The sequence below is a fragment of the Lolium rigidum genome, chromosome 3 (genome assembly GCF_022539505.1).
Source record: "Lolium rigidum isolate FL_2022 chromosome 3, APGP_CSIRO_Lrig_0.1, whole genome shotgun sequence".
In the NCBI taxonomy this organism is placed as follows: Eukaryota; Viridiplantae; Streptophyta; class Magnoliopsida; order Poales; family Poaceae; genus Lolium; species Lolium rigidum.
The window spans coordinates 83,976,253-84,033,934 of record NC_061510.1 but is presented as its reverse complement, the minus strand read 5'-3'; the positions used below and the strand labels follow the sequence as shown (position 1 = coordinate 84,033,934).

At 44.6% G+C, this 57,682-nt stretch overlaps 4 protein-coding genes across 4 annotated transcripts; all 4 read left to right on the top strand.

Annotated features, from left to right (window-relative positions):
* Positions 1–29,531: 29,531 nt before the first annotated feature.
* LOC124695119 lies at positions 29,532–30,410 on the top strand. The gene has a single exon (XM_047228009.1). The coding sequence runs from the start codon at positions 29,532–29,534 to the stop codon at positions 30,408–30,410; it is 879 nt and encodes a 292-aa protein (XP_047083965.1).
* A 2,212-nt stretch (positions 30,411–32,622) lies between these two features.
* LOC124695118 lies at positions 32,623–33,495 on the top strand. Its single transcript, XM_047228008.1, has one exon. The coding sequence runs from the start codon at positions 32,623–32,625 to the stop codon at positions 33,493–33,495; it is 873 nt and encodes a 290-aa protein (XP_047083964.1).
* A 2,502-nt stretch (positions 33,496–35,997) lies between these two features.
* On the top strand, positions 35,998–36,891 carry LOC124695117. Its single transcript, XM_047228007.1, has one exon. It carries the CDS (start codon positions 35,998–36,000, stop codon positions 36,889–36,891), a length of 894 nt encoding a protein of 297 aa, XP_047083963.1.
* Positions 36,892–39,204: 2,313 nt separating this feature from the next.
* Positions 39,205–40,077, top strand: LOC124695116. Its single transcript, XM_047228006.1, has one exon. It carries the CDS (start codon positions 39,205–39,207, stop codon positions 40,075–40,077), a length of 873 nt encoding a protein of 290 aa, XP_047083962.1.
* The last annotated feature ends 17,605 nt before the right edge of the window (positions 40,078–57,682 follow it).

Here is a 57,682-nt window from a genome sequence, read left to right as displayed (position 1 = left end):
GGTGGCACCCCACAGGCTGGCGCGGCCAGCAAGGGGGGCGCGCCACCCTGGTGTGCGGGCCCCCCTTTACCCCACTTTAGCATCTCTTCCTCCCACACTCTTCTCTCTCCCGAAAAAATCGACACCAGCTTCCTCTCACTCGCGTTTTTAATAAGAACTCCAGATTTCTCGATCTCTTTGCTCAGCCCAGATTTCTGTCTGAGATTTGGCACATTTGCTCTTCGGTATGTGACTCCTTCGATTATCCAAATAGAATTTTGTTTGGTGGAGTATATCTTGCATATTTTACTGCTGTACGTAACATGTTTAGTGAGCTTGCATGCTTGTTCTAAGTGGTAGAAACTAGTTTTGATGCATGATTAGTACTCTAGCAAGTTCCTATGGTAGTTTCCCTCGATTATATGTCACCAAATCAAGTTTTATATTGTTTGTTGAAAAAAAAAATTCAGAAAATGGAAGGGAGTAGGCACCAACTCAACCAACAGGAATTGGAGGTGCAACAGGTCATGAGAGTTCACCGAGAAGAAGTAGTATACCCCACTTACTATCCATGCGTGGATTTTATGAGAAGTGCAGGGATCTTGCAGGACGTTCAAAGTTTAATCTCTCGTGCAGGGTTGGATGATTTTGTTGATGGTGAACCATGCCAATATGCAAAACTGACTATGTCGGTAGTGCAGGATTTTAAATTCAATTGGTCACGATCTAACCCCATGGTTCGATACAAAATTTATAATAAAGCTGTCAACTTGCCATTCAATGATTTTTGTGCAGCAATCGGAGTGCCGCGAGTGGGGATCATGCGAGAAGATAAAGGGATCGCCGCAAGAGTTCTTGGACCTCTTCAAGATGATTTGTCATGGAAGAAGTTTCTCGGAGGATGGTGGTAAAATCAGTAGCATTCATTTCCCAGCTATTCGTTACTTTGCTTATTTCATTACCAAGTGCGTTCTAGCAAGAAAGAATGGAAGTAAAATATCTATCCAGGATCTAGCCTTTCTAGCTGCTGCATTACAAGGTAATAGGACTTATAACTTGGGTGCTTTGATAGCCAACAGACTTGCTACTAACCGTGAGAAGGGAGGAATTTGTGGAGGTCTCATCGCCTCTCGCTTATTAGCTATGCATAATATAGAACCTCACCATCTTGATATTCAACTCCCCATAGAGAAACTTGACATAGTCTCCATGATTAAGCATGAATTTGTTTCTGATTCGTCTAATTTGAGCAACCTGTCTTACAGAATAACATTTTATAAGAAATCTTGGATAATAACTAAGAAAACTGAAAAATAAGTAGGATTGCCTGCACCTGCTCTGTTTAACCTTGATTCCAGGGAGGATTGGTCGATCACGGAAGGTGAACTGAAGGCATACATAGAGAGAGAGATGGCCATCGTGCAAGAGACAACATGGAGGAGGTCGAGGAACACCTCGACTCGTCATCAGATGCAGCAAGCTCTTCGCATCAACAAGTTGGGCATGAGGAGCCTCCATGCTTTTCTTCTGCATCGGTACCTTATTATGACGACTCCATGTACGATCCACCGGCATGGAACCCAGACCCTCGTTGGGGTTGATCTCCACTTAGGCCAAAAGCCTAAGCTTGGGGGGAGGTATACCGGCATCACTCATTCTTTGCATATTATGGTTGTTGGATACTTGTACATACTTGTTTAGTTTCTTTGAGTGGTTTTCTAATGAGAGGGAGATGATATTTGGGGAAGTGCTGCCTGAAAACAGATTCTGGACTGTTACTAGAAAATTCGTGTGCACAGCCAGAACGTTATTTTGAGCTGCCAATTTTTGTGCGTGTTCCCCAGGTTGTTATCTAACTTTCATTAGTTGAACACTTTTCGAGCTGAGCAACGGAAGATTTTTGTAAAAATCGATTTCTGTACTGCTGTCAAGTTTTGGCAGATTTCTGTCATCTCGGTTTTCTGTGTTTCTTGTAGTTTTCATTTTCTTGTTCTTGCTTTGTTTCTTTCCTAAAACACAAAAAGACCAAAAATATTTCTGTTGTTTCTCTTCACCACTTGTTTACTTTAGTTTCTTGCATTTATTTCGCTTTATTTGCTATTGCTAGTTTGCTATAAGAAAACCCAAAAAGATTTTGCTTTGTTTGCTTGTTTCCTTTTGTTCTTGTTTCCAAATTCGAAAACACCAAAAATATTTGCTGTTATTCTTTGGTTTGTAAAGTTCTTTACGAGTTCAATGGTCTTCGGTGGCTGGAGCGTGGCTTTCATTTCATATTATCCAAGCTACACAAGTGAAAAGGCAATAATGACGATCTACGACAATCTGATTGTGGTGAGAGGCTGGTATGAACTCTATTTGTTTTCATTTTTGTACATATACTCATCCATGTGAGCATGCTTAGTTGGTTCATGTGAGGTATATGTCATTTAAGAAAGTCTAGTAGTTCATGATCTCTCATGTTTAGCTCCAATTTATTGATATGAGTAGCATGTCATGGATGTTTGCTTGCATTGTTTTATTCATAGATAGGTATGATATTGTGGTATCCTCCTCTGAATAATTCGTTTGAATTAACTTGGCACATGCTCACGCATGCATATGACTGAACAAGAGTCAATTAAGCCTTAATGATTTACATTGCTTCAGAGTTCTTGTATCACTTTTATGCCTCAGTTAATTTATTTTGCCGTAAGCATGATTATGACAGTTACTGCTCTCTTGATTTGTCGCTCCCTAGTCTTTTGCTAGCCTTCACTTGTACTGAGCGGGAACGCTGCTCGTGCTTCCAAACACATTAAAACCAAGTTGTTCCAAAGTGTCCACCATAAATACCTATGCATGGCATTTCAAACCATTCCAAGTAAATTCTCATGCGCTACCTTTAAACCTTCAAAAATGCTTCTCAATTTGTGTTAATGTTTCATAGCTCATGAGGAAGTATGTGGTGTTTAACTTTCAACCTTGTCATTTACTCTTGACGGACTTTCATATGGACTAGTGGCACATCCGCTTATCCAATAATTTTGCAAAAAGAGCTGGCAATGGGGTTCCCGGCCCCGATTAATCAACTTTCACTAATAATTCTCTTCACATGTTTTGCTCTGATTCATCAGTAAGAAACTTAATTTTGCAAATAGACACTCCTTCATGGTATGTGATTGATGGAAGGCACCCGAGGATTCGGTTAGCCATGGATTGTGTAAGCAAAGGTTGGGGGAGTGTCACCCATAATAAAACTAAAATACGTGTGTAAACAAAAGAGAAGAGGGATGATCTACCTTGCTTGGTAGAGATAACGTCCTTCATGGGAGCCGCTCTTGGAAGTCCGGTTGGCGAGGTAGTTGGTGTACCCATTACCATTCGTTGACAACAACAAACACCTCTCAAAATAATTTTACTCCTGCTTTACAAATGAAAAGCTCTAGCGCATGTTAATCCCTGCTTCCCTCTGCGAAGGGGTCAATCTTTTACTTTTATGTTGTGTCTCCATCCTTTCTTTGAGCACTTTCTTGAGAGCACAACTGTCATTCTTAGTATAATATGCTTGTCTCAAAATATGATTGACTGTGGTATAAATTTGATGCTTTTATCTTTGACAATCAATATTTCTAGTCTTTCTATGAACTTCGGAGGTGCCTGAGCATTTATGTTTTGCTCATCAAATATGGGAAAGCGAGATACCACTCTATCATACTCTTTTATGAACATTGCAATCCTGCTTATATACATGATTCATGATGCTTGTTATTAATTGTTGGTACCTTTCCATGATTGACATAGCTGTTAGATGATCTTATTTGCATGTATCTTATTATGAACTGCCTAAGTGTTAGCCATAGCATGAGATATTTACATCATATGAACAAATGTGTTCGTGAAAGTTCTTTTATCGCTCAGTTTTTAACTGAATTGCTTGAGGACAAGCAATAAGCTAAGCTTGGGGGGAGTTGATACGTCCAAAACGTATCTACTTTCCCGAACACTTTTGCTATTGTTTTGCCTCTAATTTGTGTACTTTGGATGCAACTAACACGAACTAACGCTATTTTCAGCAGAACTGTTCTGGTGTCTCGTTTTTGTGCAGAAATCCAACTTTCAGGAAAAACCTCGGGATTTTGACGAAGGCCCTATTTTCCCGGAAAACTCACGGAGCCGGAAGGGCAAGTCGGGTGGAGGCCCGAGGGCCCCACACCCCTAGGGCAGCGCGGCCCGGGAGGGGCGCGCGGCCCTAGCGTGTGGCCCCCTCGGCAGGCCTCCGACGCCCTCCTTCGGACTACTTATCGCCCTCGACCTAAAAACGCACGGGGAGAAGTCGAAGTCGCCAGAAACCCTCCAGAACGCCGCCACATCGCGAAACTCCGTCTCGGGAGCCAGAAGTCTCCGTTCTGGCACTCCGCCGGGACGGGGATTGGAGGAGATCATCGCCGCCATCACCACCGACGCCTCTACATCAACCAGCCATGTTTCCCACATCCATGTGTGAGTAATTCCCCCGCTGTAGGCTGAAGGGGATGGTAGGGATTGGATGAGATTGGTCATGTAATAGTGTAAGATTGTTAGGGCATAGTGCCTAGTGTCCGTAATTGGTACTTTGATGATATTGTTGCAACTTGTTATGCTTAATGCTTGTCACTAGGGCCCGAGTGCCATGATCTCAGATCTGAACATGTTATTGTTTCATCATGATATTCATTGTTTATGGTCTTACTTGTAAGTTGTATACACATGTCGCTGTCCGGAACCGATGGCCCCGAAGTGACGAAATCGGGACAACCGGAGGGGATGGTAGTGATGTGAGGATCGCATGTGTTCACGGAGTGTTAATGCTGTGCTCCGGTACTCTATTAAAAGGAGTACCTTAATATCCGATAGATTCCCTTGAGGCCCGGCTGCCACCGGCTGGTAGGACAAAAGATGTTGTGCAAGTTTCTCATTGCGAGCACGTACGACTATAATTGGAACACATGCCTATTGATTGCTTTGTACTTGGACACCGTTTTATTATTATCCGCAAATGCCCCGCTTGATTGTTACATGAGTTTCTCTCATCCATGCAACGCCCGTTATCCGTCCCCGTGCCTACAGTATTTTAATCCTACTGTTTACTATAATCACTACTGCTGTCTCTGTTACTCTGCTGCTGTTATTTCACTACTACTACTGCTATAAAACTGTTACTCTCGATAAACTCTTGCGAGCAAGTCTGTTTCCAGTGCAGCTGAATTGACAACTCCGCTGTTAAGGCTTTCAAGTATTCTTTGTCTCCCCTTGTGTCGAATCAATAAATTGGGTTTTACTACCCGCGAAGACTGCTGCGATCCCCTATACTTGTGGGTCATCAATGTATAGTGTGGATGATGATGTTTACGAAGAACAGTAAAGAACAGAGTTTGCAGTAGATTGTATTTCAGATGTAAAGAATGGACCGGGGTCCACAGTTCACTAGTGGTGTCTCTCCCATAAGATAAATAGCATGTTGGGTGAACAAATTACAGTTGGACAATTGACAAATAAAGAAGGCATAACAATGCACATACATATATCATGATGAGTACTATGAGATTTAATCAGGGCATTACGACAAAGTACATAGACCGCTATCCAGCATGCATCTATGCCTAAAAAGTCCACCTTCAGGTTATCATCCGAACCCCTTCCAGTATTAAGTTGCAAAAAACAAACAATTGCATTAAGTATGGTGCATAATGTAATCAACACAAATATCCTTAGACAAAGCATTGATGTTTTATCCCTAGTGGCAACAGCACATCCACAACCTTAGAACTTTCTCATCACTCGTCCCGATTCAATGGAGGCATGAACCCACTATCGAGCATAAATACTCCCTCTTGGAGTCACAAGTATCAACTTGGCCAGAGCCTCTACTAGCAACGGAGAGCATGCAAGAACATAAACAACATATATGATAGATTGATTATCAACTTGACATAGTATTCAATATTCATCGGTTCCCAACAAACACAACATGTAGCATTACAAATAGATGATCTTGATCATGATAGGCAGCTCACAAGATCTAACATGATAGCACAATGAGGAGAAGACAACCATCTAGCTACTGCTATGGACCCATAGTCCAGGGGTGAACTACTCACACATCGATCCGGAGGCGATCATGGCGATGAAGAGCCCTCCGGGAGATGATTCCCCTCTCCGGCAGGGTGCCGGAGGCGATCTCCTGAATCCCCCGAGATGGGATTGGCGGCGGCGGCGTCTCCGGAAGGTTTTCCGTATCGTGGCTCTCGGTACTGGGGTTTTCGCGACGAAGGCTTTAAGTAGGCGGAAGGGTAGAGTCGGGGGCGTCACGAGGGGCCCACACGCTAGGGCGGCGCGGGCCCAAGCCTGGCCGCGCGGCCCTAGTGTGGCGGCGCCTCGTCGCCCCACTTCGTAATCCTTTCGTTCTTCTGGAAGCTTCGTGGAAAAAATAAGACCCTGGGCGTTGATTTCGTCCAATTCCGAGAATATTTCCTTTGTAGGATTTCTGAAACCAAAAACAGCGAGAAACAAAGCAATCGGCTCTTCGGCATCTCGTCAATGGGTTAGTGCCGGAAAATGCATAATAATGACATATAATGTGTATAAAACATGTGAGTATCATCATAAAAGTAGCATGGAACATAAGAAATTATAGATACGTTTGAGACGTATCACGTATCACAAGCCTTCGACAACGACATCCGGGAGCATTTTCTGATCATCGTGTCCCTCCAGGGCATGGTTGACGATGAGGTGGAGAAGCGGAAGAGGCCACGTCGTGGAGGATCAAAGCCGGGGAGAAAGAAGTCGAAGCCCCGACAGAGGATGGAGGGGCATACTGTTCTACACAACGACTACTTCGCAGATGAGGCAACACATGCTGACAATTTTCGGCGCCGGTATAGGATGAGCAAGGTTTTGTTCATGAATATCCTCCACGACGTTTGTGAGTTCGACCCGTACTTCAAGCTCAAGCACGACGTTGTAGGCGTTGTCGGGTTCTTGTCGATTCAGAAGTGCACCACCGCCATGAGAATTCTTGCATACGGAGCACCTGCTGATACACAGGACGACCACCTTCGCATGTGTGAGTCTACTGCCATTGAGTGCATGTACAAGTTTTACCGAGCCGTGGTAGGAAAGTTTGGCAAATATTACTTGAGAGGGCCAACTGAAGAAGAGACTGCAAGGATCATAGCACAAAATGTTGCCGGAGAATTCCTGGAATGCTTGGAAGCATCGATTACATGCACTGGTCATGGAAGAACTGCCCGTTTTCCTGGCAAGGTATATACAAAGGGCGTCATGGATATTGCAGTGTGGTGCTTGAAGATGTGGCAGATTATGACATGTGGATTTGGCAATATTTTTTTAGCATGGCGGGATCACACAATGATATCAACGTGTTGCAGCAGTCTCCGGTGTTCAGCAAACTAGTAGAAGGGCATGCTCCACCATGCAACTATGAGATCAATGATCACCAATATACCAAAGGCTATTACCTAGCCGATGGTATATGTCCAAAATGGACCACTTTTGTTAAAAAAATATCGGCTCCATCAGGTCAGAAGAATTGCCGCTATGCTTTGCGGCAGGAGGCTTGCAGGAAGGATGTCGAGCGGGCATTTGGTGTGCTTCAAGCTCAATTTGCAATTGTCCGGTACCCTGCTCTAAGCTGGTCTCACAGCCAAATGTGGGAGGTGATGTAGACTTGTGCGATCATGCACAACATGATCATCGATGATGACCGCAAGAATCATGCCAGGACACATGTTGGTCCCTATGAGTGTCAGAGCCCTCTTGCGGAGGTTGATCATAAGTTGCCTACAGATTTTGCTAATTTCCTCGCCATGCACGCAGAGATCCGTGATAGCAATGTTCACGAGAAACTTCAAAATAATCTCGTTGAGCATATGTGGAGGATCAAAGGATTATCAGCAAATGCCGCGACACCTTGATCTAGCCCCATTTATTATTTTTGTTTAGTTGTTTTATTGTTTGTTGTACTCCGTATTTTAATTTGAAAACAATCTCGGCAAATATATTTATTTGTATGCTATATTTAATAAATGGTTATGTTTTCAAAAACTCTAAAAAAAAAGTTTGATAGCGGCGTTTGGGGGACGCGGCTGGGAGCGACATCCCCCAAACACGGTAAGAACAAAACACGTCCCCCAAACGCTCGATCCGACGCCGTTTGGGAGATTTTTTGAGGAACGCGATTGGAGATGCATGCTCTTACAGTTACATTTTGTTTTATACCTTGCACATTTGTTGTACTGAAGTTCAATTAGTTATAAAATTTAATTATTTGACGCCCGTTGGATTAAAATAACATTTCAGATTGTCAACTTCGAAATGATTATCAAAATCTTGACTATCTGATACCCATGGCGTATAAGCCTAAAATTAAGAATCGGCCTTTCCATTGTTAACTGTTGACTTCTATTGAAACAAACAAATTTCTGTGGACACCTCACTTCGTAAACAAACTCAACCAATTGATATAATAAATTTGAATCGGGCTCTCCTCACAAAAAAGAGAAGAAACAATTTCTTTAAGCATTGATAAGTTACTTGAATTCACTGGTGGAAAAAGGGCCTTTGGTCGCGGTTCGCAACTGCCATTAGTCGCGGTTGCGCAATCGCGACCAAATAAGCGCGACTAAAGCCCCCCCCCCTTTAGTCGCGGTTGCTTACGAACCGCGACTAAATGCCCATCCACGTGGGCGCCAGGCGACCGTCGGGGCGGAGGCCCTTTAGTCGCGGTTCTTCTTGGCCAACCGCGACTAAAGGCTGCCGCAGGTTTAGGGTTTTAGGCCCCCCCTAAACCTGTTTTCTGTTTAATTTGTATTGTTTTATTTCTTTTGTGCTTTATTGTAATTTTGAAGGAGTTTCACATATTCTACGGTACTACATACATGCATATGAATGTACAATTTCAAACAAATTTGAAATTAGAACCAAAAAGAATTCAAGAGGAATATACAATATATATTCAATATCATCGGATGACCATATACAAGTTTGAACAAGTTTCCATCCATAATTTAATGCATGTATAGTTCTACGTCCTCGTAATGGTGTTCTCCTTTAGGATCGAGGACTTCCCTCCTGAACCATCCAGCTAGTTCCTCTTCAAGTGGTCGGAAGCGAGCTTCTGGACTAAGCATCATCCGGAGGTTATTCCTCTGAGCATTGGTATCACTCGGAACGCGCTCAGAGGTGTATCTCCGGATCATCTCACAGACATAGTATCCACATAGATTGGTCCCCGGTGGCTGAATATCGCCACCATTCTTAGCCTTTGACCGCATGAAATGTAGCTTTTTTTGAATTCATCGACCTTTGTATCTGAGAACCGTCTCCAAACCCTACGAGGCAAAGAAAATTAAATGAACAAGAGAGTTATTAGTTAATTACTTGAAGCTTAATTATGAAATGAACGAAATAGGCCGATCGATATAGAGCGCAAATGAATGAAAACAATTACTTTTGAACCATTTTTCTCATGTCGGCCCAACGCGCCGGATCCATATTCAGAGAGTCGTGGATGAGACATTCTGATTTGTCAATTTTAATTACTAGCGAGAATCCGAGTGGAACCTGCGGACACGATACATGCACGATACGTCATGCATAACTCATCGATTAGCCGGCCACATACCATGCATGGAGTAAACAAAAGAGAATGTGCTCAAGACATAAACACTCACCCAAAATGGTAAGGAAATAGAATATCACTTTTGAGTTCCTGCTTTGTAAGAAACTGCCACGAGTCTGCCTCCACGTCGGTGGGGTGATGCTGTAACGTATATCCATTAACGATGTGTGGGTCAATGAACCCAACATCATGGATGTTCCTTACTCTGCATTCCTTAATCTTCAATCTGCTTGTATAATAGCGGACACAACAATATAGTTAGGACATATATATTGTGCAGGCAATATGAACGAGATGGGGTAGAAATAAATCACTTACGAACGTAGCAACCGATGATAGATTTGTCGAGCTCGCGCAGATTGAAAAGCTGGAACAATTCACTCGGATGAATTTGTACGGAGTACTTGTTTGAAGTGATGCTCATATCCAACTTCCGCATAAATATATTCTTTGGCGTTTTTATTTTTTATGTAACCCTTGTACCATTTCAGCGAGACCTTTCATTTGTGGAGGTAGATCCTCTTCCTGCGCAGGCTCGACGAGAGGCCCATTTTTCACATATGTAAGTACTACCTCCTTCACCGGCGCCTCATCAAGGCCTAACGGTTCACGAAGAGTAATACCTAAGTTGGCCGCTTGTTCTCTGGCACTCGTTACAGTCAATCCCTGTGCTGCCGCAGCTTCTATGATATCGGGGGCATCCGGACCAGCGGCTGTCACTATAAGCGGGGCAATCGATTGTTTACTTTGTTCCCGAGCTGGGCAACTCGTTTCCCGCTTTTTTTACTTTCTAATTCCGCTTTCTCGGCCTCCTCTTTCTTCTCCTTCAACATGCGTGCCTGATTACGAAGTTCACGTGCATAGTCGTCAGGCTGATTCTTCGCGGCTTGGGACGGTGTGCTCAAAAATGACTTAGCCCACTTCTTTTGCTCATCAGAAAATACTGGCTTGGGCTCGGACTCTCTTTTCTTCTTGCATTCCGCCTTCCATTTCTCATAATCGCGAGTCGCGGCCGCGTCGACTTCCTCGGCGAGTACGTTCCCAAGGCCTCGTGGGGAGAGGCTTCAGTGATGGCTCCGGTACCTTTGTGGTCTTAGGTACATAAGGGTCCGGGTTGATAGTCCAGGACTGCTTCTGCTTCTTCGCCGGAGGTGGATTGGGGGGCGGCGTCTGCTTACCCGCCCGGGGCGGACTGGGGGGCGGCGGCTGCTTACCCGCCGGAGGTGAATTGGGGGGCGGCGTCGGCTCACATGAAGGAGGTGTAGGTGAAGCACCACCACCACCACCACCACCGCCACCGCCACCACCACCGTAGGGGGGTGGACTTGTTGGCGCCTCGCCTGGAAACTTGATAAACTTATTTTGCCATAGAATGAACTGGCGCTTGACATCTCCAAGTCTTCTCGCCCCTTCGGGTGTAGCAATGTCAATGTCCAGGTCCTCAAACCCTTGGACTATGTCCTCCACCGTGACACGAGCATAGCCATCTTGAATGGGGTTGTTGTGGTGGAGTGCTCCGGTAAACATGGTAAAGCACTGCCGATGGCTACCTTCATGGACATGTTCCCGATAGGATAATACAGATGACATTCTTTCATCTCCTTTATATCGTCCACGGGGTAGCGAGGAGGCTCCGGTGCATTAATTTCCACCACCAGAGGCTCCGGTGCAGTAATTTCGATCGTCGGTGCACCAGCCGGTGGGGCCTCCGTGGAACCCATGCTACTTTTCTGCTGCTGGCTTCCGAGATCCAATGGATGATCTTCATGCTGCGGCCGAGCTGCATCTCTTTCGGCTACTAGTACACTCACGGTTTTCTTCATCACATCCATTTCCGATGCCAACCACGCCACAACATCTGCTTCCCGATCCATCTTTCTCTTACGGCTTCTGTAACCGTACGGGTCATCGTTACGGGGAACCCTATTTTCCACGGAATGTGCCCCATGCCTCGTACACGTCCTCCGTGTTCAGGATTCCCGAGGGCTTTTGTCAGCGTGTCGTTCTCTCTGTTGAACTTGATCTTCCCCTCTTGAGCATCCCTCATTGCCAATAAGCTTTTGGGTGGGTTTAATTATTTTGCCCCGGTAAACACACTCCCCTGTCTCCGGGTTCAGCGATCCCCCATGCCCGTACCACCAGCTTTTGGCCCTTGGGTCCCATCCCTCCGTACCTGGACGGATTCCTCGCGCCCTCAACTCGTTCTCCATCTTCTCCCACCTAGGCTCCCAAAGGCGATACCCTCCTGGCCCCATAATATGATTGTACTCCTTCTTAGCCGCATTTTCCTTATTTTTTTCGATATTTCAAGGAACTGCTCAGATTTCTTTTGCTTCACAAATTCTGGCCAATCATGTTTCAGTTTCTCATATTGTCCTTTGAAATCCGGAGTCTTGTTCTCCTTGACAAAGTCATGGGCTAGATTTTGCTTGAATTTCCGGAATGCCGCGGACATCTTATGAAGAGCGAACTGTTTGACTAGCCTCCTCCTCTCCTTGTTTTCCTCAATCTTGTTACCCTCCTCATCGAATTTGTTGTATTCCGGAGGTAGAACGAAATGTTCCATAAGCTTCTTGAAGCAATCTTTTTTTGTTCTCTTATCGACAAAAGTGAAACCAACTCGTGCCTTCTTTGGCTCATTCCACTCCTGGACGGTGATCGAGACATTGTCTCTAACAATGGCTCCGCATTGGTTGACAAACTTGTTGGCGTTCTTGCGGGGCTCCAACGGCCTGCCGGTTGCACTGTCGACAACCTCGATGGTGCATGTTTCTCCTTGTTTCATCGTCTTGGTTGCGCCACGCTTTGACGACGTACTCGATTGTTTCGACGATCCGGCCGAGGGCTAAAATAAGAAAGAGAGTCGCGCGCGTTAGTACACACATATTTATTCAAATCGGTTAGTTTGTATCACCGGAGGCTCAATGTATATATATACCTCGGCGCCGGAGGTGGTTGCTACTTCCAATTGAAGATCGTCGTTTATCGACGTTTCTTCGGCATCATCTTGCCGACGGCGCCCTTCATCTTCACCGTCAAGGTTCAGATAAGAAGAGATATCATCTTCTTCTTGTCCGGTCGGCACATATACAATATCGCCGTTTATGATGCCGAACATATGGTCTTCGACGTCCGGATCATAGTTGTCCATAATCGGGTCAGCTCTATCGTCCGCCATATGTCAGTCCTGAAAACATGTAGTAAAAACAAATTAATTGTGTATATGCATTATCACATCTCTTCTACATATAAAGAGAGAGGGCGACGAGGGAGGCGAGAGGGGGGATGCGTGTTATATGCGGACGATCGACCTCGCAGTGACCGCGTGACCGAGAGACCGGTGGCGGTGGAGAACCGGTGGCGAAAGGGCGGTGGCGAACCGGTGGCGAAAGGGCGGTGGCGGTGCCGACGACACATAACCCTCGCCGCCCCCTCTCGATCCCAAAAAAAACACCGCGCGTATACGGAGGGGGCGACGAGCGCTGCCGGCCCCCTCCGTATACGTGCGGTGGTAGCTGGTCACCGCGGCAGCGCGTTCCCATGCCGAGGTGGGCGCCGTCGGTGGGGAAGGACGACGGTACGGGGAAGAAAAGTCGACGAGCACGGCGGGTCCACGTGTCGAGCACGTACGGTGGTTTTTTAGTCAATTTTTAGTTTTTTTGAGTCAAATTTTAGTTCTTTTTTGAGACAAAAATTTTAAGTCAATTTTCAGTTTTTTTTAAGTCAAATTTTAGTTTTTTTTTACACAATCTTTTTTAAGTCAAATTTGTAGTTCTTTTTACACAATCTTTTTTACACAATCAGTACATCATTTTTACACAATCTTTTTTACACAATCAGTATATCAATCTTTTTTACACAATCTTTTTTACACAATCCTTTTTAAGTCAAAATTTTAACTCAATTTTTAGTTTATTTTGAGACAAAATTTTTAAGTCAATTTTTTGTTTTTTTAAGTCAAATTGTAGTTCTTTTTTTACACAATCATTTTTAAGTCAAATTTTAGTTATTTTTTGTTTTCAAATTAACAAGAAAAAAAACTAAAAAAAACGGCCCGCGGCCCCCGGCCTTCTCTCCCTCAGATCTCTCTCTCTCCTCGCTCTCTGCAGGTCTCGGCGACGCGGCGGCGGTGCCCCTCTACGGACGGACTCGAGGGCGCGGCGGCGGCGGCGCCCCTCTACGCGGCGGCGGCGCCCCTCTACGGACTCGAGGGCGCGACGGCGGTTGTGTACACGCGCGGCGCCGGTGGTATGTTTGCATGCGCACGGTGGAAGACGGGCGCGGCACGTACGGCGAGGGCGCGACGGGGGCGCGACGACGTACGGCGGCAAGGACGACGACGCGGGTGCGGCGACGTACGGCGAGGACGGCGCGCGGCTCTGCAGGCGACGGAGTGACGAGGGCGCGCAGCGAAAACGAGAGGAAGAAGAAGAACTGGCGCGGCCGTTCGCGCCCGCTAGTATATATAGGACCCCCCAACCGCGGTTTGCCACCCCAACCGCGACTAAAGGGTATTTTCGCCGGGTTTTCGTTTCCCGCGGAAAAGTACCCTTTAGTCGCGGTTGGCGAGGCCAACCGCGACTAAAGGTATTTTTCAAATTACTTTTCTTTTTCAAAATGTTAAAAGTACATATAATATATCAATAAATTCAGAAAAATAAAACTAATTCATTTCAAAATCTGAAAAATACAAATAATATATCAAAAAGTAAAGAAAAATAAAACTAGTTCATTTAAAAATCTTAAAAATACATATAATATATCAATAAATTCAGAAAAATAAAACTAATTCAATTCAAAATCTTAAAAATACCAATAATATATCAAAAAATTCAGAAAAATAAAACTAATTCAATTCAAAATGTTAAAAATACAAATATTATATCAATAAATTCAGAAAAATAAAACTAATTCATTTAAAAATCTTAAAAATTCAAATAATATATCAAAAAATTCAGAAAAATAAAACTAATTCTTTCCGCCTCCCTCTTCCCACCAGTTCTTCCCACCAGTTCTTCCCGCCTCTTTCTTTCCGCCGACCCCCTCTTCCCGCCTCGTCTTCCCGCCATTTCTTCTCTGTCTTCCCGCCACTTTCTTCCCGCCTCTTTCTTCCCGCCTCTTTCTTCCTGCCACTTTCTTCCCGCCACTTTCTTCCCGCCTCCTGTCTTCCCGCTCCCATTTGTCCCGCCATTTCTCACTACATATATGTAGCCCGGCTTGGCCAGCATTATCACATCGATCTCTACAATCTCTCATCACTCTCTCATGGCTTCCACCGCACCCACTCTAACCTACAAGAAGGTGGAGGAGCTTTGCGCCTCGAACTACCCTTGCCCACCGGGCTACCGCGTCCCCGCCGGCTGGAGCCTAAGCGTCGTCGGCGTGCCGGTCCCTCCCGTCCCTCGGGGTACTGCGCGCCGGGCGGCCATCACGAACCACTACTACCTCGACCTCACGCCGGAGCTGCGGATGAATCCCCGCTGGCATCCCGATAACCAGCATACTTGGGACACCTTCTTCATCAACCGGCGTGAGAGGGCGCTCGCCAGGTATGAGGAGGACGGTCTGCCTCCTGGGAACTTCCACGAGGCCGGCCGTCGGCTATGGTGGTACGGCCGGACTCTGCAGAGCGTCATGGACTACATCACGGCCGGCGATATCCCCCGCCTGCGGTACCCTCAGTTCGAGCCACGAGAGCCGCCCGACGACAGCGACGACAGCAGCGACGACGACGGCGGCAACTTAGAAGGCGACGATTACCAGTACAACGGCGGCGGCTATGAAGACTACGAGTATGCATATTATACGCCTAGGCAGGAGTATGACTAAATCACTCCAAATTTCATGTATCATCAGTGTGGTTTCTCGAATCAATCGAATCATTCAAAAATGGACACCAAACACATCACGGGTAATATAATTCACATGATCCATTCAACAAAGTTTGGTACAATAAATTATTACACATCATTTCTTCCCTTGTGTCCCCGCTTGCTTACGATTGTGCCGTATCCATGGAGCATCCTCATCATTTAACTTAATGCTTGGGTCGGTGTTCACTTTGAAGGGCGGAATTTCAGCAAACATATTATAATCTTCCGACATGTCCGTCTTGTCCTCCACTCCCACGATGTTTCTTTTCCCTGAAAGAACAATGTGGCGCTTTGGATCATCGCATGATGTACTGATCGTTTTCTTATCTTTCCGTTTCCTCGGTTTGCTACTCATGTCCTTCACATAGAAAACCTGAGCGACATCTTTCACTAGGACGAATGGTTCGTCAAGGTAACCAAGATTATTGAAATCCACCATTGTCATTCCGTATTGCTGGTCCACCTTTACCCCACCTCCTGTTAGCTTGAACCATTTGCACCGGAACAAAGGGACCTTAAAGGAGGGTCCATAGTCAAGTTCCCATATCTCCTCTATGTAACCATAATATGTGATCTTTTGCCCATTCTCGGTTGCTGCATCAAAGCGGACACCACTGTTTTGGTTGGTGCTCTTTTTATCTTGGGCGATCGTGTAAAATGTATTCCCATTTATCTCGTACCCTTGGAAAGTCGTTATAGTCGAAGATGGTGTCTTGGCCAACATGTACAGCTGATCTACAACATGATCGTCATTCATTAAATGTTTTCTCAACCAACTGCCGAAAGTCTCCATGTGGGCCTTCCTAATCCAGGATTCAGGCTTCCCCGGGTTGTCCGAGCGTAAAATATTCTTGTGTTTCTCAAAGTACGGAGCCACCAAGCTGGAATTGGTCAGAACTGTGTGGTGTGCTTCAGTCAGAGAATGGCCGTCCATACATATCGTTGATTTCCTTCCGATCGTGCCTTTTCCACTTAGTCTCCCCTCGTGCCGCGATCGAGGAAGACCAATCGGCTTAAGGTCAGGAACAAAGTCAACACAAAACTCAATTACCTCCTCATTTCCATAGCCCTCGGCGATGCTTCCTTCTGGCCTAGCACGGTTACGAACATATCTATTATATACTAAAAGCACAATACGGTGTTTTAAAATAGAGACATCATATTAAGCCACATCATTCTAATTATTTTGTCAGTTAGATCTAAAATTTGCGGCTAGGATTTTACGTTGTTGCGTAACATGTGCATGCACATATTATTTTAAACGTACCTGGCTGACACGTTAGTGGACCCACCTTTATTACTTAGGTAGAAAAACCGAATTGATCCATTATATCTAACGTCAAAAGGCAGTCTCCAAGAAAAAAAATTACATACCCTTTCGATTTACACGTTCAATGATTGTATACAGAAAATGAAAGACAGCGTGAAGGAAGCGATTTGCTTCCATGTCAAACAAAAAAGAAGAGATTGTATACGTGCAATATATATATCAATAAGAAAAAGGAGTTGTATGTTAAATGCAGGTTAGAAAATAAGATTTTTTTTTCCAAAGAGCACGATGCACGCAGCATTAGGGCATCTTCAACGCGGCGACCCACCCCGCGTCCGCGCGTTCGGATAGGTTAAAACGGACAAAAACGCAGTCCAACGCGGTCATGTATCGCAAATGCGGATGGCCACAGTGTCGGGACGACCCAAACCCATCTCAAATCTAGGCCAGGTTTGCGTGGCCGCGGATGGCACGCGACGTCCTCGCACGTCCGCATGCCCGCCTCCTCGCCTCCCTAAGCCCAGCTGTCGGTGGGAGGCGTGCGTCCTATTAAAAGTGGACTGAGAGGGAACTACCGCTGTCCAGTCCACTTCCCCACTCGTGGTCCACCTCCCCCACACGCCGCAACCGCTGCCATGGCTCCAAAGAGGGCTTTTGCTCCCGGTGCCAACGACGGTGAGGCCAGCAGCAGCAGCCATCTTGCACCGGCGTTGAGGGCGTTGTCGGACACCGCGGCGGTCTCTACATCGGATAGGCCGGCCGCGTTGGCGCGACATTGGCGCAACTCGCGCCGCAAGGTGCCGAAGCCGGAGGAGGACGACGACCCGGACATGCGCGCCGCTCTGGCGCTGTCCATCGCGAAGGAGGATAGGCCAGGAGCAGCTGCCGTCTTGCGCCGGCGTTGAGGGATGTCGGACACCGCGCCTCTACATCGGATAGGCCGGCCGCGTCGGCACGACATTGGCGCAACTCACACCGCTGGTGCTGAAGCCGGAGGACGACGACGACTCGGACATGCGCGCCGCTCTGGCACTGTCCATCGCGGAGGAGGAGGAGGCCAAGTGGCCGAAGCTCGCGGAGGTGATCCGTACCTGCGCGATGGAGGAGGAGGCCCGGCAGGCGGTCGAGGACGCCGAGGCCTGAGCGTTGCTCAGCCAGGCCCACCGGGAGGAGGAGGCCTTGCAGCGACGCAACGAGGCCGGGCTCCAGCACGAGAAGAATAGGTGCGAGGAGGCCAGGTGCCAAGCACAAGGAGGATAGGCGCCGGCGCGAGTAGGACAGGCGTGAAATGCATCACTTGTAATGTTTAACGTCTTTTCCGGTCAAGACCAAGATAATAGCTTTGTGGCTTATGTCTATTTGATGCTAACAGTATATGCGAGACATCAATTGTGTGCCACAAACTTGTGCAACAAAGATTTGATTTGGGTTCTCTTATGTTATATACCTACAACAAAATTCACCTTGGGAGATTTGGAACGAGCGGAGCGCGAGGATTTTTGAAACTTTGAATCTATGCACATTTCTATAACATCCCATATTTGTAATAAAGTGATAACTTGCACTCATGAGCATAACATGCATTTAATTTAGCTCTAAAAAACATTCCATTAATCGAAAACTATAAATGAAATCATTGAAATCATTTAAGCAGCTAATGGCTGAGATTAAAAGATGAAAAAGTTACGTAAAACATTAGTTATGTACAAACAAGATAACAAATTGAGATGGATAAAATAATACATGGCGAGTAGCGACGTTGCCATATGTCCATGGATCCGAGATCGGGAAGCCCAGATTGTGTTGTGTCTGTGGAAACATAATCCTCACGTTCAACGATTTATTTCCTGTTTTCAGTATCACCACATACAAAAGACACATATAGTCAACCATATATTGAAAAGTGTCTTTGGCTAATGGGCACCAGTGCTCATACTGTTTAAAAAAAATTCAAAAATCATACATATTTATTTTAAAAAAATCTGAAAATAAATATAGACATAATAAATGATCGTAACCTAAGGTGTGTAAAATTTCAATATGAAATTCTTTATATTGTAGACTACATAAAAAAAGACAAAGTCTGTTGAAATTTGGAGATTTGAAATATGCATACTCAGATCCACACGTTTGTTATTTTTGTGTAGCCCATAATTTTTTGTATTTGAAACTGACATTTTGCACGTTTATGGGACATTTCATTGGCTACACCATGATTTTTTTTCTAATTTTTTTGAAACACATAAATGTGATTTTTATTTTTTCTAAAATAGCACGAGCACTGGTGCCCAGGAGCACCAAATCTCCATCCACGATATATTCCTTTCTTATTGCACAAAATAATTCTCCAACAAATTATAAATGGTTAAAGATGTCTTTGGCACAAATGATATTCTGTTAATATAGTATTTATGGTGAATATAGAACCATGCTAATTCAAATATCATATATAACTGCCGATAGATCATAATAATAGACAAAAAATTACGTTGCCCTGCGAGGGCCACCTTTCTAGTTTCTTTAATATTCCCATGAACCTCTCGAAGGGGAACATATTGTGTAGAAATACAGGACCGAGAATGGAAATCTCATCGACTAGGTGAACCAGGAGGTGCGTCATAATATTGAAGAAGGATGGCGGGAACACCAACTCGAAACTGACAAGACATTGGATCACATTGTTCTGTAACCGTGGTAGAACTTCTGGATTGATTACCTTCTGAGAGATTGCATTGAGGAATGCACATAGCTTCACAATGCTTACTCGAACATTTTCCGGCAGGAGCCCCCTCAAAGCAATCGGAAGCAATTGCGTCATAATCACGTGGCAGTCGTGAGACTTCAGGTTTTGGAACTTTTTCTCCGCCATGTTTATTATTCCCTTTATATTGGACGAGAATCCAGACGGGACCTTCATACTGCTCAGGCATTCAAAAAGATGACCTTCTCTTCTTTGGTCAGAGCGTAACTGGCACGACCTTGAAACCATTCCGGATGCCGGTTATCAGGGTCTTTCAAACGTTGTTGTCCTGTCGTGCTTCCTTTGTATCATTTGTCTTCCCATACATGCCCAAGAAGCTTAGGAGGTTCACGCAAATATTCTTCGTAACGTGCATCACGTCGATTGCAGAGCGGACTTCTAGGACTTTCCAATATTCTAGCTCCCGTAATATAGATTTCTTCTTCCACATGGATGCGTGCCCGTCAGCTCCCTTCGGAACTGATTGTCCGCCAGGACCCTTTCCAAAGATGACTTTCAAATCCTTGACCATATCAAATACCTCAGCACCAGTACGTTCCGCAGGCTTCGGCCGTTGATCTGCCTTATCGTTGTAATGCTTGCCTTTCTTTCTTACTGGATGAATTTTTGGAAGAAATCGACGATGCCCAAGGTACACGTTCTTCTTACAATTTGGCAAATGTACACTTTCAGTCTCATGTAAGCAGTGCGTGCATGCATTGTATCCCTTATTTGACAGTCCCGAAAGGTTACTAAGAGCAGGCCAATCGTTGATGGTTACGAAAAGCAACGCTCGTAGGTCAAATTCCTCTTCTTTGTGCTCATCCCACACACGGACACCAGGTCTGCCCCACAGCTGTAAAAGTTCATCAACTAATGGCCTTAGGTACACATCGATGTCGTTGTCGGGTTGCTTCGGACCTTGGATGAGCACTGGCATCATAATGAACTTCCGCTTCATGCACAACCAAGGAGGAAGGTTGTAGATGCATAGAGTCACGGGCCGAGTGCTATGGCTGGAGCTCTGCTCGCCAAAAGGATTCATGCCATCCGTACTTAGACCAAATCTTATGTTCCTTGCGTCAGCTGCAAAATCTTTGAACTCTCCGTCGATCTTTCTCCATTGCGTTCCATCTGCGGGGTGTCTCAACTCCCCGTCCGACTTACGGTCCTCTTTGTGCCATCGCAACAACTTGGCATGCTCTTTGTTCCTGAACAGACGTTTCAACCATGGTATTATAGGAGCATACCACATCACCTTGGCGGGAACCCTCTTCCTGGGTTTCTGGCCCTCAACATCGTCACCAGGGTCATCGCCTCTGATCTTATAACGCAATGCAGTGCATACCAGGCATTCATTCAAATTCTCGTATTCACCGCGGTAGAGGATGCAGTCGTTGATGCATGCATGTATCTTCAGAACCTCTAAACCTAGAGGGCAGACAACCTTCTTTGCTTCGTACGTACTGGCGGGCAACTCGTTATTCTTTGGAAACATATTCTTCAACATTTTCAGCAAGTTTTCAAATGCCGAGTCGGCTACACCTGCCTGTGCCTTCCATTTCAGCAAATCCAGTGTGCAGCCCAGCTTTTTCGAGACCATCATCGCATCCGGGTACGGCGCCTTTCCGTGATCCTCTAACATGCGATCCAAATTCTCCCTCTCCTTTTCGGTTTCGCAGCATCTCCGTGCATCAGCAATGGTCCGACCAAGATCATCAACGGGCTCATCACGTGCCTCTTCTTCACCTTCCCCTTCACCTTCAGACATCCTCCATGAAAGTATCACCGAAATGAGCAAGATAGCTTTCATCGATGAAATCATCCCCTTCTTCATCTTCTTCCATTATAACCCCTCTTTCTCCATGCTTGGTCCAACAATTATAGCTTGGCATGAAACCGTGCCGAAGCAGGTGCATGTGAACATCTCTTGAGGAAGAGTAACCCTTCTGATTCTTACAGTTAACACATGGACAGACAACAAAACCCCCATGCTTGTTCGCATTAGCCACTACGAGGAAATCTTTCAAACCCGTAGTGAACTCGCCGGAGAGTCGGTTACCGTACATCCATTGCCGATTCATCTGCATTATTATAATATAAAATATATAATTAACCATCATGCATTTGTTAAACTAACTAGCTACAAACAATATAAATTAAACAATGAACTACACACATGCATATTTTATCAATGACACATGAAAGGTTCAAGTTGCTAACCGCGATCGAGGAGGAAAAAATAAATAAGGAAGCTCAACTCTGGCTTCAACACTTCATATCATGTTTGTTTCATGCTCTTGGGGCATTTTTATCAAACACCTTGTGTGCATAAGAGGAACCAAAAGCAAACCTACACCCCCTTGTGAAGCTTGTGAAGAGAAGTGGCACCAAATGGCTAAGTGCTGTGAGCTGAGGCCCTTTTATAGGGATGGGCCTTTAGTCGCGGTTGGCCTGGCCAACCGCGACTAAAGCCCCTGGCCAGCGAGCGCGCTGGGCCCAGCTCTTTAGTCGCGGTTCGCCACCCGAACCGCGACTAAAGACCCCATTAGTCACGGTTCCTATATTTTGGCGACTAATGGGGCTGGACGGAAGGCCATTTTTCTACCAGTGACTGTAGAGTAATACTCCTATATTCTTAGACAAGATTGTGGTAGTCTAATCCAAGATCCTAGAATGTCCACGTTGAGATCATGATTACATAGGGAATATCATGTACAAATCATTTATAACAATAATTAAAGAATAAACAAACTTGTTACTTTAATATATATGCACAAAATCCACCAAATATACTGGGCTATGGTGTGAGTTCCCTCCATTGTTCTCAATTATTAAATTTTCAGGAGCACAAATAATACCCATGGCCCAACAGATACTATTGCTCAAACAACATGAAATGATTACTATGTAGTGCCAAATACTCGTATTTGCTACAAAGTTTTTTTTTATTTCACGGTAGGGGGAATTTTTGGTATATGGAAATTGCATTGCATGCCTAATACATGAAAACTGCATCATGAGTCAGGGAAGACAAATTTACACACACCTAACAAATACTCCAAAAGAGGTTAGTGGCATAACATCGGCCGATAAAACTCAAAAACCATACTGCACAGAGGATATACGGAGCGTGGATGGAAGATGACATACCACCTTTTCCGAGGGCTTTATGTGGCTCCTTTATAATATACGTAGACCAAGCTGGACATATACCCCCCCCCCCCTACCATATACTCCCTCTGTGTCAGCTTATAGGATCTATGTGTATCCCTAGATCATCATTTTGACCATCATGGTCTCTCTCCTCCCTTTTGGTTACACTTTCTCGCGTAAGCTCCTCCCTCTAATTCTTGTCTCATTAATTTACTCTTTATTTTTATTTTATGCATCTAGGCTTTGGGTGGTGGTAGATTCAAACACCGATGGCTACAACTGCAAGAAGCTGCGACTCTAAAACACCAGAGGTCCTCTCTTTTCCCCATCCAGTTATGGCATATAATTAATCCAACCTCGTTTGATTAATTTCCTCTCTTTGTTTTAACAATTGAAGCAGGTCTTGGTGAACTCATTGGAGGTGTCGTTCGAGTTCTACAGGATCTCCTCCACATTGATGTGCTAGCCATCCAGAAGGTATGTCAAAATTTTCGTCCCTTTTGTGTGTTCTTGGGATTGAATAATGTGATGACTTACTCACTAACTGCAATCATTCTATTCGAGAGCGATGCCAAGCAAGGAGCTGTATTTTGACAATGGAAATTATAGTGTTCTGTTCCAATCATCCACCTTTCTCTTTTAAGTTAGGATAAGCTTATTATAGAATCTATACCTGATATTTACAGCCGTAAATCTACTATATGATTTGTGTGTAAACATAAATGCCTCTGAATCTAGGAGAGGATGTCGACGCTGTGAAGTGGTAGGCGAGAATACCGCACGTGTTCTGCAAGATGCTCATCTTCTTCGACGCCCTCGACACATCCATGATTCCTCTTCTCCGGCAGCGACACGGTCAATAGCGATGCCATTGACTTCCGCCTTCATGACTTCTTCACTGCCACTTTAGCCAGCAAGGCCGGCCGTTGTTATGAGGAAGGTTTGACCTGATTTTGATTCAACAGAGATTACATATATCCTTATCAGCCTGTTTGTTGTATATATAGCTCATCTTTGATAAATTCTTTTACTGCTGAATCCATGATATGATGCTCCTTATTTTCTCTGTTTCCCCTTTTTTTCACAGCTGCTAAAGGCTGATTGACTAGGGCAAGGTGGCGCGACGGTGATCATCCAGAGCATTTGCCAGAGTTATCTCGGCATGTTATTTGTGAGTATCCTTTCAATCACTCTGTTTCAATGTTTATCGCTTTTGATCTTATTAAAATAATCTTCATCCATGCAGATTCTATTTGAATAAAAATGCACTGTTATGCTGGCACTTTACTAATGAACCATGTTAATATCATATACTTTTGTTGCAGATCTTCTCCGTATATCTCAGCCATCAGTTTAACCAAACCCACTCTGGAGTTATTTTTTGGATGAAAACCCATTTGCTACTCCTGCTTTAATTTAGGCCAAACTGCAACAAATGTGTTTCTTGATCATGCATGCTCATGGTGTTGTGGATTATTTCCTTTCTTTGCACAAGGGATTAGTTCAGGTGAGTCGTTAGAATTTTATTCAGATTTTTTGAGCTTGCACTTTTATTTCCATCTGTTTCATTTCCGTTTTTGGAATATGTGCATCTCTAATATTCATGTGCTCCTCAAATTTCAGTTTGTCACTTATCAAGTTCTCGCATTATCACTGTGCCCGGAGGTTGTTTTTGTAGCAATGGAGTAGAGAACATCAGTTTTATATTTGCCCACTGGATGTGTTCTTGCTTAGTCGTTTCTTGGGAAGATTTTCTTATATTTGTTAACCTTTCCGTATTTGTTTTTTTGCACGTTCTTGATATATACATACTTCAGCAATATGTAATCCAAATGAATCCTTTTAAGTTTCATTCTATTGTTCAAGTTTTGGTTTAGCTGACCAGAGGTATTCACAGTTGGATCATCCATGAATTGAAAGACTACTGGAACCTGTGTTTCCCCTTTACAACCAATTCTTAGTATTGAACTACGTATTTTGCTATCTGTTCCAGTGAATTGAAAGACTACACCTGTGTTTCCCCTTTACAACCAATTCTTAGTATTGAACTACGTATTTTGCTATCTGTTCCAGTGACAGTTTATTCACTATTCATTCCGAGAAGATATGCTGTTGGTTGGGGTGACACAACAGCATGTGCTGCAGCTCAGTGAGTCAGCCTAGCCAGGTCATGCTCCCTGAGTAATACTGGTGTGGCAAAGGTTCTGCATAAAAAATAGTATTGATGCTTGCTTTTCTATACTACAGGGTATTTCTGTAGATGTGCTTATGTTGGTGCTGGACAGATACTCTAGGCTGCTTTGCAGTTCTATATTTTTTTCAATTATTTTGACATTTTTTCATTTGTAGAAAGTTGAAACTGCTTTGCAGTGTTGTAGATATTAGTGGTGATTAAGTTATATTGGATATTTTGCAAAAAGAAATGGTTATCTATGTGGATTTGCATGCAATGCTTACATATTAGCCATTTGGCTGGAAAAATTCAAAAAAAAAGGTTAGAATTATCTTAGAAATGTGTTTAGTACCGGTGTTTACCACATGCAACATGGAGAGGCAAAACATGTTATAATTGCCAGCTACTGATCATGTTTCCAAACAACTAACTGATGAATACTATTTTACACGCTATGTTAAATATAGCAGACATGAGTATTGCTCTGATAGAGTGGACGTAAGTTCGTGTTACTGGTTTACTTGCAGATCTCAATATCTATATTCAAGTGTCTAGCTACGAAAGGACATGATGCCCCTGAAGTTTTCTTGTCTCCTGATCCAGGAGGTTGTCTAGCCGTTCTCACTGCCTTGGAGTTCAGGTGCGTGATTTTACGTTCGGCTTCTTAGCTTATATTCCCGTTTCCCATGCTCCTTCCTCCCTTAAGAGGTTTGATGATCGATTGAATTAGTTGTCATCTCTTATTTCCTGTTGTGCTCTCCAATAGACTGTTGCAGCACAAATATCTTTTGTGGAAAAGGTGCAGAGGTGATACTGAATGTTCCTTGTGATAACACTTACATGTTTCTGGTTAAATCATTTCTACAACACTGACAAGATTATCTCATAAATACTTCCATTAGGTTTAAGCACCAAGAGGTTGTTGCTTCTCAATTGACACTCAGTTGTCCAAAAGTAAAAAAAGTGCTTATGAAATTTGCGGACTTAAATGGAAAGTTTGACACACATCTTTCATGTACTTGAGTCAGGCTCTTGCCAAGGGAAGATGCATGTCCTTCCCCAATTCTCCGCCTAAAAAAAGGTGCATGCTCCCATTCTGTTGTAATTTAATCATGTTATTCTTTCTCTGAATGATAACCTACTAGCATTTTGGTTCATTGTCTGTAGTTGTTAATAAATATCATGTTCTCAACAATTTATGGTAAGCAACATCGTTATCTATCTTATATTTTCAAAACAAATGTAAGGTTTCATAGGGAGTCGGTCTGCCCAGTGCAGGGCATTGGTGAAACCAGAAACCCTTGGGTCGTTTGGTTATTGTTCAAAAAGCCTCTTTTCCCTATTTACCAGCCAATCAAAGACCAATCGTGACAATTCAGTTGCTTTAGGCTGTGCGGTTAAGTATGTGTGAGTGTGACTGCTCACATTTTGCAAGCAGAGCAGCCCAATAATTTCGTCCTGAATGGATCGCTCTTCTCTGTGTTCACTCCTGGATATTGCTCCAAGGATAGGAAATGTTAGTTCACCTTGACCAACTTAATATTGTTGAGTAGACGGTGTTCGGTGTTGTGAATACTACCCTGCAATTTTTGTAAAGCTTTCATGTCCACAGATTTGACGATATTATTCAGTAAAAATGCAATCCGCGTATTTGTTTAATACAGTTTAGCAATTCTTAAGCAGGGAATGCACTCTACAATGCTAAGACTACTTCCATTGGTACTAAACAACTAATATTTATCTTGACATTGGTACTGAACTACTAACGTTTATCTTTCCTTGGCACACATCGGAAATATTTGTCTTAGCTTCAAGGCAAAATAATTTTCATGGCATGTATGTACTTTTCTAAGGTTATTTAAAAACAGATTTGTAGCATTTGCTGCTCATTTGATAGTTATGACCTTAGGAACGGAGGGAGTACTTTATGCACACTTACCTCATATTTGGTCATTGTACTTAAGGCAGATCCAATTTATATATCACATCAATTGGATGTCACAAGATATTTTTTCCTCTTTTCTCCTATTATCATGCCTACTGCTCTACCTTTATGCCTTTTTGTCAAATGTGAGTTGAATATTACTGCAATTACATCAATATCTGCGTCACGGACATTTTGGCATATCTTGCACTCATGTAGGACTATGCACTTATATGCTCTGGTTACTTACTTTTTTTAATAGCTATAATTATCCAAAATAATATTCTGAAATCAGGACGAATCTTTGCTGGTAGAATGACACCTTACATGCCAAGAATTTGTCTGAAAGAATTGTTTTTCTACGTGCAATTCTGTTTTAGCATGAATGTTCTTTCTGTAATCATAGTGGTGGCGTGGTGCCAAATTTGTGGCTCAGTTGGCTCTAGCTCTGCCTTTGCAAATAAAAAGATCGAGCCTATTTACATGTAAATAAGAATATAGCATTATGTTTAAATTAGTCTTAGTTGGCTCTAGCTCTACCTTTGCAAATAAAAAGATCGAGCCTATTTACATGTAAATAAGAATATAGCGTTATGTTTAAATTAATCTTTACCAGAATACCTCTGCCGCCACTACTATTTACCGAGTAAGAGAAATGGTTGAATGTATGTGTATAAAATTGGCATATGTTCTGTTACTTTGCTTGATAAATCTTTGCTGCCCTCGAGTTTTTCTTAATGCTATAATAAGCTAAAGTTTATGGTTTAACTTCTAATTTAATTCTATCATTTGCGTGATAGTGCAACGGGTCATCTAGTAGAGGGAAACGAAGATGGGGTTGGCTCATTCGGATGGAGGAATAGGAAAGAGAGAGAGAGAGAGACAGAGAGCAAAGGCCTGAATTGAATTGGCCTAGTTCATAATTTCTAAAATCAAATCATATATAGAATTATTAAATGGCAGGAAAAAATTATTATGGATTTTATAAAGGCCACATTCTTTCATAAAATCCAAGAAAATTCCAGTATATCACAATAGTTAGAAGGTCCGTGCAAATATAGTTTCCACCTAATTATAGTTCCACTTATATTTTAAAAATATCATTTATACCCTTAATAAGTTCTCTAAATGAGTTTTTTGTGTTTATTAAATTACTAAAAATACAAATAAGAACTTTGTGACATAAAATATACCAAGACAAAATATTTTCTACAAATTTCTGTTATAGTTGATCCTCTTTTATAAATTGAAAGAAATGTTGGAAAATATTTGAAGGCTAAAAAATCCAACTTGGTGTAAATAATATCTAAGAAGTCGTTTGGAAGCCAGCTTTCCTTTCATTTGTAGCATTTTGAAATGAATACATGTATTCATTTCATTTACATTGTAATTCCAGAAATAGACACTTGTTTGGTTGCCACAGGAATTGCAAATGACTGCAGAATTCAATATTTAATTTGTAAATGAGTTCCATAGAGAAACGCAAATGACAGGTCTCAGCTCGGAATCGTGTTCACTCATGGCGTCATTTTGCTGGATTTTCTAAATGAAATGACGATCCAATTCTATGGCAACCAAACAGCCCACCTATGGAATTCCAAAATGAATTCCGGGATTCCTGGCCCAAATGATGGATACCAAACGACTTCTAACAATATTTGAGTTGTATAAAAGTATTTCAACCATGATATATTTTTCGAAAATCCATATATCAACTCTTACAATATTTCAGATGGTTAACAAAGAATTAGATAAGACCTCAAAGGTTTTAATTATTTTTAAGATGAAATAAAGTAAGAGGTAAAATAAGACTATTGATCACATAGCTGTTTTCATTGAACATTCTAGAATGGATTTTTGAATCTTATAGAGGTGCTACTGGGTCAGGTCAAGTGGACCTAGAGGGGAGAGAAGTCACTACCGGAGAAGGGAAGTGGATGGATCGGGGTGGAATGAGAAGGGAGGTGGGGCAAACCCACATTGTGCTTAGGTGTGTCACAGGACACCGGGTCGGTCCTGAGTGATCTTCTTTGCTATATGCTTCATATATTAACACTCTGCAACACCCCTATTTGAAGCAAGAATTTTGTGTGAACTAGACTGAGGCACCGAGACGTTTTTCCTCTAGGCCCACCCCCAGGGAGCCACCTCTAGATCCTCACAGCGGAGGGCTATAAAACTGAGAAAGGGGTAATTTTAGTTTCAGTGGTGCAGGGGCTTCAGGTGGGATGAAATTGACTATTAATAGTCATTGCTGAGTTTAGTAGTACTCACTGGCCCAACTTTGTCCCGACAGTGGTAACTAGTTACCATTGACGACTTCAGTTTAGGCCTTTGAGTGGTACTTCTTCATCACAAATCAGTTTGATGCATTATAACTTGCCTGGAAATAAAAGATCAATAGAATCCTCAAACTTTAGTGGGGTTGTTGAGGTGTATTACTAAGGTCTTCAGCTGAAATTGACTTGTGAGAATTTCTAATATTATGTCAAATAGGTCGAGAAGTCGTATATGAAAGCATTATTCCTAGGCATCGTGTTATTGTTCCTAGCTAATCTCCTAATGTCTAATGATACATTGGAACCGGTGATTCCAACCACTCAACGTTGCCTTTATAGCATCATCACGTACCACTCCACTGCCAGGTCTCGTTATAAAAGGCACGCACTAATTCGTGAACAATCACAAATACAAACACAGCAAGCCCTCGTACGCAATAGCAACTGAGCAGAACACAAAATCCAAACCATTAACCATGGAGCTCATCCCTATCTCCTACATTGCCATGGCCCTCTCGTTGGTGCTTCTCCTCCCTTCCTATGCAACGGCGTCGGTGCCAACCGGCATGATAGAGCGGGAAACCAAGCAGCAGATTCTGGCGAGCATTCCGCCACATGGGCAGGAGAACCCCGTGCTGTTCCTGACATCGCCGTCTGGCAAGTACGCGGCGCACTTCATACGCAGCCAAACCGTGCCAGGCGCCGGCGGTCTCGGGGCGGACTTCTGCTACGTGGAAATTCTTGACGCCTCCGAGCCGGGCGCGGAGGGCCAGAGCGTGTGGGAGTCAGAGTGCTTGGCTGTGAGCACCATCAACACCTGCGCGCTCGTGTTCTCGTGGAAAGGTTTGGAGGTGTTCGACGGGAGCAACTCGGTGTGGCACACACACGACACGGAGTCGGTTGACAACAACTTCCTCAGAACGCTGGAGCTGGTGGACGAGGGTGACATGCGCATCCTCGACAAGGGCGGTGAGCTGGCCTGGAAGGCCAGCGACGAGCCACGGGCAGCGCAGCACTGCGGCATGCCCGGCTCACCCGGCCTGGTCTCAGCAACTGCGCCCTTCGCCCAGCCGATCGGGCAGGGGAGCAGCAACCTGCCATTTGGACAGGATGTAGGAGGCAATGGAAACGGCAACGCCGGCGCTGCAGCGCTGCCACAAGATGCATCGTATGGTGGTGTCGCTGGGCAGGGGCATGGCGTGGAAGACGTGGGGCAGTCGATTGGATTTGGCAGCCAACCGTTGCTGGACAGCAGCCCATACGACAGTGCTGCACTGAAGCATGGATGCAGCTTGCTTGGAACTGCACTTGCCTTGGGTGTCAGTGCTGCAATTACCATGGCTCTCAGTTTCTGATTTCAGTATATACTTGCGCTGTCTCCGCGTGAGGGGTTTGGTGGTTTCTGAATTTGTTGTTATTATTTCTGGCGCAATAAGCCAGGGATGTGTTGTAAACTCGTGATCAGGCGTGTGAATTTTCTTGGTGGGGGCATGCTTGTAGTATTACTGTGTTGTATCTGTAATTTCTTGTAATTGTTTAACTTGGTTGTAAGACTTGCTTGTTTCGATTCTATTGGGCTACCCTACTCAAACTAATGATTTCAGAATTTCACATGGATGTTTTTGGGATGTTGTCTACTCATTTCTACAGTAATGCCTGCAAGAGACTGTTAAAAGACTCGATGGTACCGGTAGGCCTTTTTGTGGATCAGTGATGCTTGAGATTGACCCCGGTGATAACCTGTTATCATAGATGGTTTGTCATTCAAGTCATGATTAACTGTTTATGATATTGGAACATCAAATAAGGTTATTTCCCACAAACCATGTGTGTTTATGTTCATATTCATAAAACAATTAGAATTTGTGGCATTTTAGAAATACTACATTATTTTTTGGATAAGGGGGATTCCTATGCGAAACAACAAAATGGAAGTAAGAAAAGTAAGGTGAATTGTCAAACTCAAGCGGGTTTTGGTAGCCGTGAAATCATAATTTTACCCCCACCTTTTTCATAGTAAGCTAGACGACGATTGGATACGGAGATGGATGTTGTATTATGTTGAATTTGGACATGGTGCCGAAATAGATTACCAACATATACCATATATGTATATAAATAAAATCTATTATATCAATAAAAACATGCGATTAAGGGCTCCAATGGTACGACACTACTAAAGGATGTGTGCATCAACATGTTACAAGAAGACATGCATGTACGAACAAATCTACTTTCAATATATTAAAGCATGCTGATATACAAACTACATACCAAAATGTAAAATTAATATACTTCAAACAAAATATATACTGGTTCAATGAGCAAGTATTTACCTAAACACATTATGGACACAGAACACCAGAAGTCTATAAATCTGTATCTCTTATAAAGCAAAACCTCACTATAATCACTTGCTATCTTAACATACAAGCTATCCACATCATCTCATTCTTCTATCCACCTAGGTATCCATGTTATTGTCATCCCACTAATATTCATTAATTTTAATCTATATCTACATGTAACCTATCCACACCCTCCATTCTTTTAGACACTGTCCGCACCATCAAATTTTAGCCATCTAATACACAACCATTTCGCTTAAATTTAGCATATCGACTATTATGATCAATTGAATCTTAGACAACTTCATGTTTCATGCATGGTATACCATTTTGTTTACATGATAGAAATCTTGAAGAGACTCTCGCCGCAACACACGGGATATCCTTCTTGTTCCCTAATAAAACACTAACAAGGATCAACGCTATCATATAAACAAAGGCGATATCCGCATATGTCAAGTTAATATCTAGAATTCACTAATTGTTGTCGTATTATTTTTGTAAAGCAATAACACTAATCTAGATAACTTAAAAATACTAATTATGCTAGACAAGTACAAAAATTATTATAAGCTAGATAATACAATAATAAATGCGAGATAGATAAATGAAGAATCGGAATGTTTTAGCAAGGCTAGTTTTTAACCTTCACTTAGATGCATAATTTAAAGATGTCATAGGAGAATCTGTATCTATAGAGTTTTAAAATGAAATTAAAATATACAAATAAAAAACGAAACATCTATGAATCTCCACTCAACTGAAAGCGCAAAGATCACAAAAGCTCAAAAGGATAACACACATAAAACCCCATAAACAACCATGGAAGAATTCCAACTAATCACAGATTGCACTAAGCTATTCAGATGGTTAAGCTAGTTGACTAAGATTTAACGAAATTGTGGTTGAATAAGAAGTGAAACCCTTAGAAAAAATGAGCATATGATATTATTTCCTAGTCAAACTTGTTGCTGGAAAGTCCAAATTCTGACGCTGGCAGACTTTGTGCTGGTTTTTGCTATCCTAATCTCCCATTGATGCATTGGAGCTGGTGGCTTCAACCACCCAACCATGTCTTTGCACCGTCATCATGTACCACTCCATTGCTAAGTCTCACTATAAAACCGGCTCACAACTCCATGAAGAAGCACAGGCACAAATACGAAATACTACAAATCCACACGTACGTAGCATCTGAGCGAAACAGAAACCAGTAGCCATGGAGCTAATCACCTACATTGCCATATGTCTCTCGTTCTCCTTTCTCCTCCCTTCCTACGCCACAGCAACTACGCCAGCCGGCATGATAGAGCGGGAAGCCAAGCAGCAGATTCTGGCAAGCATTCCGCCACATGGGCAGGAGAATCCCGTGCTGTTCCTGACGTCGCCTTCCGGCAAGTACGCGGCGCACTTCATACGCAGCCAGACCGTGCCAGGCGCCGGCGCCCTCGGGGCGGACTTCTGCTACGTAGAAATTCTCGACGCCTCCGAGCCAGGCGCGGAGGGCCAGAGCGTGTGGGAGTCAGAGTGCTTGGCTGTGAGCACCATCAACACCTGCGCACTCGTGTTCTCGTGGAAAGGTTTGGAGGTGTTTGACGGGAGCAACTCAGTGTGGCACACACACGACACAGAGTCGGTGGACAACAACTTCCTCAGAACCCTGGAGCTGGTGGACGAGGGTGACATGCGCATCCTCGACAAGGGCGGTGAGCTGGCCTGGAAGGCCAGCGATGAGCCACGGGCGGCGCAGCACTGCGGCATGCCCGGCTCACCCGGCCTGGTCTCGGCAACGGCGCCCTTCGCCCAGCCGATCGGGCAGGGAAGCGGCAACCTACCATTTGGACAGGATGAAGGAGGCAATGGAAACGGCAACGCTGGCGTAGCAGCGCTGCCACAAGATGCATCGTATGGTGGTGTCGCTGGGCAGGGGCACGGCGTGGAAGACGTGGGGCAGTCGATTGGATTTGGCAGCCAACCGTTGGTGGACAGCAGCCCATACGACAGTGGTGCACTGAAGCATGGATGCAGCTTGCTTGGAACTGGACTTGCCTTGGGAGTCAGTGCTGCAATTACCATGGCTCTCAGTTTCTAATTTCAGTATATACTTGGGCTCTCTCCGCGTGACGGGTTTGCTGGTTTCTGAATTTGTTGTTATTATTTCTGGCGCAATAAGCCAGGGATGTGTTGTAAACTCGTGATCAGGCGGGTTAATTTTCTGGGTGTGGGGCATGCTTGTAGTATTACTGTATTGTATCTGTAATTTCTTGTGGTTGTTTAAGTTTGGTTGTAAGACTTGCTAGTTTCGTTTCTATTGGGCTACCCTACTCAAACTGATGATTCAGAATTTCACATAGAATTTTTTTTGGATGTTGTGTACTCACTTCTACAGTAATGCCTGCAAGAGACTGTTAAAAGACTCGATGGTTAACCGATAGGCCTTTTTGTGGATAAGTCATGCTTGAGATTGACCCTGGTGATAACCTGCTATCATAGATGGTTCGTCATTCAAGTCATGATGAACTGTTTGTTATAATGAAACATCAGATAAGGTTATTCACCACAAACGTGTTTCTGTTCGTATTCATAAAACAATTAGAATTTGTGGCATTTGAGAAATGTTAAATCATTTCTTGGATAAGGGGGATTCCTATGCGAAACAACAAAATGGAATTAAGAAAAGTAAGGTGAATTGTCAAACTCAAGCGGGCTTTGGTAGCCCTGAAATCATAATCTTACTCCACTGTTTTCATAGTAAGCTGGACGACGGTTGGATACGGAGATGAATGGTGTATTATGTTAGATTTGGACATGGTGCCGAAACAGATTACCAACATATACCATATATGCATATAAATAAAATATATTTCTATTATATCAACAAAAACATGTGATTAACAGCTCCAATGGTACGACACTGCTAAAGGATGTGTGCATCCATGGACGGATGTCACGGATCCATGTATGGTCATGGGTGTGCAGATGTACACCCAATTTTTTTGGCAAACAAAATATAATATTTATAATGCAGATTAAGTGTATGTATCAATGACATTGTACTTTGAGCAAAACAAGTCCGTTAACGTCAATCTAAGCTTAAGATCTTATTATCGTGTAGTATTTTTTCTCTAACTTTTGTGAACTTCAATAATTCTTTCAGCTATGGGGGGAAAAGGTTTGGTTTTGCTAAGTCGATCCTTTGTAGATTAGCCAAAAATATTTTTTGAACACCCAAGTTCGAAAACCAGCATCTGTCCCTGGGTGCATCAGCATGTTACAAGCAGACATGCATGTATGGAGAAATATATTTTCAATATATTAAAGCATGTTGATATACAAACTACATACCAAAATGTAACATTAATATACTTCAAACAAAATATATACTGATTCAATGAGCAAGTATTTACCTAGACACATTATGGACACAGAACACCATAAGTCTATAAATCTGTATCTCTTATAAAAGCAAAACCTCACTATAACATTCATTAATCACTTGCTATCTTATCATACAAGCTATCCACATCATCTCATTCTTCTATCCACCTACTTATCCATGTTATTGACATCCCATAATATTCATTAGTTATAATCTATATCTACATGTAGCATATCCACACTCTCCATTCTTTAGACATACTGTTGTCCGCATCATCAAATCTTAGCCATCTAATACACAACCATTTCACTTAAATTTAGCATATCGACTATTATGACCAATTGGATCTTAGACAACTTCATGCATCACGCATGGTATACCATTTTATCTACATGACAGAAATCTTGAAGAGACTCTCACTGCAACACACGGGATATCCTTCTAATTCCCTAATAAAACACTAACAAGGATCAACGCTATCATATAAACAAAGGCGATATACACATATGTAAAGTTAATATCTAGAATTTACTATTGTCCTATTATTTTTGTAAAGTAATAACACTAAGCTAGATAACTTCAAAATACTAATTATGCTAGACAAGTACAAAAATTGTTATAAGCTAGATAATACAATAATAAATGTGAGATAGATAAATGAAGAATCGGAATGTTTTAGCAAGGCGCGTCTATAGTTTTTAACCTTTACTTAGATGCATAATTTAAAGATGTCATAGGAGACTATATAGTTATAAAATGAAATGAAAATATACAAATAAAAAACGATACATCTATGATTCTGAGGATAATGCACATAAAACCCCATAAACAACCATGAAGAATCCCAACTAATCACATATTGCACTAAGCTATTCAGAAGGTTAAGCTAGTTTAATGAAATTGTGGTTGAATAAGCAGTGAAGCCCTTTGAAAAAAATATAGCATATGATATTATTTCCTGGTCAAACTCGTTGCTGGAAAGTCCAAATTCTGACGCTGGAAGACTTTGTGCTGGTTTTTGCTATCCTAATCTCCCACTGATGCATTGGAGCTGGTGACTTCAACCACCCAACCATGTCTTTGCACCGTCATCATGTACCACTCCATTGCTAAGTCTCACTATAAAACCGGCTCACCATTCCATGAAGAAGCACAGGCACAAATAGTACAAATCCACACGTACGTAGCATCTGAGCGAAACACAAACTAGTAGCCATGGAGCTAATCACCTACATTGCCATATGTCTCTCGTTCGCCTTTCTCCTCCCTTCCTACGCCACAGCAACTACGCCAGCCGGCATGATAGAGCGGGAAACCAAGCAGCAGATTCTGGCAAGCATTCCGCCACATGGGCAGGAGAATCCCGTGCTGTTCCTGACGTCGCCTTCCGGGAAGTACGCGGCGCACTTCATACGCAGCCAGACCGTGCCGGGTGCCGGCGGCCTCGGGGCGGACTTCTGCTATGTGGAAATTCTCGACATCCCCGAGCAAGGAGCAGAGGGGCAGAGCGTGTGGGAGTCAGAGTGCTTGGCTGTGAGCACCATCAACACCTGCGCCCTCGTGTTCTCATGGAAAGGTTTGGAGGTGTTCGACGGGAGTAACTCGGTGTGGCACACACATGACACGGAGTCGGTTGACAACAACTTCCTCAGAACCCTGCAGCTTGTGGACGAGGGTGACATGCGCATCCTCGACAAGGGCGGTGAGCTGGCTTGGAAGGCCAGCGATGAGCCACGGGCGGCGCAGCACTGCGGGATGCCCGGCTCACCTGGCCTGGTCTCGGCAACGGCGCCCTTCGCCCAGCCTATCGGGCAGGGGAGTGGCAACCTGCCATTTGGACAGGATGAAGGAGGCAATGGGAATGGCAACGCCGGCGCAGCACAGCCCGAGCTGCCGCTAGCACCGCTGCCACAGGCGGCAGCGTACGGTGGTGTCGCTGGGCAGGGGCAGGGCGTGGAGGAAGTTGGGCAGACGATTGGATTTGGTAGCCAACCATTGGTGGACAACAGCCCGTATGATAGTGGTGCACTGAAGCATGGATGCAGCTTGCTTGGAACTGGAGTTGCCTTGGGTCTCAGTGTTGCCATTGCCATGGCCCTCGGTTTCTGATTTCAGTACCTGCGCTCTTCCCGCCTGACGGCTTTGATGGTTTCTCGAGATTGTTCTTATTATTTCTGGCGCAATAAGCCAGCAGGGATGTGTTGTGAACTCGTGATAAGGGTTGTGCCTTTTCTGGGTGTGGGCATGCGACTAGGATTAACGTATTGTACCTGAATATGCAATGTGTAATATTTTGTGATCATTTAAGATATTGTTTTGTAAGACTCGATTATGTGGTTTCTATTGGGTTATTGCCTATTGCGTCACTTCTTCAGACTACAAGAGACGGTTATATAACTGGACGGTTAACCCATTCCGGATTTTTCCAGGAAACCCGAAGGCCGGTGGCACCCACATAGATTTTGCATTTCTCTATCATGTTATTTTTAAAGAAATTGAGCGACCATGAGTATGGTGAGGTGCTTACTAGCTAGTTTAGGTCATTAAACCTGCTCGCCGTCACACACTTTGTACTGATAGCTGCGGATGTTAGTATCAAGAGAACTCTGAATTTTCTCTAATCGTCTGTCTGGGGAATTTTGCTACTGGAGTTTAACTTGTAATCGAAAATTCTGTGGATCATCAAGAATGTTTGGAAACTATTTTAGTTGGAAGAGCTGTGGATGTTCGTATCGGTAGAATTCTGAATATCTTCTGTAATCGTCTTGCTTGCTGGTTTGGTGATCAAGAAAGTTTTCTGAACTTGCTGTAATTTTCTTGGTTCTTCATGATCAAGAAAATCCTGAACTCACTGTAATTTCCTTGCTTGTTAGTTAGTAATTAACGACTCAACCTTTACCAATTTTCTTGTTCAGTAAACAATTTTTCTTGTTCAGTAATCATGAAAATCTTTGACTTCTTTTAATTTTCTTTCGTGTTCGTAGCAATTATTTCAGGAAGACTTTGCGTTCTGGTATGCTTGATGGGAATCAGGATTTGACCTTCTTGATAAGTACTCCCTTCTTGCAAGGTTCTTGATAAGTACTCCAGTTCATTACATTTTACCGTGTAAACACCATTGTCAGGAAAGTAATACTGAAGGCTTGAAGGACGCAGTTGTTTGCACTGAATTAATCAACACCCAGTCCTTATACTGAAACAGATAGTTCTATTTATACTACTTTGGATATGAAACCAGAGTGCCCGTTGTGAAGCAGTCTTGTTTCAGTTGCTTGCATTGAACTCTGAATCCTGAAACAGCCGAGATTGCAATGCTTGTTTCTTATCTAACCCGACTGAAGGTTAGACTAGTTTAATTTCAACCTGGGATATTTAGCTAGCTTTCAACCCCCTTGTCTCCGTCCCTTGCAGTGACAAGAAGACATGAATATTTCGATAAAGAAGCCATGAATTGGAAATGTATTTTTACATTTTGCGTGATACGCAAGGGACCAATGGACTATGTAATCTCTTTTGTACTAGTTTTATGCTGATGCAAGTGCCAGTTCTTAACAATAAAAATGGGGCTTTTTTATGTCTCTGTGAGCTTAAACAAGGTTTAGTTCATACAAGAGACGAGTGTCGGTAACTCGGTATGTTTGTTTAATAGAGCTAACTGAATAACTAGTCAGGTTTCCTAGTACTGTATTCTGGCTGGCACTAAACTTGGTGTGATTTCAGTGCATTATCCGTTTTGTGTTTTAGGAAAAGGTTATAGCATCAGATATTATAGCATTTTCCCGGTAAGGTGTCACATGGGATCCCGCCTAAATCTCACTTACAGTTCATTTTAACTTTTCTAGTGCAAATTCTGGGAGCAAAATTTGCACTAGAAATGCATAATTTAAAGATGCCATATAGAGAATCTGTAATTACATAGTTATAAACCAAAATGAAACATAGAAATGAAAAACAAAACATCTATGATTCTCCACTCAGCTGAAAGCACAAAGGTCACAAAAGCTCAATATGATAGCACACATAAAAATCCATAAGCAACCATGGAAGAATCCCAACTAATCACATATGGCATTAAGCTATTCAGATGGTTAAGCTAGTTGACTAAGATTTTACGAAATTTTGGTCAACTAAGCAGTGAAGCCCTTTGAAATGAGCATAGGATATTATTTCCTGGTCAAACTTGCAGCTGGAAAGTCCAGATTCTGACGCTGGCAAACTTTGTGGTCGTTTGCTTTCCTAATTTCCCACTGATCCACTGGAGCCGGTGCTTTCAACCACTCAACCATGCCTTTGCACCGTCATCACCATGTACCACTCCATTACTAAGTCTCACTATAAAACTGACACACCACCCCATGCACAAGCACAAATACTACAAACCCACACGTACGTAGCATCTGAGCGAAACACAAACCAGTAGCCATGGAGCTAATCACCTACATTGCCATGTACCTCTCGGTCACCTTTCTCCTCCCATCCTATGCCACAGCAATGGCGCCAACCGGCATCGTAGAGCGGGAAACCAAGCAGCAGATTCTGGCGAGCATCCCGCCGCACTGGGAGGAGAACCCCGTGCTGTTCCTAATGTCGCCGTCCGGCAAGTACGCGGCGTACTTCTTGCGCAGCCAGACTGCGCCGGGCGCCGGCGGCCTCGGAGCCGACTTCTGCTACGTGGAGATCCTCGACACCACGGCGCCGGGCGCGGAGGGGCAGAGTGTGTGGGAGTCGGAGTGCCTGGCGGTCAGCACCGTGAACACCTGCACGCTCGTGTTCTCGTGGAAAGGGCTGGAGGTGTTCGACGGCAGCAACTCTGTGTGGCACACCCACGACACGGAGTCAGTTGACAACAACTTCCTCAGAACCCTCCAGCTGGTGGACGAGGGTGACATGCGCATCCTCGACAAGGGTGGTGAGCTGGCCTGGAAGGCCAGCGACGAGCCGCGCGCGGCTCAACACTGTGGATTGCCCGGCTCACCTGGCCTGGCGCCGGCAATGCCACCGTTCGCTGATCCGATCGGGCAGGGGAGCGGCAACTTGCCCTTCGGACAGGAAGGAGGCAATGGCAACATCTATGGTGCCTATAATGGAGCCGCACAGCCCGAGCTGCCACTCACGCCACTGCCCCAAGCGGCAGGGCTCGGTGGAGAGCAAGGCGTGGAGAGCGTGGGAGAGCCGCTGGTGGACAACAGCCCCTACGACAGCGGTGCACCAGCTCATCGATGCAGCTTTCTTGGGATTGGAGTGGCTTTGAGTCTGAACGTGGCAATTGCCATTGCCATGGGCCTCGGTCTCTGAATTTGGTAATTTTCACGCATGCTTGGTGGTTTCTTGAATTGTTTTTCATTAATTCTGGCGCAATAAGCCAGGGGATATGTTGCCGATGTGTTGGGGCTTTGTTTAGTGATTTTGCCTATTTAATATTGTATTGTAGTATTTAATATACTCTTATATAAAATTGTTTCACGGTTATCTATTTCTGTTGAGAAAAAAAATTGCCATCCAAGTTATGTTTTGACCAAACCTTGTTGAGTTTTTACCAAGCTTTCATATAGTTTCTCCCCCACAAAAAAAAAGCTTTCATATAGTTTCTGTCGATCTTTAGTAGTCTCACCATAACTCTGCTGCATTGAGTTTGTGAGGAAAAGAAACAAGTAAGAGTTTAGCCACTTGAGCTGTAGATGAATAGTGCAGATCAAAATGCAGCTATCATGCAAGTATGTTTCCCTTGATTTTTCAGGGATTGCTAGATGGATAAGGATAGCAAATATAATCATCTCTGATTTCATAAGAACAACAGAGACATAACTACATCTAATTTCACCCGAAATATAGATGCATCCAAAGGTAATGAATTTACCATCTAGGAGTTCTTACCAGGTGAAACTTGTGGGGTAGAGGATTGAGGTATAGTGACATTCACACAGATGGCTGAATTTTTCTTTTGTAGTCGGGTCATGTGTTGATTCTTCTCGTCTGGCATACCACTCATGTCCACTTTATTTTTTGTGTCTCACGTTATTTGCTTCAGGTCGATGGTCACTCCTTGCAAAGCTTGCTGGCATACATGTCACACCTGGCATAGAAGAGGAAATAAAACTCAGAAATGATGATTAGATGGTTCATAAATAGAAGGAATTAGAAATGGCAATAACAGGTAACAACACGCAATGTACATACTCCAGGTACATGGTAACAATACTGAAGATAACAAATAGAAGGAATTAGAAATGGCATGAACAGAGCAAATGACCGGTAGTTGAAAAGGACAGAGCTACAAAATCATAGTGAAATTATGGCTACTTGATGAAGCTAAAAAATAATTACATCCTACACAAGAATCGATGACCTAAGAGCATTCTCCAAAAAACCGTGTGACCTAAGAGCATCCCCAAAAAAGGTTAAAAGGTGGATCGGACAATTGAAAAATGGTCAAGAAGATCTCTGTGAAGGGAAATAAGATCTCCCATCTCTTTGGTGGAAACAGGAACCCTTCTGCTAGTTTTCCATTTCCATCACATTGATGTTTTCTGAAAATAAAACCTATTACCAAGTCAGAAACACTTGTCATTTACTCAAGTATGTTGCTTTCATGCATCAAGTTTCCCCAAAATCATTTGATGTTTCCAGGGAAAAATACAAATGTTTCTTCTGGCCAAGAGTTGAATATATATTGGTACTGATCATGAGTCAACTATTACACAATATTGGCTTCACCATTCATAGTTATCAAACATATTGTCTATCACACATGCAAAACTTAATATAATGAAACCTAATCAGTACATTGATTTTGGATTCAAATGTTGCCTATTACACCAAACAAATATCATGAATTTGGATATTGCATACTCCCTCCGTCCCATGAAAGTTCTCTTGGATTTGAGGGAGTGCAAAAAAATAGACATATAAACTCATGAATTGGAATGGTTCCTAATACATCGATGTACTGATTGGTGTAGAAGCAGTGATCGAACTGTATATTACAAACACCAGTATACTGATTAGGGTGAATCATCAGGCTGATTGTTTGACGGATTTGAAAGAATTCCTGCCAGTCCATCTGAACAAATATGTATTCTAAAATCTGAGTCAATACATGGTACCCCACTCAACTATTTAGGCAACCTGAAGCAATACATAATCTACGACACAATCTGAGCCAGTACAGAAATGGAAACGATAAACCAATGTGAGAAATTTCGCATCGTTGATACTGAGTACAACGATGCAAAAGGGGAAATTAATCTAGGTAAAAAAGATTGATGAAAACTAAAATGAGAACATCAAGACTACCTTGAGCTAGAAGAAGGGGCGGGTATGCCGTCGGATAGCGGCGTGGAAGAGGAGGCGGCGGCGGCAGCGGCGGCGGCGGAGGAGCATGGCAGCGGTACGCGCTGCGTCGGCGTCGGTGGAGTGCGGATTTGGTGGAGCGCGCATTCGGCGGCGGCGGCGACGTCGGTGGAGCTCGGATTCGGCGGCGACAGCTTCGGTATACGCGCGGCTGTGAGGTTTGGGGATGGCAGAGGCGCCGGGCGCGCGCTACGTGGGTTTGGGGGTGTTTTTTAATTTTACCTGAGCAGCCCGGCAGTTAAACGAGTGAAGACCGGCTAAAATTTGCGCCGGTTTTGCAGATTAACGTATGGATCGTTAATGTATTCCTTGAAATCTACTCTTCCTAGTGCCTAGTACTGGCCGTTAAATGTTGAATCGATGTGCACTATTTGTGCGTACGTAGCACACGTTGCTCCCTTTGCGGAAAAATATCAAGTGATACCACATTTCACATGATACCACTTCACAAAATTCAAATTTGTAAGTGATAAAAAAAATTTAAATAAATTTGTGGCTGTTCACAAAATTGTCTAGAATTTTCAAATCCAAATTTAAAATACAAAGAGAAACAAAAAGACAAATGTTGTGTGAACAGTGTCATTTTGTGTTTTTGTCTTTATGTGACACTATTCATGCTGGATTTCTCCTTTTTGTTTCTTTAAGGATATTTTAAATTTGGTTATGAAAGTTACAGTGTAGGGTATGTAAACACACATCTTGTGAACACCCCAAATTTTGGTTTCAGATTTTTTGACACTTACAATTTAAATTTTGAAGAGTGGTATCATGGTATCAAATAAGGTGTGGTATCACTAGATATGTTGTCAGATAAGGGCGTTGCACATCTCTAGCTACGAACCCTACTCCAACTATTTCCTTTACTTTATCAGCTCGTTCATATGTCTCTTCTTCAATTCACCTGACAAGGCAGGAAACTCCTCTTCAATTCACCTAACAAGGCAGGAAACCTTTTAACACGCACCACAAAATAACTTTTTCTTGCATAACTTTCAATTTCTAGAGAGCTTTTTATTTAGTATTACCTCTATCTAAAGCTTCATTTTGCTCTTCATTGTTGATGTGTTCATCTAACAAGAGTTTATAGGCTGGTCGAACAGTATAGTTTGCTTCTCTTCTCGAATGCCCAAGCCCACACTTCTGCCACTTCTACACGTCGCCCTCCTCATCATCCTTCAACTCGGCATTGCACAAAGAGAGCCGCCTCCTCCTACGGAGGAGCGCAACCTACGGGCTAGCCTAAAGAGGATAGTCCTGAGCCTCGCCATCACTGAGAGAGATGGAAAGAAGTAAAGTCCTGTTGCCTACCAAAATCCACCGGCGAGCAGCGACGGGCAACACAGAGAGCCAGGAGGCTCCCAGGACTGCTGGTGGGCCCTGGTCCCTCGGGCAACGGCCCGCAAAGCTCCGGCACACGTCCTGGCTAATGCGAGGGCGTGCCACCTGACCTATACCTCGGTCGGGAAGGTGATGGATTGCTTCGATTAGTTTCCTGCATGGCAAACACGTAAACATTAAATACGAGCCCCGATCGGCTCTTAGGTTACCTCGTGAATCGGCTCAAAGAGCCGATTGACCCATGGTTCACGTTGGATTTACGATAACATGGGGATCCCGCTTAATCAAAACCAAGATAAATCAATCTACGACAGTCTAGGGTTTTCACCGCATAACCGGAACATCCTACACGTAGTTGAGCTCGGCGTATACGTAAGATAATAGAAAACTAATCCTAAAGAGGCCTAAAAACCAACATAACGTCGATTCCCGGAACAATCCCTCTAGGATCAGCAAACTATACCTTACGCACTACTGGATCGTTCAACCCGTTTGCAGGGCCTAATCATGCGGATATCAAACCAATCCTTGGAGAACAAGGAACAACTATAACAGATCAGATCTACTAAATAAAGATTAAGCAAGATGCTGCCCTTACACCCAAGATAGGTGCAAAGGCAGCTAGATATTGAGGGGCAGCGTAGCTAGGCAATCATATCAGAAAAGTATCGACGTCAGCCCCAAAACATCTACGATAACGGTATTGCTCGCCATCAACAAGGCTTCAGCGACGAGCAACACCAACAACCAATAAACCGATATCGCCTAGATCGCAAGATGCGATCTAGGCAGCATGTCGCTTACCCGGAAGAAAACCCTCGAAACAAGGGGTGGCGATGCGCCTAGATTGGTTTGTTGTGAACGTGATCGTCCTCCTTTCTCAATAACCCTAGGTACATATTTATAGTCCGTGGACTTTCTATCTTGGGAATAAACCTAGTTGTGTACGACTAAACTCTATCTCTTAATTCTAAACATAAAACAGATACACGGGCAATCTAGCCCAAACTTTCGTACGAGGCCGATTCAGAGACACTTTACATGCATGTCCTCTAAGCCCATCTCAATCACGGCCCATCTCCTGCTCTTGCTAAATTCTGGTGATAACACATGCCCCCCTGATTTTGGCAATAATAATTCCAAAACCACTCTGTTTTTCTTCATCGGGTTACGCGTTGCAGAGCAGAACCGCTTCAGTGTCTTTCCATCATGATGCCTTGTCTTCTCAACTTCTCCGCACTGCACGATTGTCAGTTTTGGCACCGCATCCTCGAAAACTGCCCAAGCATTGAATCATCTCCCACTATATCCCCTTTATTTAATCTCACCCGAGCAGTTCGCCTCTTCATCCTCCTGTTCCGCATTATCCATCGGCAAAAAACCCTCCTCTGCAACCATGGATTCCTCCTCCTCTGCCTCTTCGGGTCTCTCCTTCCAGTCCTCCTCCTCCAGCGAGCCGGCGCCGGAGTACGACCCGATAAGGGCGTACGAGGCCCGCGCCCCAGAGTGGTGGGACGAGAGGGATTGGGACTTCACCGTCGAGTCAGAGGATGAGGAATCCTTGACCGACGGGGAGGATAACCTCCAGTTCCTCGTGGACGGGGAGTGGGAGGAGGAGAGCGAGGACGACGCCTTCTCCTGGGACGCGGGCCTCTCCTCCGACGAGGAGTATGAATCGGAGGACGACACCTCCTCCGACGAGTACCCGCCGGTGAAGCGCTTCCGCGCCGGGTCGGAGGACGACGACGACGATGACGACGATGAAGAATACGCCCCTGCCGGCGGCTTCAGCAGCAGCGACGAAGACGTCGCCGGCAGCAGCGCCGACAGCAGCGAGGACGGCGACGACGAGGGCAGCGACGGCCCCTAGATTAGGGACTACTAGAATAGGACTAGTAGTAGTATATTAGGCAGTAGATCCTCCTTTTGTGAGCAATCGGCTCTTATTGTAAAAATCCTCCTTTAATCAATGAAGAATGCTTCGGTTTGATTTTCCCAATTGTCAAAGTAGATCAATGCTCAAAGAGCCGATGGCAACGCATCGGTCTTTTACCAAAAACGCCAGCAAGGCCAGCCTCAGTTACCTATTTAGACAAATCCAAGCGACCATTCCCAAATTCAAACGGTAAACTGATACCTGCTCGCAACAGTTTGTTCCTCTAGAGTCGATGGCTACGCATCGGCTTTTTAGTTCTAAAGTCGATGTCAGTGCATCGGCTGTGCTTTGCATGTTTAAAAAGTTTTTTTTACCGGCTGATTTCATGCATCGGCCCCTATATTTCACTGCCCATCATCCCACATACTCGGGAAATATTTCTTGAGATGCTGACCATTGACAGCCACTGGGAACTTCGCACCACTCAACTCCTCGAGCATGTATGCGTTACCCTTTAGAACTTGGTCGACTCTGTACGGCCCGTGCCAATTTGGAGACCATTTACCATACACTTTATCCTTAGTCCCCAATGGCAATACAGCTTCCCATACCAGATCACCAACGTGGAACTCCTTTGGTCTCACCTTCTTATTATATGCGCGAGCTACCTTGGCTTTGTTCTCTTTAATTTTCTCAAGCGACCAAAGTCTAAGTTTCATCAGATCCTCAATGCTATCACTCATCAGGGCTGCATATTCTTCAGTTGTTAAGTCATTCTGAAACGTAACACGTCTCGACCCAGCCGTGATTTCCCAGGGCAACACGGCTTCTTGTCCATAGACCAGATGGTATGGCGAGGTTTTTATCGCTCCATGACATGACATGCGTTAAGCCCACAAAGCCTCTGACAATACCTCGTGCCAACGTCTAGGGTGCTCGTCGACTTTCCTCTTAATCAGCTTAATAAGGCTCGGTTGGACGCTTCAGCTTGCCCATTTGCTTGAGCATAGTATGGAGATGATCGGATCAACTTAATTCCCATGCCCTCGCAGAACTCTCTAAACTCGCGAGAAATGAAAACCAAACCTCCATCGGTCGTGATAGTCTGGGGAATCCCGAATCTATGAATGACATGTTCTTTCACAAAATTGATAACATCGGCCGATGCTACTGACTTCATAGGGACGGCCTCCACCCATTTAGTAAAATAATCTGTGATGGCCAAAATCCACACATGGCCTTTGCTCGATGGAGGATTGATTTTGCCGATCATATCCATGCCCCAACCTCGAAATGGTCACGGCTTGATAATGGGGTTCATCGCTGACATCTGAATTTTCCCAAACTTCTGACATGCTTGACACCCTTTATAGTACTTAAAACAATCCTCAAGCATAGTGGGCCAATAAAACCCCGATCGCCTGATCAACCATCTCATCTTATGAGCCGATTGGTGAGTTCCACAGGCGCCTTCGTGTACCTCGTGTAAGAGCTGATTTGACTCGGCTGGTCCCAGACATCTGAGAAGTAACCCTTCCAAAGTCCTGTAGAACATGTCATTCCCAATAAGGACGTACTTCATGGCCTTGTACCTTATCCGTTTAGGTGCCCCCCGAGCCGAATCTTTCAAGTAATTGATGATATCGGCTCTCCAGTCATCCGGTTCCAGGAACTGTACCTGGACGTCGGCTCCTCCGGCTACATCCTTGTAGCCTGACGCCATCTGTGTGAGATCGTTCGCCTCGGTATTCTGCGACCTCGGGATCCAATTGAAGTTTATGTACCTAAATTGTGCCATCATCTCACGGCATTGCATCCATAATGGGAAGAGCGACTCGCTCTCACACTTGTATTCCTCCGTGAGTTGGGAAATCACCAATTTTGAGTCTCCAAAAAGTTCCACTGCTTCTGCCCCGGCTTCCAAAAGCAACTCCATTCCCTTGCGTATTGCTTCATACTCAGCGACATTGTTGGTGCAAGGGGTAGACAGCCTGATGGAGAAGGAATATGTTCCCCCCCGGGGCGACACGAGTAGAACGCCGATGCCGCAACCATCATCACAAGCCGATCCATCGAAAAACATGGCCCATGCACGCACAGACAATGCTGCTATATCAGTGTTGATTCGTTCAGCAATAAGATCGGCTAACGCCTGCCCCTTGACTGCTTTCGCAGGCTGATACCGGAGATCAAATTCCGATAATGCAAACACCCACTTACCGAGTCGGCCTTTCAATACGAGAGCCGACAGCATATGTTTGATGACGTCCGATTTGCATATGATGACAATTTCTGCCGACGGAAAGATGTGACGAAGCTTGGTGCGGGTAAAAAATAGGCAGAGGCACAACTTCTCGATCTCGGGGTACCTAGTCTCTCGCGTCCAACATCCTTCGCTCGAGGTAGAAAGCGACTCTCTCCGCACCATCATAGACTTGCACCACCACCGAGGCGATGGAAGTGTCGGCCATCGACAGGTAAATATAGAATGGTCCGTCTCCGTCGGGCGGAACCAACACAGGTGGCTTCGTTAGATACTCTTTAATTTCGTCGAACGCTCGTTGTTGCTCTACCCCCCAGCGAAACTCCTCATCAGCTTTAATTTTTACCAATCCCATGAACGGCTCGATTCACCCTGACAAGTTAGAGATGAACCTTCTGACGAAGTTGATTTTGCCGATGAGACACTGTAGTTCCTTCTTCGTGGTAGGCGGCTTCATTGTTCGTACTGCCTCCTGACTTTTCAGGCCGATCTCAATTCCGCGTTCATGAACCAAGAAGCCCAAGAATTGACCGGCCGTCACACCAAAAGCACACTTCTTTGGATTCATTCTTAGCCCGAATTTTCTAGTTCGGTCCAGGATGCGTCGCAAATCCTCCAAGTGTCCTTCTACTGAGACAGACTTGACTACCACGTCATCAATGTAAATTTCCACCAACTTGCCGATCAGATCATGAAAGATGTAATTCATGGCTCTTTGGTATGTTGCGCCGGCATTTTTCAGTCCAAATGTCATGACTACATATTCAAACAAGCCCACCGAACCCGGTACTCGAATGCAGCCTTGTGTATATCTTCTGGAGCCATGAAAATTTGGTTCTAACCGGCATTGCCATCCATGAAACTTAAAACCTTATGACCAGCAGCTGCATTGATCAATGTCTCTGCTACCGGCATTGGATACTCATCCTTTGGAGTGGCTCTATTGAGATCCCGAAAATCTATGGCGACGCGCCATCGGCCGTCCTTTTTCTCTACAGGTACGATACTAGAAATCCACTCAGCATACCTGCATGGCCTGATGAACCCGGCGCTCAACATTATATCGATCTCTTTCTTGACTTGTTCTAAAATTTCGGCCATCATTTGTCGTGCTCGTTGCTGGAACGGCCGAAATCCTTTCTTAAGAGGGAGCCGATGCTCAATGATGCTCCTGTCTAACCCGGGCATCTCTGTGTAATCCCAGGCAAAACAATCGGGGTATTCTTTCAACAAAGCTATCATCAGGCTCCTCAGATGCGGATCTAACTTCTTGCTGATAAATGTTGGTCGTGGCTTATCCCCAGGACCAATGTCAATCTCTTCTAGCTCATCAGCCGATGTAAACCCATACCCTAGCTTTCCGTCACCTGCTAGATCAATGCTGAACACAGGCAAAACGTATGGCGAGGATAATTTGGGCCGATTGCTGGAATCGGCCCCCATTTCGATTGCATTGCTCAATGAAGGTTTACAACTTATTTGTACTCCACTACGGGAGGGAGTCTCCCTACTACGACTACGTGACATGCTTGAAGTGAGATCATTGCTTTTTATTTTTTGGGGCCGATCGCAGGGATCGGCCTTGCCACGTACGTCCAGTGACTTTGCTGTTGCTACTCTGTCAGGCCGGTGGATAAGACCAGCCTCACCCCGTTTTTTGTAGCTTCGATACGCTCACAGCCGTCCAAACTGACTCCAGAGAGCGGCCCTTGGTCTTCCGCGTCCCAGATGTTCATGCCAGCTATTGAGATCTCGATCGAGTCATCTGCATGCACGACCTCCACTTCATCTCCATCCCATTGTATCAGGCATTGGTGCATTGTGGATGGAATGCAACAGTTGGCGTGAATTCAATCCCTCCCTAGCAGGACAGCGTACGTGCTTTTGCTGTCGACGATGAAGAATGATGTAGGGATGGTCTTTCGGCCCACGGTTAGATCCACGTTCAGAACGCCTTGCGTCTCTGATGCTTGGCCGTTGAAGTCGCTTAGTGTGACGTTGGTTTTGATCAGATATGCGTTAGAGCGTCCCAAACGCCGTAGCATGGAGTATGGCATTATATTGACTGTCGCTCCCGTGTCAACCAGCATCTTGCCGACAGGCTGCCCATTGATATAACCTTTTAGGTACAAGGCCTTCAAATGTTTGTAGCTCTTCTCTCGTGGCTTTTCAAAGATGACTGGCCGTGGGACGCAGTCAAACTGCGCTATCGGCACTTCTTCGGTTCTTGGAGCACAAAACTCCGAGGGAAGTATGAACACCATATTAGTGCCAGCCGATGCCTCCGCATCGGCTTTTACTTGTTTTGGGCGTCATTCTTTATTCTGTGGACGACTCTCCGCGTCCAAAGTTTGCTGAATTTTCACGGCCAGATCGGGTCGCGCTTTCCTCAACGTGTGCAGGTATTGCGCCTCGGCTTGCTCCAAGCTACGTAGCCGCTGAACCCTACGCTTTTGGGAGTGACTGAGTCCATCAGGGCACCACCTTGGCCGATGGTATCTATCCTCTTCCTCATCTTCTGACTCCTCAAAATCTTCCTCTTGAGATGACTCAGCTCGTCTGTTCTGAGGTGGGAGAGGCCCTAGACGCTTGAAAACCGAAACCTCACATGCGTCCTTCTTCTGCTGTCTACACTCTGGGCAGTTGTCGATCGTAGGCAATCGGCTCATTCCTGAATCCCAGCAATGCTTAAAGAAAGGACAGTCCCAGTGTCTATCCATGTCTTCCTGCTCCCTTGACTTCCCCTTCGCGCGGTGCTCAAATCCTTCGTCGTCTCTATCATACCAACGATATCTTCCATTGTCTACGTCAGACCGACGATATCTTTCGTCATCTCTGTCGTACCGCCGATGTCGGTCGTACTGACGCTCATATTTGTTAAGGAGATGCACGGAGAGCGGACGTTGGTACCGCACGCTTCTCACCTGTTCCTCGGTGAGGTACCGTCTGTCGTCATATCGGGGCCGGTCGCGTGGGCCGGCCTCCTCCTTTTCCTTGCCACGGGAGTGACCGCTTTCTTCCTTATCCTTGCCATGGTGGTATACGAGCCCTGCCATGTTAACGTCGAATGAGAAATCTAGCCGACGCCTCGTGGAGCGATTGAGTTCCACCATGTTGACGCCAGGGAACGGGTGGGTGTCCACTTTCATGGCAAACTGCCCAAAGATCAAACGACCTTGTTCTATCGCCGTTTGGATCTGCCGACGCAACTCTTTGCAGTCATTGGTGATATGGGTGAACGAGTGATGCCACTTGCAGTACGGTCTCCCGTTCATTTCTTGCGCAGTAGGGATCTTATGGCCTTCGGGTAACTTCAGCTGTTTTTCCTTAAGCAATAAATCGAATATCTGCTCAGCTTTGCTCACATCAAAGTCAAACCCTTTTGCAGGCCCTTGTTGTTTCACCCATTTGCAGGACACGGGAGATGCGCCCCGAGCCCATTCAGCCACGGCTACTTCCTGGTCTTCTGTAGAATCCTCAACTTCTTCTGTCTCGACCAGGCCGATCGGACGCTTGAACTTGTCTTGGTACAATTCTGGGTGGCGCTGCTCATACAATGTTAATTTCTGAACCATGTGCGCCAGTGAACTGTACTCTACTTGGAAAGCCAGATCCTTGATCAGCGTTGCGAGGCCCAATGCTGCCAGATCGACTGCTTCTTTCTCAGATAAACGAGCCGAATAACATCGGTTCCTGACAGTCCTGAAACGCTGAATGTATTCCGACACTATTTCTCCCCGTTTCTGCCGCACCTGCGCTAGATCGGCAATGCCAGCCTCGGTAGCTTCTGAATGATATTGAACATGAAACTGCTCTTCCAGTTGCTTCCACGTCCGGACTGAGTTTGGTGGCAACGAGGTGTACCACCCAAAAGCTGATCCCGTGAGAGATTGTGCGAAAAACCATACACGTAACGGGTCTGATGCTGAAATCATACCCAACTGTGCCAAATATCGGCTCACATGCTCAATTGAGCTAGACCCTTCTGATCCATTGAATTTCGAGAATTCAGGGAGCCGATACTTGGGTGGCAGCGGGATCAAATCATACTCGTCGGGGTACGGCTTGGAATAGCCGATTGTTTTTCTCTTTGGCAGGATGACGAACTGGTCTCTCAAGATTGTACTGATTTGTTCCATGGTATGAGCTGCAGGGACCAAGCTTTCATGACTCGTTCCGGTGGCATATTTAGCTAGCCATACCTGTTTATCGGCGTCTGCTCCAGAAATCCCTCCTACCGCAATCTGGTTCGTGCGCGCCAAGTTATTGCAGTCCGACATGTACGTGCACACGTATCCATGTGGGATTTCTTTAGGCGGCTCATACAGGAATTGGCAATCGCCAGGATCGCCTCCAACCTTGTAGACGACGTACGCCGGTGAACCCTGTAGCTCTGGAGCTGCAAGCGCGAATGGCAGCGGCGGTCTGGTCTGGAACGGTATCTCTCCCTGGTGCGTCCCTAGGGCAGGCCCTGACGTAGAGTACTGATGCTTCATGATTTCCTGAACCACGCGAACCGCAATGCGCTCGAAAGCGTTCACCTGACTCTCAGAATGACGGTGTAGAGAATGAGCCACCATGTAATTAACTTCCTGGCGCAGAGCTCTGGTGCGTTCCTCTGAAGGGGTAGACAGATCTACTTCATCGAGAGCGCCTTCAGGTGAGAACCCTTTCCACCTAATGCCATGTGAACGGGTCTTCGTGAAAGAGCCGGTGAGATCGGATTCGAAGACGGCTTTAATCTCATCGTATTTCTTCTTGTGCTCCTCAGGCAGCTCTTCGTACTTGACTGGTTCGTCTGCCATCTCAGCTGCAGATGTTGACGTAGTTGTTGTAGAGTGTCCCACCGGGCGTGCCAGAATGTGTTGCCTACCAAAACCCACCGGCGAGCAGCGACGGGCAACACGGAGAGCCGGGAGGCTCCCAGGACTGCTGGTGGGCCCTGGTCCCTCGGGCAACGGCCTGCAAAGCTCCGGCACACGTCCTGGCTAATGCGAGGGCGTGCCACCTGACCTATACCTGGTCAGGAAGGTGATGGATTGCTTCGATTAGTTTCCTGCATGGCAAACACGTAAACATTAAATACGAGCCCCGATCGGCTCTTAGGTTACCCTGTGAATCGGCTCAAAGAGCCGATTGACCCATGGTTCACGTTGGATTTACGATAACATGGGGATCCTGCTTAATCAAAATAAAGATAAATCAATCTACGACAGTCTAGGGTTTTCACCGCATAACCGGAACATCCTACACGTAGTTGAGCCTGGCAGATACGTAAGATAATAGAAAACTAATCCTAAAGAGGCCTAAAAACCAACATAACATCGATTCCCGGAACAATCCCTCTAGGATCAGCAAACTATACCTTACGCACTACTGGATCGTTCAACCCGTTTGCAAGGCCTAATCATGCGGATATCAAACCAATCCTTGGAGAACAAGGAACAACTATAACAGATCAGATCTACTAAATAAAGATTAAGCAAGATGCTGCCCTTACACCCAAGATAGGTGCAAAGGCAGCTAGATATTGAGGGGCAGCGTAGCTAGGCAATCATATCAGAAAAGTATCGACGTCAGCCCCAAAACATCTACGATAACGGTATTGCTCGCCATCAACAAGGCTTCAGCACGAGCAACACCAACAACCAATAAACTGATACTGCCTAGATCGCAAGATGCGATCTAGGCAGCATGTCGCTTACCCGGAAGAAAACCCTCGAAACAAGGGGTGGCGATGCGCCTAGATTGGTTTGTTGTGAACGTGATCGTCCTCCTTTCTCAATAACCCTAGGTACATATTTATAGTCCGTGGACTTTCTATCTTGGGAATAAACCTAGCTGTGTACGACTAAACTCTATCTCTTAATTCTAAACATAAAACAGATACACAGGCAATCTAACCCAAACTTTCGTACGAGGCCGATTCAGAGGCACTTTACATGCATGTCCTCTAAGCCGATCTCAATCACGGCCCATCTCCTGCTCTAGCTAAATTCTGGTGATAACAAGTCCAAGGATCAACAACATTAGTGAAGGCGACACCAACACAAAATTCTTTCACCATAGGGTGAATGCGAGGAGAAGAAAGAACCATATCCAAAGGTTGAAACATAATATGGCGATTAGACCGGCGACCATGATCAGAAATAAAAAAAAATCATTCATGACCGGGGGGGCTCCACTTTCCCAATACGGATATGCAGGGCACGGATGCCCCTTTTTCGAAGAAGAGGTACAAAAGGCTATACATGAGATGCCTACCAACAAGGCTCCCGGCCCGATGGGTTCACCGGCTTGTTCTTCAACAAATTGTTGGAAGATTATTAAGGTCTATGTGATGTGTGCCATCCAAAAGTTCAGCAATCTTCAAGTTGGGCACCTACAATGGTTGAACTCGGCCAACATTGTACTCTTGCCAAAGAAGGAAGGGGTGAGGCCATATACGACTATAGACCTATTAGCTTGATTCACACCTTCGCAAAGATTATTGCCAAAGTTATTGCTTTAAGGCTAGCTGATGTCTACGCACGCTTCTATTCCTGTAGACAGTGTTGGGCCTCCAAGAGCAGAGGTTCGTAGAACAACATCAAGTTTCCCTTAAGTGAATCACCCAAGGTTTATCGAACTCAGGGAGGTAGAGGTCAAAGATATCTCTCTTAAGCAACCCTGCAATTAAGATACAAGAAGTCTCTTGTGTCCCCAACACACCTAATACACTTGTCAGATGTATAGGTGCACTAGTTCGGCGAAGAGATAGTGAAATACAAGTAATATGGATGATTATAAGTAGTAATTGCAATCTGAAATAAAAATGGCAGCAAGCGAACATGTAGCAGAACTCTGTTGGAAACGGTGTTTCAATGCTTAGAAACAAGGCCTAGGGATCATACTTTCACTAGTGGACACTCTCAACAATGATCATATAATTGAATAAATAAATGCTACTCTCAAACACTCTCTTGTTGGATAACAAACACCATTCATTGTGTAGGGCTGCAAAAGCACACCTCAAGCCGGAGTAAACAAACTCCACAACATCATAAAGGAATCACACACGATGCGCACACTGTCACCATCACACCGTGGAGAGTGACTCCGGAGTTCATATTAAAGTAACCTCTAGAGTGCATAATAAACAAGAGTAACATCTACATATTCAACTAGATTACAAAGCTCTTGATCACATAAAGATCACACCATGGGAGAGAGAGATGAACCACATAGCTACCGGCAGAGCCCCCAGCCTCGGGGGAGAACTACTCCCTCCTCATCACTAGTAAGCGTGCACGTGCAATGCACGTTTAGGCTGACATAAAAATAGAATAATTTACCCTAATAATTTGTGGCTCAAAAAATAACATCAAATTTCTGTCTTCATGAATCACCATGCCCTCTTGTAACTAAATATCCCAAAATATGCATAATGTGTCAGTAATATAATCTCTTTACCTAAATACACAACTTTTCAATTTAAGTTAGTGCCCCGAAGTATTAAAATCACTGTATCATTGTGAATCTTCAATCTGAGATACATCATACTTGTAGCCGTTTTTTAGCACCGGGAAAAAGTTGCGAGCATATCCTACCAGGACCTCCCGACTAAATAATTCAAGGAACGGTATATAATAAAAAAAATCAATGCACAATTAACAATTTCTTATGTACTTTGCAATGAAACCTTCACCGAAGGTCATCGCGAAGTTTCTTTATAAGAAAATGCAAGTTCATGTTATCAAGCTTTGTTTGATGTTACAATAGACATATCATCAACAAATTTTTATGTCTGTCCATAGTAAATCTACTCATCCAGACAGCTAGATAGTCGTGACTTGCTGCAGAACAACATAGATATATAAGATACAATTATTAAAAGGTCAAGCAGCACACAAAAACACAATTTCCTTTGGAATCGTTCTCTTGCTTCCCCCGTTCTAGTGACCATTTTTCACCTCTATTTTTTTTCTCCCGGTCCCCTCAATTTTTCATAATGCAGGTCTTACTTTTTTCTGTAGGGAGCAGATGTTTTCTTTTCATAATGGTCAAGGACACAGAAAAAAGTAAGACCTGCATATATATGTCCAGTAGTCATACAACTCCAAAGCCAGACAAACAAAATGAAAGATTTATTTGACCTTATTATTGTACAGGATGTACATCATCCATACATCGCCAATGTCTAACACAAGAGAGACGATAATCCAGTACTAAGATATATCAACTTGAATTCCAGCTGGCCCGTTTCAACAACAGTCTGACATAATTGCATACTGTAACTCTTGGAAGAACAATTACCTCAAGCAGCGTGTCCTCACCGACTCCTACACCATTTCCCAAATCCTCTTCCAGCCCATCCTTTGCTAATAGTACTGAAAGGCCAGACTACATAAAGAAACACTGAGTCAAGCGATCAATTATAATATACCTCGAATCCATATAGGTTGCCACGACAAAATGACCATGAGCAGATAAGTATCTCATTCCAAATTGTATCTGATCAAACTTTTTAACAAATAGTTGGTAGGAGCAAGATGTGTTCGGGTATGGTCTTAGCATATACTTGTGTTCGATAAGCCATATTAAACTATCTTTTCTAAATAATAAACCAGAATGGAAGCAGAACTGCTTGTTCATATGAAAAAATAGTAGAGCATACAAACAATTTGAGCGTTCCGCATTACAAGGGAACTGACATGGAACAATCATATGAAAAACATACACTGAAGAATTATCTCTATCGGTGACAACAACAGACTTTTTAATTACCTGTTCCGTGGCTTCCTAAATAGTCCCATTTACCTTTCGGTCTTGATAGAAAATATTGAAAATTAGTAATTAACCAAACGATGAAAAAAATAATCAGAGATAAGAGCATGCAATCTCGGGAAGAAGCATAAGCTGATTATTCTTAATGCACATACCCACCATGGCATGTCCCATCAATTAAAGGTCTATCTCCAGAGATGCCGCGACAGATTAGGGCATGGAGGTGCTCGATCTCGACTACATCGAGAGCCATCTTCTTATCGGCGAGGCGACAGAACTGGCGGAGCTCCATCTGGACCTCGACCTTCTCTCTCTGTAGGCGCAGCAACATAGCCATGGTCTCGCTGGCAGCATTGGCGTTGGGGAGACGCTCGTCTTTCACCTCACCTGCAGCGCCGTCGCCAAAGTATCTCGAAACGCCGCAGTTTCCTCCTCAGCATCCATGCGTTACAGGCTTACAGCTCCGAGTCCCCCTAATCTCCATCCTCCCCATCCCGCACCTCTTCTTCACGTCAAAACCCGCTTAACCATCTCGGGTGGCGAATTTCTCGAAGCCACTATCAGAGTTGAGGGCAGCGACCTTGGATCAGAAGAAGTGATTAGATATCGGGGCGGAGGGCGATGTATAAGATACGGCGGGGACATGGGAACAGGGAGATACCTCAGATCAGCGCTGGAACCTTGCAAAGAAGGACGGCGAGGCGTCGGCTGGGCGAATCGCGGCTGGGGCAAGGGCAAGGCGACGGTAGGGAGTGCAGCCAACATCCGATGAGTATGATCACCGCCGTCAACGGTGAGGTGCAGCGGACGCGGGCAGGCATGCGTGCAGGCGGGCGAGATGCCGAGATCCCGCTGCTTTCGATATCAGTTTTTCTGGTGCGGGCGGGGACGTGGGGTTGTGGGCGTCCTGGAGATGATGTAGGAGGAATAGAAGGGACACGTAATTTCCGGGTGAAAGGAGGGGAGAACAAATGAATATGAACCGTTTGATATGCGTGAATAGAGGGTGGAGATTTCATTTTCCAACACAACTTCGTGCCTTTATAAGTAGTAGAGATGGGAGACAGCAACAGCGATGAAGATGGCGATGGAGTCGATGGAGATGGCTCCGGGGGCAATTCCCCGTCCCGACAGGGTGCCGAAACAGAGACTTATGTCCCCTGAATTAGGGTTTTTGGTGCCGGCGGAGCTACAGAACTCTTCTGGAGAAATCATCGATCCCTCTAGGGTTTTCAGGGCAGGAGCTTAATTTAGGCGAAAGGGCGGCGCGAGGGGGTGCCCGAGGGGCCCACCCCATAGGGCGGCGC

Excerpts from the sequence above, each read along its gene's own strand:
- LOC124695119 (XM_047228009.1), top strand. The coding sequence starts at position 29,532 with ATGGAGCTCATCCCTATCTCCTACATTGCCATGGCCCTCTCGTTGGTG.
- LOC124695118 (XM_047228008.1), top strand. The coding sequence starts at position 32,623 with ATGGAGCTAATCACCTACATTGCCATATGTCTCTCGTTCTCCTTTCTC.
- LOC124695117 (XM_047228007.1), top strand. The coding sequence starts at position 35,998 with ATGGAGCTAATCACCTACATTGCCATATGTCTCTCGTTCGCCTTTCTC.
- LOC124695116 (XM_047228006.1), top strand. The coding sequence starts at position 39,205 with ATGGAGCTAATCACCTACATTGCCATGTACCTCTCGGTCACCTTTCTC.